This window comes from Oncorhynchus tshawytscha, unplaced genomic scaffold (assembly GCF_018296145.1).
Source record: "Oncorhynchus tshawytscha isolate Ot180627B unplaced genomic scaffold, Otsh_v2.0 Un_contig_11440_pilon_pilon, whole genome shotgun sequence".
Classification (NCBI taxonomy): domain Eukaryota; kingdom Metazoa; phylum Chordata; class Actinopteri; order Salmoniformes; family Salmonidae; genus Oncorhynchus; species Oncorhynchus tshawytscha.
The window spans coordinates 23,656-93,067 of NW_024609089.1; the positions used below are offsets into that span (position 1 = coordinate 23,656).

General features: G+C 41.3%; 10 protein-coding genes across 18 annotated transcripts; 4 read left to right on the forward strand and 6 right to left on the reverse strand.

Annotated features, from left to right (window-relative positions):
* Positions 1–5,937: 5,937 nt before the first annotated feature.
* Positions 5,938–13,146, forward strand: LOC112255392 (protein boule-like). 4 transcript variants are annotated; one of them, XM_042314156.1, is made up of 11 exons: positions 5,938–6,593; positions 7,497–7,628; positions 7,749–7,840; positions 7,980–8,034; positions 8,490–8,565; positions 9,033–9,193; positions 9,495–9,578; positions 9,895–9,942; positions 10,050–10,256; positions 10,434–10,541; positions 10,670–13,146. In XM_042314156.1, exons 1-11 carry the CDS (start codon positions 6,576–6,578, stop codon positions 10,829–10,831), a joined length of 1,143 nt encoding a protein of 380 aa, XP_042170090.1. In that variant the 5' UTR covers positions 5,938–6,575; the 3' UTR covers positions 10,832–13,146. The 4 variants fall into 4 exon arrangements, with proteins under 4 accessions (XP_042170090.1, XP_042170089.1, XP_042170091.1 ...); XM_042314155.1 differs by having other exon boundaries at positions 5,939–6,593; positions 7,476–7,628; XM_042314157.1 differs by having other exon boundaries at positions 5,941–6,593; positions 7,476–7,628; positions 10,050–10,178; positions 10,431–10,541.
* A 153-nt stretch (positions 13,147–13,299) lies between these two features.
* On the reverse strand, positions 13,300–20,255 carry LOC112253627 (MOB-like protein phocein). 5 transcript variants are annotated; one of them, XM_042314160.1, is made up of 11 exons: positions 19,885–20,009; positions 18,742–18,804; positions 18,305–18,405; positions 18,144–18,186; positions 17,721–17,807; positions 17,214–17,293; positions 16,878–16,989; positions 14,276–16,177; positions 14,128–14,169; positions 13,949–14,032; positions 13,300–13,859 (listed from the first exon to the last, which is right to left on the reverse strand). In XM_042314160.1, exons 1-8 carry the CDS (start codon positions 19,942–19,944, stop codon positions 16,043–16,045), a joined length of 681 nt encoding a protein of 226 aa, XP_042170094.1. In that variant the 5' UTR covers positions 19,945–20,009; the 3' UTR covers positions 13,300–13,859; positions 13,949–14,032; positions 14,128–14,169; positions 14,276–16,042. The 5 variants fall into 5 exon arrangements, with proteins under 5 accessions (XP_042170094.1, XP_042170095.1, XP_042170093.1 ...); XM_042314161.1 differs by lacking the exon at positions 14,128–14,169 and having other exon boundaries at positions 13,949–14,074; XM_042314159.1 differs by lacking the exon at positions 13,300–13,859 and having other exon boundaries at positions 13,941–14,032.
* Positions 20,256–22,700: 2,445 nt separating this feature from the next.
* Positions 22,701–24,529, forward strand: LOC112253625 (gamma-crystallin M2). Of its 2 annotated transcripts, none has more exons than XM_024425525.2 (3): positions 22,701–22,821; positions 23,268–23,525; positions 24,203–24,529. In XM_024425525.2, the coding sequence occupies exons 1-3, from the start codon at positions 22,813–22,815 to the stop codon at positions 24,476–24,478; spliced, it is 543 nt and encodes a 180-aa protein (XP_024281293.1). In that variant the 5' UTR covers positions 22,701–22,812; the 3' UTR covers positions 24,479–24,529. The 2 variants fall into 2 exon arrangements, with proteins under 2 accessions (XP_024281293.1, XP_024281295.1); XM_024425527.2 differs by having other exon boundaries at positions 23,268–23,510.
* Positions 24,530–27,529: 3,000 nt separating this feature from the next.
* LOC112253626 (gamma-crystallin M2-like) lies at positions 27,530–28,612 on the forward strand. The gene is made up of 3 exons (XM_024425528.1): positions 27,530–27,640; positions 27,819–28,061; positions 28,284–28,612. The coding sequence occupies exons 1-3, from the start codon at positions 27,626–27,628 to the stop codon at positions 28,560–28,562; spliced, it is 537 nt and encodes a 178-aa protein (XP_024281296.1). The 5' UTR covers positions 27,530–27,625; the 3' UTR covers positions 28,563–28,612.
* Positions 28,613–30,400: 1,788 nt separating this feature from the next.
* LOC112255391 (gamma-crystallin S-1-like) lies at positions 30,401–31,564 on the reverse strand. The gene is made up of 3 exons (XM_042314166.1): positions 31,479–31,564; positions 31,009–31,251; positions 30,401–30,741 (listed from the first exon to the last, which is right to left on the reverse strand). Exons 1-3 carry the CDS (start codon positions 31,485–31,487, stop codon positions 30,472–30,474), a joined length of 522 nt encoding a protein of 173 aa, XP_042170100.1. The 5' UTR covers positions 31,488–31,564; the 3' UTR covers positions 30,401–30,471.
* A 10,024-nt stretch (positions 31,565–41,588) lies between these two features.
* LOC112255390 (gamma-crystallin M3-like) lies at positions 41,589–42,524 on the reverse strand. Its single transcript, XM_024428379.2, has 3 exons — positions 42,437–42,524; positions 42,078–42,317; positions 41,589–41,922 (listed from the first exon to the last, which is right to left on the reverse strand). Exons 1-3 carry the CDS (start codon positions 42,449–42,451, stop codon positions 41,641–41,643), a joined length of 537 nt encoding a protein of 178 aa, XP_024284147.1. The 5' UTR covers positions 42,452–42,524; the 3' UTR covers positions 41,589–41,640.
* Positions 42,525–48,280: 5,756 nt separating this feature from the next.
* On the reverse strand, positions 48,281–50,270 carry LOC112255389 (gamma-crystallin M3-like). Its single transcript, XM_042314165.1, has 3 exons — positions 50,179–50,270; positions 49,592–49,834; positions 48,281–48,622 (listed from the first exon to the last, which is right to left on the reverse strand). Exons 1-3 carry the CDS (start codon positions 50,188–50,190, stop codon positions 48,335–48,337), a joined length of 543 nt encoding a protein of 180 aa, XP_042170099.1. The 5' UTR covers positions 50,191–50,270; the 3' UTR covers positions 48,281–48,334.
* A 7,025-nt stretch (positions 50,271–57,295) lies between these two features.
* On the reverse strand, positions 57,296–58,850 carry LOC112255388 (gamma-crystallin M3-like). The gene is made up of 3 exons (XM_042314164.1): positions 58,745–58,850; positions 58,076–58,342; positions 57,296–57,674 (listed from the first exon to the last, which is right to left on the reverse strand). Exons 1-3 carry the CDS (start codon positions 58,751–58,753, stop codon positions 57,381–57,383), a joined length of 570 nt encoding a protein of 189 aa, XP_042170098.1. The 5' UTR covers positions 58,754–58,850; the 3' UTR covers positions 57,296–57,380.
* Positions 58,851–61,844: 2,994 nt separating this feature from the next.
* Positions 61,845–62,864, forward strand: LOC112255387 (gamma-crystallin M3-like). The gene is made up of 3 exons (XM_042314167.1): positions 61,845–61,953; positions 62,123–62,371; positions 62,536–62,864. The coding sequence occupies exons 1-3, from the start codon at positions 61,939–61,941 to the stop codon at positions 62,812–62,814; spliced, it is 543 nt and encodes a 180-aa protein (XP_042170101.1). The 5' UTR covers positions 61,845–61,938; the 3' UTR covers positions 62,815–62,864.
* Positions 62,865–66,183: 3,319 nt separating this feature from the next.
* On the reverse strand, positions 66,184–67,469 carry LOC112253624 (gamma-crystallin M3-like). The gene is made up of 3 exons (XM_042314169.1): positions 67,315–67,469; positions 66,718–66,957; positions 66,184–66,534 (listed from the first exon to the last, which is right to left on the reverse strand). The coding sequence occupies exons 1-3, from the start codon at positions 67,321–67,323 to the stop codon at positions 66,241–66,243; spliced, it is 543 nt and encodes a 180-aa protein (XP_042170103.1). The 5' UTR covers positions 67,324–67,469; the 3' UTR covers positions 66,184–66,240.
* Positions 67,470–69,412: the final 1,943 nt, after the last annotated feature.

Genomic DNA, 69,412 nt, shown 5'->3' on the forward strand with positions numbered 1-69,412 from the left:
TGATCTACCTAGCTATACTCTTTCCCTTGGGTGTGACAGTAACAGTGGCAGGACAGTTGGCAGGAGGGTTGTCATGTCATATTGCATCATATCAGATTTCAGGCAGCAGGCAGACACTGCTTTGGGGTAGAGACAGCCTGCCAGAGTGAGGGGATAGGCAGATATATAGGATACAGACATAGGTTTAAACCAGAGAATAACAAACATGCCAAAATACTGGGAGTTCTACTGTAGATGCTAAAGTTCCCCATATAACTGAATACTGTGTAAAAACATACGCTCAGCCATGCATGTATGGATACAGGTAATTTTCCACAGTAGATCAAAAGAATGGGCCCCTTTATATTCCGTTTCTGTTTAAAGCAAGAGATGTTCTCAGAGAAGCCTTCTGTCTAAAACCGTCTTTGTGGGATGTAAATGGGAGGGGTGCTAGATTGCTGTAATTATCAAGCAAAGCCATGTTCATTTAGCACAGTAAGACTTCGTTGGCAAATTTAAAGCGCCAATTAACTTCCAGTGGCGGTGGACAACAAGTGACTTCAGCCCCAGTTGAGAGGTCCATATTGCAGAGTGGGGAGGGCAGACAATGGGGGGATGGGGGGTGGAAATAATGAAGAAGGAACAAGGAAGAAGGGGATTCATCATGGGGCTAATTTTATGAGGCTTTCAGTGAACAGTGGGGAGCTGGTAAGTGCTGTATGACCAAGAGTGTTGATGTATGGAGGGACAAGACAAGTCTGTGTGGAGAGAGAGAGAGAGAGAGAGAGAGAGAGAGAGAGAGAGAGAGAGAGAGAGAGAGAGAGAGAGAGAGAGAGAGAGAGAGACAGAGACAGAGAGAGAGAGACAGAGAGAGAGAGAGACAGAGAGAGAGAGAGAGAGACAGGGAGAGAGAGAGAGAGAGAGACAGAGAGAGAGAGGGAGGGAGAGAGAGAGAGAGAGAGAGAGAGAGACAGAGAGAGAGAGAGAGAGAGAGAGAGAGAGAGAGAGAGGAGACAGGGGGAGAGAGAGAGAGAGAGAGAGAGAGACAGAGAGAGAGAGAGAGACAGAGGAGAGAGAGAGAGAGAGAGAGAGAGAGAGAGAGAGGAGAGAGAGAGAGAGGGAGAGAGAGAGAGAGAGAGAGAGAGACAGGGGAGAGAGAGAGACAGAGAGACAGAGAGAGAGAGAGAGAGAGAGAGAGAGAGAGAGAGAGAGAGAGAGAGAGAGAGAGAGAGAGAGAGAGAGAGAGAGACAGAGAGAGAGAGAGAGAGAGAGAGAGAGAGAGAGAGAGAGAGAGAGAGAGAGAGAGAGAGAGAGAGGGGGAGAGAGAGAGACAGAGAGAGAGAGAGAGAGAGAGAGAGAGACAGAGAGAGAGAGCCAACCCAACCAGCTCATCCTTAGGCAATGTCTTCTTTGTCCTCAGCTGTAGCACATAGGCCTAGTTCAGTAGTTCAGTATAAAACACTCATTTGCCAATTCAATCCAGGAAAAAAGCAGAGACATAAACACGGAAATTTGTCCAACCAGCATATGCGTAACAATAAAAGCCCACACAGGAGGGGAAAGTTTGGACGTGAACACTTTTCAGTATGCCGCCCCCCTCTGAGTGGTCGATGCATTACAGGTAATGGAGCAGGCGATTTGCTGCCTTGTGCTCTCTTGGTACAACTGATGCTGTATCCCTTTGTTGTGGTAAGAGAGGTTGGGGAAAAAATAAAATGCAATTTACAGACTGTCAAGACTAGAGTGATCTGACTTCAATCTGAGAGAAATTATAGCTGCACGAGGCCTATAATCAGAGACAAAGTGGCTCTTTGAGGATCAGCACAGCGTCGAGTGGCGTAGTGTGGGGCAGAGCGTCCAAATTACATGTACTAGCTTTATTAACAAAGTGCTCCGACTGCAACACCTGAATCAGCCCTGTCTTTAACGAGGCTCTTGCTACCTGCGCCGCTAATTGGCCGCCTACCCATTCTCCCCTCCACTGTCTCTCTCCGGCTAACACTACCTGGCCCAATTTGACTTAAGAAGAGAAACTTTTAGTTTAGTTTGTTGATTCAACCATTTAAAAAAAACAAGCACACATATAACTTGAAAATACACATATAACTAGAAAATCGTCAGCATTACTCCTGAACCTGTATAAGCACACATTAACAACACCTGATCTGGTGCTGGGATTATGTGCACCCCTAACACGAGGAAAGTCATCAGTTAGATATCTGGGCGCAGAACCAGAAATACTCCTGTAAATCAAACATAGCTCAATGGGACTCTGGGAGAGGCACTACAACGTCTAGGGTGGTGACTTGCTGTTATAAGTTCAGCAGGTCGGTGTTCTGTTGTTGTCACAGCTTGTTAATAGTCTAAAATACTGAAGAAGGTGCAGGGGAACTTGAAGAGTGGAACCTTTTTCTCACTCTAAAGCACACACCTGAGTTAAAAGAGGCTACATGTCAAATCTGACTGAGTTAAACAGAGGCTACATGTAAATCTTGACTGAGTTAAAAGAGGCTACATGGCTACATGTCAATCTTGACTGAGTTAAAAGAGGCTACATGGCTACATGTCAACCCTGACTGAGTTAAAAGAGGCTACATGGCTACATGTCAACCTTGACTGAGTTAAAAGAGGCTACATGGCTACATGTCAAACCTGACTGAGTTAAAAGAGGCTACATGTCAACCCTGACTGAGTTAAAAGAGGCTACATGGCAACCCTGACTGAGTTAAAAGAGGCTACATGTCAACCCTGACAGAGTTAAAAGAGGCTACATGTCAACCCTGACAGAGTTAAAAGAGGCTACATGTCAACCCTGACTGAGTTAAAAGAGGCTACATGTCAACCCTGACTGAGTTAAAAGAGGCTACATGTCAACCCTGACTGAGTTAAAAGAGGCTACATGTCAACCCTGACTGACCCTGTTAAAAGAGGCTACATGTCAACCCTGACTGAGTTAAAAGAGGCTACATGGCAACCCTGACTGAGTTTAAAAGAGGCTACATGGCAACCCTGACTGAGTTTAAAGATGGCTACATGGCAACCCTGACTGAGTTTAAAAGAGGCTACATGGCAACCCTGACTGAGTTTAAAGAGGCTACATGGCTACATGTCAACCCTGACAGAGTTAAAAGAGGCTACATGGCTACATGTCAAACCTGACTGAGTTAAAAGAGGCTACATGTCAACCCTGACTGAGTTAAAAGAGGCTACATGTCAACCCTGACTGAGTTAAAAGAGGCTACATGGCAACACTGACTGAGTTAAAAGAGGCTACATGTCAACCCTGACTGAGTTAAAAGAGGCTACATGTCAACCCTGACTGAGTTAAAAGAGGCTACATGTCAACCCTGACTGAGTTAAAAGAGGCTACATGTCAACCCTGACTGAGTTAAAAGAGGCTACATGTCAACCCTGACTGAGTTAAAAGAGGCTACATGTCAACCCTGACTGAGTTAAAAGGGGTCTACATGGCTGACTGTAACCTGACTCTACCCCTGCACATCGACCCAGTACTGGTACCCCGTGTATATAGCCAAGTTATTGGTACTCATTGTGTATTTATTCCTTGCGTTATTATTTTTCTGTTATTTTTCTCTATGCATTGTTCGGAACGGCCCGTTAGTTAAATATTGTATTATTAGTCTACACCTGTTGTTAACAAAGCATGTGACAAATACAACTTGATTTGATGGAGACTCCTTTCCGCATGCAGCCCTGTCAGGCGGAGGAGGCCATGTTTTTGCCCTAGTACTACACGCCTGATTCCACTAATCAACTCATCATCAAACCTTTAAATCAAGTGTGTAAGGCTTGGGAAATACTGCCCCAGATGTACATCTGCATTAGAAGCTGAGTCTGTCAGGTACTTTGTCCCCCTGCCTAGGAGTCAGACAGACACATCCTATAGGCCTAACCCTCCCAGCGATAGGCCTGAACCTGGTGGTGGATGAAGCTGGTATGAGTCATATTGCCTGAGAGAACACAGTTATCAAATGAAATGTTCTCTAAACACCTCATTACATACTAGACCTACAACATCCATTCTCTGGATTAGAAATGTCAAGCAAACCCAGTTCATGACATGTTGTAGTAGATAGACAGGCAGGCTATGTTTTGGCCTAACCAGCACAAATTCAGAGGGAAACATTGCCCTCTTGTGACTTGAATATTGCATAAATATTTATTCAGGCCTATATTATTCTGGAGACATATAGCCAGTATATTGCATAAATATTTATTCAGGCCTATATTATTCTGGAGACATATAGTCAGTATATTGCATAAATATTTATTCAGGCCTATATTATTCTGGAGACTTATAGCCAGTATATTGCATAAATATTTATTCAGGCCTATATTATTCTGGAGACATATAGTCAGTATATTGCATAAATATTTATTCAGGCCTATATTATTCTGGAGACATATAGTCAGTATATTGCATAAATATTTATTCAGGCCTATATTATTCTGGAGACATATAGCCAGTATATTGTATAAATATTTATTCAGGCCTATATTATTCTGGAGACATATAGCCAGTATATTGCATACTGGCCATAAGACTGACCAAACCAGGAAGGATATACACTGAGTATTACCAAACATTACGAACACCTTCCTAAAATTGAGTTTGCACTCAGAACAGCCCCAATTTGTCAGGGCATGGACAAGGTGTCAGGGCATGGTGTCAAAAGCGTTCCCCAGGGATGCTGGCCCATGTTGACTCCAATGCTTCCCACAGTTGTGTCACATTGGTTGGTGGACCATTCTTGATACAGACAGGAAAATGTTGAGCGTGAAAAACCCAGCAGCGTTGCAGTTCTTGACACAAACCGGTGCGCCTGGGACCTACTACTATAGTCTGTTCAAGGGCACGTAAATATTTTGTCTTGCCCATTCACCCTCTGAATGACACACATACACAATCCATGTCTTAATTGTCTCAAGGCTTAAAAATCTTTCATTAACCTGTCTCCTCCCCTTCATCTAAACTGATTGAAGTGGATTAAACAAGTGACATCAATAAGGGATGATAACTTTCACCAGGATTCACCTGGTCAGCCTGTGTCATGGAAACAGCAGGTGTTCCTAATGTTTTGTATACTCCGTGTCTAGCCAAGACAGAGTGTATATACTATAACTCTTTCATTGGTCTGGGCTAGAGAAGGATAAAGTAAAAGGAGGGACTGCAATAAGCAAAGCAACCCCGAGTGAGAGATATGGGGCAGGAGAGGGAGGATGGTGGTGCTCATGGCCCACAGTTGGCGGTTAAACGATACCGACCTGGTAAGTGCAGCACAGACATTGCAAGCCTGGCGACAGAGTTCTCACAGTGTCTCTTTCTTTCATGGCACTAAACCCTGTCTCTCCCAGGACCGTGGAGAAATGCACGGTTCACCCTCCAGCCTCCCTGGACCTCAATGCTCCCAGGTAGGTAAGCCGAGCACCAGCAGCGTGAACAGGTGTGACATTCTGATAGGCCAGGGAACACGACAAAACAAGGCATGGCAATGGTCGTGTTCCTCTGCTCTGACGTAGCTGACACATGCCAGATTTTATAACGCCCGGATAGGTATTTTATGCATCAACTAACCACATCTTATGTTTTTAGCATTTTGGTGCAAAACTGCACAGTTGATGACAGGGAAGGCAACCATTGGTTTATGCATGCAGCGTTTGAGCAGGGGAAAGCAACCAATAATAGCACCTGTACGCTTGTACCTTACTGCACAACACCTGCAACATATTAGGCACTAATAGCAATATTGGATGCTTGCACACAAAATCAATTCAATGCTTTCAATAGGCCAATGTAATGTAAAGACCTAGCAAAAGAATGCTGGTTGCCACAGTCTGTTTAACTAACATTCCAGTCCTTGTACTCCAAGTCATGTGCATATGAAGTACAAGGAGTTGAACATGAGCTTTACAAAAAAAAATGGCAACCAGGCAAGACAGAACCCGGTACCAACCATACAGACTCGGGCCATAGTTTTCTTTGTAGAATATTTGTGCCAAAATGTTAATAATACGATAATTACCATGTTCATTCATGCACACTTATTGTAAATTAATGTAGGAATGAACTGAAATTGTTCAATAAAAACGGTTTTCATAAAAAGGGCTTTTCTCCCGCCATCGACGTGGTCATCGGGGACTGGGAAAGTGCCATCTGGACAAGTTGAGGGCGGCAGAGCCTGGAAGAGCGGGAAATAAAACCCAATTAAACTAGCTAGCTAACCTGCGACTGCTCTAAAGTTTCCTACCTTTGGCACATGGAGACAAACTAACAATAATCTATAGATACATGTTTCTCTGGTTAAATACAAGTATAACAATAGAAATGTAACCCATGTAGCCCACCTATGAATATGAGTGGTTTTAGGACGAGCTCAATCTGGTAAACGCCAGATATTTTCCCTTCGTTCATTACTGCAGATAGACTGGTGTTGATGCCTCGGATACAGGCTCGGCTGTCCCTGGCTGTGTGCACCTCCCTCGCAAGGTGCTTTAACTTCAGCTGCCATTGTCTCGCTGAATGATTTGTTTCCACTTGACTTGTTCACGACATCTAGTTAAGCGCGGTGTCTACGATGGAGAACGAAATAACAGTAAGTTACCTTTCACCCGCGTACTAACTTTACTTGCCATCTTGCTAGCTAGCTAAGATGAATATGTTGTAAATAAATAAATATATGTATATATATATATATGTATATATATGTTTAGCAAAGTAGCTAAACAGCCTAGTGTTGCGTTTGATTGTGTCGGTATATTTAATTGTGATTCATGTAACAATGTGGGTTGCCAATACTACAATTATATAAATTAATGTCATATAACCAGCAAGTTAAAAGGTCACTCTTGAATGCTAACGATATTGTCTAGCTGTCACTAATGTTAGCTTCCAGTGCATAAAGTTAAGCAAGGTCTTTAGTTTAGATAGCTAGCCAGATAAGTTATGTTAACTAGCTTTATTTATGTTCAGTTACATGTCGCTTGATATAGATAATTTATTCCAAACCAGAGTAAGTTATGTTGTAACTCGTTTATTGGTAAATGGTGATTGATCTTGCATGTTTCTCCTGATCGAAAATGTGTTGGCTGACTCTTGTTAGCTTTTAGCTAGCTAACTAGCTAAATTTTCTCTCCTAAACCTTAGCCTAGCATTGTGCAGTTTCTCATGCATTTCAGTGAGCCATATTATAGGCTTTAAAAGGCAAAAGGTCACTCAGGGTTGGCTAGTTATTCCCAGCTCTAGACAAAACAAAAGTGCATCTACAAAGACAACCTCTTTTCAAGCCGCAGTTGTCCCCAATAATACAGTTGTAGAGACAGTTTGTTTTGAAAGATCAAAGGCTTACAACATACCTTTTGTCTTAAAGATATCAAACGATATTGCTTTGTAAAATAGATCATTTTTGATACATTATCAGAATTTCTCAGCATTGGTGAGGATGGCCAATCCAGTGATGCTCTTGTTCTGTTTCAAGCTAATCTCAATCTGCACGCAGACCAGCACTCCCTCTCCTCCTCCTGCTCCAGTGTCTCATGACCCCAGCAACGACACCTCTCCCTCTCACCATGCCCCCCGCTTTGGCACCATCATCCCTAACCGCATCTTTGTGGGAGGCATTGATTTCAAGGTGACTTTTGTCTCTTTCTTTACTTTCATAGGGCCTCCTGGTTTTGTGTTTGCGACCTAACTTTTTGCTGCTGCTGCATGTTACTGGACCATGAAATGGGTGTGTTCTATTTGTGTGTAGACCAATGAGAGCGACCTGAGACGCTTCTTCTCCCAGCATGGAGCAGTGAAGGAGGTGAAGATAGTGATTGACCGTGCTGGGGTGTCAAAAGGGTGAGTTCAGTTAAACTGTAGATGTTCTGCCCCGCAGACTGGATGACACCTGCAATGATGTTTATTAACTAAAGTATGACAATGGAAATGTAATCCAGGGACAGTGTATCATTGCCTTGTGTTTGTGTCCATCCCACAGATATGGCTTTGTTACCTTTGAGACCCAGGAGGATACAGAGAGAATCCTTCATGATGTGAGTAACTAAAAGTACATTCTTTGACAAAAGGGTTCCAAAAGGGTTCTTCGGCAGTCCCCATAGGAGAACCCTTTTTGGTTCCAGGTATAATTATTTTTGGTTACATGTAGAACCCTCTGTGGAAAGGGTTCCACATGGAATCCAAAACGGTTCCCCTATGAGGATAGCCGAAGAACCCTTTTAGGTGCTAGACGCCACCTTTTTGTCTAAGAGTGTAGAGCCGATATACTGTACAGATTAGAGGTCGACCTCTAGTACAGATATGGGATAGAGACGATACGATACAAACCTTATATCTCCTTCTGGAGGACAGCAGCTCAAATACACATTAGATCTAGCTCAGTCCATCACCAGTAAAGACATGGTCATAGGTAGTAAATGTTCACTGTAAAGTGATCTGTCTCAATCTGTACCGGATACCCCCTGTCCCTCTGTCACCACCACATCCCCAGGCTGACAGACTGTGCTTCCGGGACAAGAGGCTCAACATCGGCCAGGCCGTCCGCAAGCAGCAAGTGGGAGGTCACCGTAAGTAACAGAGCACCGTAGAGCAGGGGTAGGCCGGGGTAGGCCACCCTGGTCCTGAAGTGCTTTAACCAACCTGGAAGACCAAGTGTGTTGAATTTAGGCAGTCACTGAACTGATCAATTAGCTCATTTGGTCAGGTGTGGTGCCTAGATTGAACAGAATCCTGCAGTACCTGCAGCACCTCAGGAACAGGGTTGTCTTCCCATGCTGTAGATGAGTGACAGCTGAAGCAGTAGCATTACATAGTGGTGGAAATTACTTTTTCAACACGTTTGTAATGCATCATTGAACATTTGAACTATCATACCATATATTGTCTTATCTTGATCGTGGTGGGTGGGGACTAATGTGCTCTTGCACTTGTTGGCTTTAAAATTCTGAATCATCACCTGGGATTGAGTGTCGATAACGTTTGCCTTTGTACATAACCTGGTGGTTGACTTGTGCCTCCTTCCTCCTCCACTCAGCAAACAGCTTCTCTGTGTCCAGCCATACTCCTGCCATGATACCCACCCCCTGTGGAACCATGTACCTCACCACCCCTACGGGGTACCCCTACACCTACCACAACGGAGTGGCTTACTTCCACACCCCAGAGATGAGCCCCTCCACCCCCTACCACTGGCCCGTGAGTCCTATCCTTTACTCAGCCATGTGCTCATGCCACATCTTCCCTGGTGGTGAATGAAATGTGCATTCTACATGAAGATTTGATTTGAACACACAGCAACATGTGAGAATCATAGAGAGACTACTGATCATGTTTCATCCAGGAAACAGACATGACATACTACAGTGTTTTAGTCATTTTATACAGTTCATTGCATTTGATAAAATCTTAAGTTATTGTACATTTGCTTTTTTTGGCATAAAGATACATGTTCTTTCGTACATGGCTGGTGTCCCACATGTTACATGTGTCCTTGTAGTCCCGCTCAGTGCCTGGCTCTCCAGTCATGCTGACCCACCAGCCTCCACCCATCTACCAGCAGCCAGCCTACCATCACTACCAGGTCAGAGCAGACTGTCCTGAATCGTCTCACCACCACCATTACAGCTCAGCTGACCAGCCTGATCCCAGATCTGTTTGTGTTCTATAGGCAATGTTGTCCATGACCATAGGAGTTGGCAAGACAGCACAAACAGATCTGGGACCAGGCTAACCGTAGTCACCAGTACAGCATCATAAGACATCCATTGTAAATACTGGTACCTCAGCCAATGACAGCCAAGTCAGCTGTTCAGATGTAATGTATTGAGGTGTTATCCCAGGAGAAAGCTGGTGTACTCCTGGGTACTGATCTGTTTCCTATACTCTGTGTCCTTCAGGCCCCTACACAGTGTCACCCTAGTCACCTGCAATGGAACGTTCCTCAGGTAAGGGAAGGAGATGGGCTTCTGTGCTCTTCACCTCTATGTTTGTGAGTGGGTTTTTATCAGAGGCAAGGTGGATCCTAAATGTCAACGAATTGTGTGTGTGTCAGTCTCCAGTGCCCTCCAGCCCAGTGTTGTACATGCAGCCCTCTGAGCTCCTGTACCAGCCCATGGAGCAGCCCAGCGACGGGGGCTGTGTCCAGCCTGCCATGCCCCTCATAGAGGCCCCCATCCCAGAGGTTGATAACATCCTGACCTGGGTCCTGTTCATTACGCTCAAAACTGAGGAAAAAAACGACCTTGGTCCAATAAGAAAGGCACATTTGTATTGACTGTTTCAAAATGTTTTGCCACAGTATGACCTACTGAACACAACCATTTTGTAGTTCCCTCGGTCAGTGTACTATTTCCCATATGCTACTTCATAGCGTTAGCATTAGGTGACAGTTGATGTATAAAACCGTACTCAGTGCTTACTTGTTCTACCATAGCAGCAGTTCATCGACCACATGGTGCAACCAGCCTACAATCACACGTTATCATACTACCCACAAAGTCCAGGGGGGATGACACCTGTGATGATACAGCAAGAACCAGGAAAGGTACCAGTTATAATACCAGTATAAACTTATTATGACATCATATGATAATGCATGCTAGAGAATCATCTTTATTGGTCTGTTGTGATGAAGGATTGTCATGTGTTGTGTCTGTTACGTTCCCCATCTAGGAACAGAAGTTCCACGCCATGAGGCGAGGTTACCCCTCCTCGCCGGTCAGCCTGAAGCCCAGGTACGGCCGCAACCCGCACTACGCCCACCTGCGCAAGGAGTACCGCCCAGAAATCACCACTGACCCCTCCCCTCCCTCCGCCACCGAACCACTCAAGTAGAGTATATCCACGTTTCCTTTCAGCCAATGAAACGCCCATCTCCTCAGGCAGAAAGACCCACTTCTCTGTCTCCATCCACTTCTCAATCTCTCCATGACCCTGTCTCCTCCAACCCTTCACACGCATCATATTATTCAGTCCAGACAACTATGTGCTCGCTGAATGTTCATTTTTTTTTATCTGTTTAGTATAATTTAATAGAATATTGAGAATATGAATCATTTTAGCTACTAAAAAGTACTGTAAGCACTATGATGTAAGTGCTCGTTCTATCACTTCCGGACTGTGAAAAGGTGCATAGTTTTCTCTGGTGTTTTTTCCACAACTCAGGGAGGGATAACTAGCTCCTGGTACTGCATTGTACTGTTGAACTGTTTCATAACTAACCTAATGCACGATTGAGCTTAAAGTTAAGCTAAACAATCTTTTGTAACAAGAATGTTCCTCCTTTGGCATTTGTGTCAAACTTCTGCCATGTAATCGTTCAGAGTATAGAAGCAAAAGGGAGCTATTTCCTGATACTGCTTTATATTGGCCTATTGGCCAATCACACGTTTTCTTTTTCAAATTAGCTCTTAACGCAAAGCAAAAAAAAGTCTAACGAAGATTACTGCCAATATTAGTTCTAAATAAAAGCTCTCTATCTGCCATTGGGCATGTTTTATCTCAATGGTATTAGAATAGTCAAGATTACTGTCTTTATAATGTGACTGCAATACATGTTGGAAAATATATTTTAAAATAATTAGGCTGCTGTCACAGAAGAGTGCAAATAGATCCCTAGAGAGTTAATCGTTACATAATTCTCCAACTGGATGAAAAAATACATAACCAGGAGATTATTTTATACATTTAGCATTTTTATGTATCTCATGTTATCAAGAGCTGTTTCATATAGATTTTGCTGTGATTGTGAGTCTAAAAAACAATGTGCCCTCCAGATGAAGGGTAACATCAAAATAACTCTGTCCACTGGACTGGGACCACAAATAAAGTACAATGAACATCAGTCAAACAGATTCACATGGTCTTTCGTCGGCTTTGTGTGACGGCTGGGACATTTCAAGATAGGAAGGTCAACAAGACAAGCTCTTTCTTTTGTCACTCTTTCCTGCCTGTAAATGATTCACCTCATCTTCATCAACTCTAATCACCCTTGGTTCAGTCATGAGTCACCCATGGTTCACTCAGGTCTACACTGTTTGGTTACTTTTTCTCCTGCATCCTGTCTTGGTCTGCTCCCTCATTGGTTATGCATGTATTCTGTTTTTAAAAAAAAAAAAGTTTTTCAAATTGTATTCTATAACTGATAAACTATGGGTGTCAGAGTTGAGGTTTAACTAAAGAATTTATGACATCACATATTTCATTGAGGCCTATTTTTTTGAATAATTATTTGAATAGCTGGATTGCATGTACTATGAGGTGTCTGGTTTGTTTTGTGTGAACTGCAATTCACTTTCATTTCATGATCTTCCCTGTAAAAAAATATATGTATATCAGGGTAGAAACATCTTGAATTTTCCACAACGGTTCATAATTAAAGTTATGCCGTTTTGCTCTGAAACATACTGGTTCTTGTTGAGAATTGATCATAGTGAAAGTCAATGCCAGAAGAAAAGAAATGACAGAATAATTTCTTAAATAAGTGCTCCCATGTTCTGTTAATTTATCATTAAAATAACCTTTTAGGTCAATTTGATTTGGTCAGTTACTAATAAAACAGAATTAAAGTTTGATTTGAAATGACAATTTTAGGAAGAGTATTTTGTTGTATTCCAAGCATGCCTGTAATTCCTCAATGTTCCATTTGAATAAACAGCTTTTACTCTTTACATATTGTCATAGCACCACATTGTCAAGTCAATGTGTCTTGCTTTTAAAACATAAATGTTAAACTATTTATTACAATGTTACACGTTTGAAGTTCAGTTTGGGGATATTCCACCTCTACCTCCTGTAATCCCATTACTCAATCTGAGGAGCAGATCAACTATGCTTTGCTCCAAAGTACAGCCTTTTAAAAAATGTCAAATATTGTTTTGGAGTTAAGATATGCTCCGTTCGTCTACCCTTTTTATAAATGAGGCTAAGTTGTCTTGACCTTATAGTTAAGATTTTGTTTTAACATCAGTGCATGTATGTTTTGTATATAGTTCTGAACACTAGCTAACATTTGGATGTTTACTTTGATGTTCTTCTGCACATTACATTGTGCCTTGTTCTTTCTGAATATTGGGGGATGTTTAAGACTTGTTGTGTTCAGAAGTGGGTCGTCTTGTTGGTAAGAATAAAGTTTGAACCCTTGAGAAGGATGGAGACGTCCGTGTGTCATTGAGCCCAGGGAAACAACCCTTCATTGAGAAACCCTTACTGATGAAATGGAAGCCCATTTGAAAACGCTGCACTGCTGTGAAAATGTCAAGACTACAGGTCACACATGTACAATAGGAACACATGACACTTGATTGTAAATATCTGATATTTTAATAAGAAACAGTGAATGGATATCCACCAGGGACAAAATGGCAACAGTCAAACACATCGTTGTGTTGCCTGAGTAATAGTTCATCATTTGACAAGAATATAGAAAGTGAATGAGACATACTTGTGCTTTGAAAACCTAAGGCATTTCTGAATAGCTGTCATTAATTTTAACCAATAATGAAAACATCAAATTCCTTTATTTTAAATAAATACAGTGAGAGATTGTTGCCCTAAATGACATGAACGTAAAACACCCCCCATCCCCTTCTATAGAAACCAGTTATTAGGAAAGCAGTCCTTGTGCCATGTCAAAGATGTAGGAACTCTGGCCCAGTAAACAGGCTATCCTGCGGCAATGTTGCCTTTTTTGGCTCTGGGTTGAAGCGTCCCCTAGGTGCAGATCAGCTTGCCCTCCCCTAATCTTAACCTCAGCCGATCTAGGATCAGCTCCCCTAATCTTAACCTCAGCCGATCTAGCCTGCCCTCCCCTAATCTTAACCTCAGCCGATCTAGGATCAGCCTGCCCTCCCCTAATCTTAACCTCAGCCGATCTAGGATCAGCCTGCCCCCCTAATCTTAATCTTAACCTCAGCCTGATCTAGGATCAGCCTGCCCTCCCCTAATCTTAACCTCAGCCGATCTAGGATCAGCCTGCCCTCCCCTAATCTTAACCTCAGCCGATCTAGGATCAGCCTGCCCTCCCCTAATCTTAACCTCAGCCGATCTAGGATCAGCCAGCCCTCCCCTAATCTTAACCTCAGCCGATCTAGGATCAGCCTCTAGGATCAGCCTCCCCCCCTAATCTTAACCTCAGCCGATCTAGGATCAGCCTCCCCTCCCCTAATCTTAACCTCAGCCGATCTAGGATCAGCCTCCCCTCCCCTAATCTAACCTCAGCCGATCTAGGATCAGCCTCCCCCCTAACCTCAGCCGATCTAGGATCAATCTAATCTTAACCTCAGCCGATCTAGGATCAGCCTCCCCTCCCCTAATCTTAACCTCAGCCGATCTAGGATCAGCCTCCCCCCTCCCCTAATCCTAACCTCAGCCGATCTAGGATCAGCCTCCCCTCCCCTAATCCTAAACTCAGCCATTAGTGGAATAGAACCCTACAACCCATTTTTGTTATAGTCTGCAATTAATCATGTCCTTCCACTTCCTTAAATCTAGGATGGAAGACTGACGTGGTTCTATATACAGTATAGTCAGAAATATCAGGACTATTAAATACCTGTTATATCAACCTGTATAATGTAGCCTGTTTATTAAATACCTATTATATTAACTTGTAGCTCTACATTAGACCAGAGTTCCTGACACCTAGAACACAACAAAGGCTGCATTTACACAGACAGCCCAATTATGATCTTTTGTCACCAATTAGTCTTTTGATCAACCAGAGCAATTATTTTGCCCATAAGAATCTGGTTGCCTGTGTAAACGCTGCCTAAGGACTAAACAGAAAGCACATGATAAAGTAACTAGCAAAGGGTGTCACAGTTTATCAGGTACACCACCCTGTTCACTAAAATGATTCGCTCCTACAGTGAGTCACGTGGCTGTGGCTTGCTCTATAAAAGCAGGCAGACAGGCATCGAGCCATTCAGTAACTGTTTGATTGAATGCTAGAATGTGTAAAACTAGCGGCCTAAGTGACTTTGAGCATGGTGATCGTCTGCTAGGCGCACTGGATCCAATATCTCTGAAAGAGCCGGCCTCCTGGGATTTTCACACACGAATGTCTAGAGTTTACTGTGAATGATTTGACAAACAAAAAACATCCAGTCAGCGGCAGTCCTGTGGGTGAAAACAGCTCGTTGATGAGAGGTCCAAGGAGAACGGAAGAATCGTGCAAGCTAACAGGCTGGCCACTAACGGCACAGTACAACAGTGGTGTGCAGAACGGCATTTCGGAACGCACAACTCGTCGATCCTTGTCACGGATGGGCTACTGTAGCAGACGACCACATGGGGTTCCACTCCTATCAGCTAAAACCAAGAAGAAGCACTAGTGGGAACGAAAATTACCAACACTGGACAATTGAGGAGTGGAAAAACCTTGCCTGGTCTGATGAATCCCGTTTCATGCTGATGACAGAGTCAGGTTTTGGCGTAAGCAGCATGAGTGCGTTTACCCATCCTACCTGGTGTCAACGGTACAGGCTGGTGGCGGTGGTGTACTGGTGTGGGGAACGTTTTCCTGGCACACGTTAGGTCCCTTGATACCAATTTAGCAACGATCGAACGTCACAGCGTATCTGAACATTGTTGCTGACCAAACCCAATAGAGAGAGCATCTTTGGGATGAGGTAGACCGGGCTGTTTGCAGCATCAATGTTCCCGCCGTCCAATCTGCAGCTACGGCGTGATGCCATCCCGTCTGCATGGACCGACATCCATGTGAAACGTTTACGACACCCTGTAGAATCCATGCCCTGAAACATTCAGGCCATTTTTGGTGGCAAAGCGGGGTTTGACCCGGTACTAGATGGGTGTACCTAATTAACTGGCCACAGTGTATATTGGTTAGTCATTTAACTACAACATTGTCTTGTTCTCTGAAAGATACAAGCTAAATTAGGATGTTCATACAATATTGAAAATATTCTACTTAAAAACTGGTGATTTTAGTGTACTTTAGTGTATTGTGTGGTTGTGGGTGTGAGAGCCATGTGTATGAAATAGTTTGGCAGGGTGTAGCAGATCCTCTTCAGATCCCAGTCCTCAGGCGTCGCTCTCTCCCTCTGCTTCGTTAGGGTTAGTCTCATCCTCCATGATGGGTACGATCAGGTTGTCCTTGGACATCAGGTTGTACTTCATCACGAAGCGCGTGAACCGATGGCACAGGAACGTCTCGTTCTGGAGAGGGAAAGAGCATTCGCTTGAGTTTTCCTATATAAAATCACAACGTTTCTAAACCCAATGCTAGTTAAAAGCTGTAATCACTGGTAACCAATACACCAGAGTCAAATTATATTAAGTACAATGTAACAAGTATCATCACAATCACAGCTGAATCTATGTGAAACCTGTTGGGGTAAGAGTTAGGACGGGATTCAATCTGATCAGGCGTAAAGGTCATTTCCCATTGTGCCGACATATTCAGCGTTCACTGTGAATGTGACCATCGCAGCCACTGGAACGTTCAACAACGCGGGATCAGATTGGATCCCAGCCTCAGGGTTTTGGGTTAGTGCTTTAAGTACAGTATGTACAGTGGGGCAAAAAAGTATTTAGTCAGCCACCAATTGTGCAAGTTCTCCCACTTAAAAAGATGCGATAATTTGCAAATAAATTCATTAAAAATCCTACAATGTGATTTTCTGGATTTTTTTCTCATTTTGTCTGTCATAGTTGAAGTGTACCTATGCTGAAAATTACAGGCCTCTCATCTTTTTAAGTGGGAGAACTTGCACAATTGGTGGCTGACTAAATACTTTTTTGCCCCACTGTACATACTGTACTTAAAGCACTAACCCAAAACCTAGCCCTAAGGCTGTACATGTGTAATTACAATTCACTATTCACAGGAATAAAGACAGTCATAGAAAATGCTTACCTCATACTTGTCAAAGATCTGACGATGGTGGAAGTAAGCGTGGGAGAATATCCTGTAGATCCGCCGGCAAACTGAACCCAGTTTCCCTACTGAGGACTCTTTAATGCTCACTCTACCATAGAACAGAGACCAAATCAGGTCACAATCTATAGACAGCAACTTTATTACAACGCTTACAGCAAATGTAGGTATCTGCATATATCAGTACAATGCGAATGATCATTTGGATAAAATGGTGTTACATTTTTAAAATGATTCATTTCTATGTGAAGGGTGCTGGGGGTTAATGAGAAAGTTAGTCACAGGAGACATAGGAACACGGTAAACAGTTGTTACCTGCTAGGGAAGTACTTGTTACTGTTGAGGAGGCAGGCGGCTCCGTCCAGAGTGTGTCTGGTGTAGTCGATGGCTGGACACTGTGCAGGAGACAGCAAACACAACAACAGGCTTGAGTACCAGCCATGATACAATAATGACTATAATGGTGTTATTAGTTCTGGCATGGTGAATGTTCGGTACCAGAGGACAACTATTTTGTAGTCCTGTGTGGCTCAGTTGGTAGAGCATGGTGCTTGCAACGCCAAGTGTCATGGGATCGATTCCCACTGGGGCCACCCAAGTTACAAGTTTGTCTAGAAGTCGTATGTAGAGGATACAGTCCAACGTTATGCTTACTTCAAAACAGAAAATGTATGCAAGCATGACTAAGTCACTAAGACTAAGTGGCTTTGGATAAAAGTCTAACTGGTTTATATTAGTATTCTATTCTTATACCAGGGAAAGAGGGTAGGAACTGGATGAGGGATCCACCTCTACAAATGCTGTGGGCAGAGAGGACCATACCTCTTTGGGAGTCTTGTGTGCAGCACAGAGGAAGATCCACTGCTCTGTTGCTGTCATCTGGGTGCATGTGTCTGGGTGGCATTCTCCCTGTGAACAGACAGATACATGTTAGTAACAGACTTACTGGACGTTACCACTCCAACAAACACAGTGTGAGAAGAATGGATGTTCAACATGATCTTCCTGAAGAGCTATGTCACAGGCCTGGGCAACTCCAGTCCTCCAGGGCCTGATTGGCGTCACCCCTTTTCTCCTTCCCTAGCAAACACAGCTGATTAATCAAATGTCATTCTAAACTGAAGATCACGATTAGGTGATTATTAGAGTCAGGTGTGTTAGCTGGGACTGGGGCAAAACTGTGACACCAATCAGGACCCGAGGACTGGAGTTGCCCAGGCCTGCTGATCAATCATAAGAGTATACCTGTAGTTTCACAGCAAGTCCGTTCAGCTCCAAACAGAACTGCCTAAAAACGGAGGACACGAGACAAGACCAAATGTTAAAAGGAGGATGTGTTTTCAACACCAGTACACATTTTGGATGTCCACATGACTTTCTTCTAAGTGGTAAACGGCAGCCACTACCTGAGGTGTTCGTACTTCCAGACCCCCTCATCCTGACCCTCTGGGGGCTCCAGGATCTTGTCCATGTTAGAGCAGTCTGTACGGATGTTCTGTTGGATGTACTGAGAAGAACCACACAGACTTTAGAAGCAGAACAGAACTGCATTAAATACATCACCTGACTAAGCCATTCTACCTCAGCAACTCAAATGGCAGAATAGCAGTCTGATTGTTTTCTACATTTGAAAGACTACAGTTTCTCTGATATTTTGTCTATATGCAACTGCTCAATCCATACTGGAGAATGTTACAGAGAACTGCCCACACAGATCAGCACTAGCTACGTAGCTAGTAGAATGCCTGATTAGACTTCTACAATTAACCACAGTGTCATCATATGCAAATGACTCAAACAGTAAGATATTTCAAACATTAAAACAGAGACATCTGACTCCCACCTGCTGCACAGCCAGTGTGCTGTCCATCTCCTCAAATGACTCATCGGGCCAGTTGTAGAAGTCCTGTGGGCATACACAAGAAACTCAGCAGGCAAACTAACTGCACAAAAAGACCTCGCCAGCTAGCTTATCTCTGTCTGGTAAATTAATAGGTAGCTACTAGCCCAATATTGGACTAAAGGAGCCTAACATTACTCCTTATAGTCCAAGGACCTTACATGTTCTGTTTAAAGGGTGAATTGGCTCTGGAAGCCAAATACTCAATCTAAATCCATTCTCAATTGTGGTACAGTTCTAGAACCATAAATCCCTCTACGTTCATGTCACATCCAAATTATTTCACAAATGCAAAATACAGTTTACTGTACACCAGTGAAGGCTGTTGGGAGGAGCTATAGGAGGAAGGGCTCATTGTAATGGCATTCCAATGAGGTCCTCATATAGCTCCTCCCACCAGCCGCCACTGGTTTAACCTGTTAACACAGTTGCAGTGAACAGTGTTTCAGTGACAACATGTTTGTGGCCTGTCTTCAGTTTACACACAGTTGTCCTGAGACGCAGAGATAGCTAATTAGCACAGGTACCTTAACAAGCGTTGTAAAATGGAAATATGCTCATGTGGTAACCTAACTTTTTAAAGGTGTGTATCAATTTAACATGTTGTTGTTGTTTTTACATTATTTCTCGCCGATATGAAAGGTCGTTATGTTTCCAAAATCGTACTGCAAACTATCCGTGTTAATGTTCAGTGTCGCGGCTCTTACCAAAACTCCCACATTCATTCAGTGATTTATGTGTAATATAATAGCACTGAGAGTCATGATTAAGGGCGAGGTAGTTAGCTACTAGATAGCTACCTGTAGATTATATTTTCAGATAACTTCAGACAATTGACAATACAAACAGGCATCGTTTGATAGCTGTGACCAACCTATATCTTATAGCTCCTGACTTTGACTGGCTAGCCAGCTGGCTGTATGTAGCCTCGCTAACTAGCAACATGAGCTAGTTAGGTAAGCTAACGTTAGCAGCTGACAAACGGGCCGTTCTAGGAAAGGATACAAAATGTGCCCAAGTAAAAAAAATGCAAGACAATGAGCATTGAACACACTAAAATTAAACCATGTTGCTAAAATCTGGTACCTTTTCTTTAGTCCCTGGTCGATTCCTCCTCATAACAGCTGCACCCTCCGCCATGACCATCTCGACTGGAATCCGGATGTTGCCAAAGCTGGAGGAAGTGTCAGCTCGCGGTGCAAGTAGCCTATCTGCTGACAGTAAAACAAATAAATTGCGGATTTGTTTGAACTTCAGGGGTGTATTCATTAGTCGGATTCTGTTGGAAAAACGTTTTAGAAAAAGAAACCGTTTAAATCAAATAATATAACATATAATTGTATTTGTCACATGGGCCGAATACAACTGGTGTAGACTTTACCATGGAATGCTTGCTTACGAAGGCTTCCCAACGACACAGAGTTTAAAAATAAAGTAGTACAAGAGGAATAAAATAAAATACACAAGATGGAACTATAGTATATACACAGGGAGTACCAGTACCAGATCAACATGAAGAGGTACGGGGTATCTGAGGTAGATATGTACACGAAGGCAGGGTAAAGTGACTAGACATCAGGATCGATAATAAGAATAAAATAAAGAACAGAGCACCAGCAGCAAATTATGAGTGTAAAAGTGTGTGTTAGCCTATGTAGTGTATGTGAATGTGCGTGGGAGTGTCAATGTAGTATGTGCGTGTATATATAGTTTATCGTTTACTCTTGGAACCAAACGGAACGAAACGGGGAGGGACCTACTTGAATTTCTCCAATAGAAATTCTCGTTTTCGTTGCAAAACGTTTTCCGTTTGGAGTGAACGGTTTCCGCTGCAAAACGTTTTGCAACCGAATCCGACTAATTCATAAATCATAAATCCTCTCTTATACACATACCAGGTATATACCAGCAATGGTGTGTGTGTAAGAAAGGATGTATCAATGTATACTTGATTTAATTCCAGATCTCAGATCCACACGGGTGGGAGAACTGGGTGTATTCATTATTTGGATCAGTGAAAATATAAAATAAGAATAATATTTGTTTAGTTGTGGAAAGCTATTAAATTGTTCTCAACATAAATATTTTGAGGGAAAAGAGGGGGTCATTTTAACTTCAATGTATTTATATATAAGAAAACAAATGGGGTTTTCTCTGTTTATTGTCTCCTTTCATTTGATTGATTAATACTGTTGAGTCTTTTTAAATTCACAGGCCACACTGCTGACCACCAGTCCTGTGACAGTATCTGATGTAGTAGAGGCTATATTATTATCATTATGTGTTGTTCCATAACAGATACTCCTATCCCCCATAGTATATTGTTCCCCTGTCAGACACTCTTCCCCCAATAATACCATAAGCCCCATAAGCCTTTTTGTGGCTGCAGTAGCCCACTGTAGGATCAGGCATTTCCACAGAATACCCTGTTTGTAAATATTCACTGATTCTCCATTAGCTTACTCTCAATGGCAATGTTCCATGTTCTAGAGTCCATTCTATCCTCACAATGCATTATATGTTATGATCAAGCTGTTTATACTCTGTTATAATACTGTTCTACCCTAAAACAATAACGTCGTGGTTGGACGGAATCTGAGAGTGTCTGCTCCTCCCTATGTTCCATATTCTACTCCATACAGAGAAGCTTCTCTAACAGGCCTCCATGTTATTTCTAGAATGAGTGTGTACCTGCAGATTGTTCTATACCGTAGTGTTGTGATGGTCCTATACTGTAGTATTGTGATGGTCCTATACTGTAGTGTTGTGATGGTCCTATACCGTAGTGTTGTGATGGTCCTATACTGTAGTGTTGTGATGGTCCTATACCGTAGTGTTGTGATGGTCCTATACTGTAGTGTTGTGATGGTCCTATACCGTAGTGTTGTGATGGTCCTATACCGTAGTGTTGTGATGGTCCTATACTGTAGTGTTGTGATGGTCCTATACCGTAGTGTTGTGATGGTCCTATACCGTAGTGTTGTGATGGTCCTATACTGTAGTGTTGTGATGGTTCTATACCGTAGTGTTGTGATGGTCCTATACTGTAGTGTTGTGATGGTCCTATACTGTAGTGTTGTGATGGTCCTATACCGTAGTGTTGTGATGGTCCTATACCGTAGTGTTGTGATGGTCCTATACCGTAGTGTTGTGATGGTCCTATACCGTAGTGTGGTGATGGTCCTATACCGTAGTGTGGTGATGGTCCTATACCGTAGTGTGGTGATGGTCTTATACTGTAGTGTGGTGATGGTCTTATACTGTAGTGTTGTGATGGTCCTATACCGTAGTGTTGTGATGGTCCTATACCGTAGTGTTGTGATGGTCCTATACCGTAGTGTTGTGATGGTCCTATACCGTAGTGTGGTGATGGTCCTATACTGTAGTGTTGTGATGGTTCTATACCGTAGTGTTGTGATGGTCCTATACCGTAGTGTTGTGATGGTCCTATACCGTAGTGTTGTGATGGTCCTATACCGTAGTGTTGTGATGGTCCTATACCGTAGTGTGGTGATGGTCCTATACTGTAGTGTTGTGATGGTCCTATACCGTAGTGTGGTGATGGTCTTATACTGTAGTGTTGTGATGGTCCTATACCGTAGTGTGGTGATGGTCTTATACTGTAGTGTTGTGATGACTTTAAGAGAATGAATGAGGGCCTGCAGATACTGTAGCACTGTGATGATGCATTCCAAACAGTAAACGTGTCCCTTTATTGTGGATTACTGGATAATAAAATGTATTTTGGTAGACATACAGTATCAAGAGGGCCGTGGTCCACGGCACGTGGGTCAATAATGTGCAGGGCTAGGACATCTGCATTGATGAATCAGGGGTTTTATCTGTATGGACAGGATCAAGGCCTTGGCAGCATCTCAATGCCACCAAATCCCTGCTCATTAAAATAACAAAACCTCTGATCCAGCAACCTTTGATTGAGTTTTATAAAAGAGGCTTGTGGCCCTCTGTCCTGGATATTACATTGAGGAAGAGTGCTCTAACAACAGCCCAGACATGAGTAAGGTAAGGCAGACCAGTTTTTCTCTAGCTAGTTGGCACTACTGTATACAGCTCTCTGGGTCTGTGCTTGTTTTTATGGACTTTAAAGCTGATTTGGAAAGAAACTGGTTGATTGATCAACACAGTAATGTCATAGTGCTGCCATGAAAAATAATCCAGAGGTAAGTTTTATAGTGTTTGGTAATGAAAATGATCATTGATCTCTGTTTTACTGGTGGACAAGTTGTAGAATACCAACAGTGTAGTAGCCTATAACAGGAGACCTATAAACAGGAGACAAACTTGTACCTAATTGTTGGTCCAGAGAAGGCAGTATATTTTGCCATTATTGAAATCATAGAAAATGTGTTTTTATATCAGGAAGTGTAGTTTTATTTGAAATGCAGTAAAATGAAAGAAAAAAACCTGATGTTAACATTTCCCTCCGACCTTCGACCCTGGCTGTGTAGATCACTTTCTACGAGGATAAAAACTTCCAGGGTCGCTCCTATGAGTGCGACACGGACTGCCCCGATGTGCACCCCCATTTCAGCCGCTGCAACTCCATCAAGGTAGATAGCGGCTGCTGGGTGCTGTACGAGAGGCCCAACTATGCAGGCTACCAGTATGTACTGACCAGGGGAGAGTTCCCAGAATATCAGCGCTGGATGGGCTACAGCGACACCATTCGCTCCTGCCGTACCTTTTCTTATGTGAGTAGCCGGGAGGTGAGAGAAGATGGGTTTTGATGTGTGGTTTGTTCATGGCTCAATCTGTATTGTAGTAATGCATTGTGGGGATTTATCAGTGTATACTTGTTCACTCAACTGGTGGGTTTTAGGACAGGTTGCCTTAATACAGACGAAGCCTAGTCCTGGACTAAAAAGCACTTTCAGTGGAGATTTTCCATTGATTTTTGTCCACGACTTGGCCTCATCTGTGTCCGGGAATCCGGCCCATAGTTTTATAAGCACAACACATGAGTCTGTGAATGGTTGGGAGATAACCCGACCACGTAAAGGTCTGAAGGTACATGTCAAATAATGTCAAATAAAGCAAAGTGACTCTACGACTCGCCTAGAGGAGTAGAGTCAATGGTTGGATGGATGGAAGCCCATAATCTTGGGTTCCTTCAAGAGACATTTCTGAGACATTCTGGACATGTCCTAAACTACCTTTGTGACTGTCATGACCCTGGCCTATGTTAGCACACTGCGACCTCCCCAATTGTGATATCCCACTTCTGACACCAAATGTGGTGTTTGGCTACTTCAGCATTTTGACTTCCCTGTATTAACCTAAGGCCCGCTGAAACATGTCACTGGTTACCTGTGATTCCCCATGCCCCCCAAGTGACCTGTGTTTTTGCCAGTGTTACCTCTCCTGTACCTCTCTGTCCGAGCAGGCCAGCGGCAGTCCCTACCGCATGAGAATCTACGAGAGGCCAGACTTCCAGGGACAGATGATGGAGTTCGGCGAGGACTGTGACTCCGTCCAGGACCGTTTCCGTAGCCGTGACATCTACTCCGCCAACGTCATGGATGGCTACTGGACCCTCTACGAGCATCCCAACTACAGGGGGCGCCAGTACTTTATGAGGCCCGGCGAGTACAGGAAGTTCAGCGAATGGGGAGCCACCTGTGCCACCACAGGCTCCTTCCGTAGGATCACCGACTTTTAGGCCCAACGTCCTCTCCACTCTGACCAGTCAATAAAACGATTGTTTAAATAAGCTTGCTGTTGATATTTCCATTTCACTGTTTCTGATTAAGTGATTGATATTAATTGATGACGGCAGGGTAGCCTAGTGGTTAGAGCGTTGGACTAGTAACCAGAAGGTTGCAAGTTCAAACCTCCGAGCTGACAAGGTACAAATCTGTCGTTCTGCCCCTGAACAGGCAGTTAACCCACTGTTCCAAGGCCGTCATTGGAAATAAGAATTTGTTCTTAACTGACTTGCCTGGTTAAATAAAGGTAAAATAAACAAATAAAATATAAAAAAAAGTATGATATTTGGGGTCTGTGTTTGTGCCTTTAGCTTAAATGGAGGACAAACCTCAATATGTTGAGCAAGAGGCACATGTTGTACATGTGGGTCTAAATTGAATGGAATATACTGCAAACAGGTCTACATAAGAGGATGGAAATATATAGTTGAAATGTTGCACATTTAACATTAAAGTGTTGAATCATATGACATTAAGCAGACCATGTTCAGGATCAAGTTTCTATCTCACTCACTCTACATGCTTCTTTGACACAGAGTCACTGGGACACAAAGGGCCACACAGTTGAAACTTACCTCCACGTTGGCAAAGTTCCCAACCAGAAAAAGGTCCCAAAACAGAGATCCTGAAGATCTTTTCATACCTGCTAGTGTAAGCTTCCACCTTATGCAATATAACAGAAATCCTATTGGTTACTGGGCCCTGTCAGTCAAAGTATATAGAAGCAAATATTAATGTCAGTAACATAGTAATAATATTCCAGGGACTTCAGGGTGTATAGACGGGCCTACATTGTCACTGTGGCTTTTTGTCAATAAAATTACACTTTTATTAGTCATGTTTAAGGACCACCTTAAAAGTGCTATCAAAACTAGCTTAAAGTGCTGTCAGAAGTTAAAATATTTTAATTATGGTGTGAATCACATTGTTACTAATAAGATTGTTCTATAATAAATCTAATATTTTCTATGTCTGGTTAGATCAGTTATGTTACAGTTATGTATACTGAACAAAAATATAAACGCAACATCCAACAATTTTACTAAGTTACAGTTCATGTAAGGAAATGACTAAATTTAAATAAATTCATTAGGCCCTAATCTATGGATTTCACATGACTGGGCAGGGGTGCATAGGAGGGCATAGGCCCACCCACTTGGGAGCCAGGCCCACCCACTTGGCAGCCAGGCCCACCCACTTGGGAGCCAGGACCAGCCAATCAGAATAAGTTTTTCCACACAAAAGTCCTTTATTACAGACATAAATACTCCTCAGCATCTGTGGCATTGTGTTGTGTGACAAAACTGCACATCTTAAAGTGTCATTTTATTGTCCCCAGCATAAGGTGCACCTGTGTAATGATCATGCTGTTTAATCAGCTTCTTGATGTCACACCTCATGTGAATGGATTTTCTTGGCAAATGAGAAATGCTCACTAACAGAGATGTAAACAAATTGGTGCACAAAATTTGAGAGAAATAAAGTTTTGTGCATAAGAAACATTTCTGGGATTTTTAATTTCAGCTCATGAAACATGGGACCAACACTTTTACATGAAGTGTTTATATTTTTGTTCAGTGTATATGCATTTCTGAGAAGAAAAATATTGTACAAGCAAAACCTGTAACAATATCTGTTTGACATGACCAATCCTGATCACTCCTGGGTTTGCAGGTAGCCTAGTGGTTAGAGCATTGGGCCAGTAACTGAAAGGTTGCTGGATCAAATCCCTGAGCTGACAAGTTAAAAATCTGTTGTTCTTCCCCTGAACAAGGCAGTTAACCCACTGTTCCTAAGCTGTCATTGTAAATACGAATTTGTTCTTAACTGGCTTGGCTAGTTCAATAAAAAAAAGGGTCTCCTGATTGCCTTTTTTCACACAATTAATGAATTGGTTAAATAAAATAATACATTATTTATTATTCATTTATAGGGGACAATGCACATGAATCAACATCAATATTACAATAATGCAACATCCATGTAAATGTGCCGGGGTTAGCCAAAAGATCATGTGCACCCGTAGTCCCAGGACAGCCAAGGACAATTACACAGTCACAATACACATACTCACTAAAACAATACAACATACCAATACATCACATCCAATAATATATCATTCTAACAACAACAACAACACTATCATCAACTGTCGTCTTAACCACAGATAACTCATGTGTAGAGCTTTGGGTAGATTTGAACCATCAGTTATCCTGATGTTCCTGATGGTTTTTCCTAGATGCTTGGCTACTGCTACTGCTGTTACACAACACTGACATGATGCTGCCTCTGTGACTGACTGGCATTCGAATTCGGGACCCCCTGCACACCACAAAGACTGTATTAGCCCACTGAGCTAAAGCCTTTAGTTTGGGGAGCTAACGCAAGTCTTCAGGTCTCCGACAAGGTTACTCATCACGTAACTGTTCACTGACCATCGGTATCACATTGACGTTTATTTTCAAATCCGGATCAGTATGAAAATGAAGTATTTCCTCTCAAAGTGAATTACCACAGTTTTTTACTGCTAATGACACCATGGCAACATTGTTGTCCATTATGTATGTAAACATGATATAGGATTACATACATGCATACTCATATAGTCAGATATTTTGTTCGCCCACAAAACACAGACCTAACGTCAGCGTTTTCAGAGTGCATGCCTACATCTAGAAGTAAGAAACATATTCTGTGGCTCATTCTCACGGATTCAATCCCAGAAAGGCATTTTATAAGCTGTTACATTTGCATAATTGTGCATAAAAGGACACAATTGAAATTGACGGTGTTTGTGAATTACAATGATATGCTAAATGTCTGGTTGAGTTGTTTTGCTGATGCTAAGCCCAGCCACGCACCAGATCTCCAGTATACAGTAGTGTTTTCTGACAATAGTGATGAACGTGTGAAAACTGGCCAACAACAATAACTCGCCACACAATAAGGCATGGCTATACATAAACAGATTTGTGTGCTAACTCCAGATCACCATTTGAATGACAATACTTTATGCTGCGCAATCACACAGCTGCTTTTTATAAAAGGAGAGAGGCACAGAAAGAGTGACCATTGACTGTCTATCTGCCCCTCACGCAACCATGACAATGGGAAAGGTAAGTCAGGCACCCACCTGCATTCATATGACTAGTTTTATAGTATAACTGGAAAAAAACATCAAACATTTAGTTTTGTCCACCATATAATGACCACAACATTGAAAAAAATACATCAGTTCAGTAGATGTACGATACATTTTTTTATGCTTTAAAATGTTTACACTCCCCTTTGCAGATCATCTTCTATGAGGACAGGAATTTCCAGGGTCGGCACCATGAGTGCATGAGCGACTGTGCCGACCTGCACTCCTACTTCAACCGCTGCAACTCTATCAAGGTGGAGAGTGGCATGTTCATGGTCTACGAGAGGCCCAACTACACTGGCCACCAGTACTTCCTGAGGAGGGGAGAGTACAATGACAACCAGCGCATGATTGGCATCAACGACTGTATCAGGTCCTGCCGCATGATCCCCATGGTAAACCCAGTGTAGATGCCTCAAACACAGGGCTACACTCATCACTAGACCCATCTCACATTGCAATGTGTTTTTATAGAAGAGCACCAATGAAAACTTCTTGATGTTCCTCAAGGCTCCGTTTCGGCCCCACCTATTTTGCTGTATTGTCTTGTTAATAATTGATCTCTAATTTGTAGTAATGTAAAAACCCAATATGACCTCTATTTCATCGTCCTGTAGCACCGCGGCTCCTACAGGATGAGGCTGTACGATCGCCCCGACATGAGTGGCCAGATGCAGGAGCTGAACGACGACTGTCCCAATGTCCAGGACCGCTTCCGTATGTCCGACATCAACTCCTGCAACGTGATGGACGGCCATTGGCTCATGTACGACCAGCCCAACTACAAGGGCAGACAGTACTACCTGAAGCCTGGCGAGTATCGCAGACCCAGCGACTGGGGAGGCCTGAGCCCCAGGATCGGATCCCTCAGACGGATCTCTGACTCCAACAACTAAAAGTTCTATGTTCCATGTCTGTTGTCAATAAAGCTGCATGTTCAACCAAACAGTGTGTCTCCAAACAGTATGTGTCTGCAAACAGTGTGTGTCTCCAAACAGTATGTGTCTCCAAACAGTGAACACTTGTGCAGGTGCTTCTAGAACCATCCACAGAACACAGAGGGATTTGTATTCAATATTTAGTGTTACAGTATCATGCACCTTAACGGCATTGTATAACAATAAATGTACGCATATGCATGGTAGAGTACGGTGGGAGGAACTATAGGAGGACGGGCTACGCTGGTGGGAGGAACTATAGGAGGACGGCCTACGCTGGTGGGAAGAACTATAGGAGGACGGGCTACGCTGGTGGGAGGAACTATAGGAGGACGGGCTACGCTGGTGGGAGGAACTATAGGAGGACGGGCTACGCTGGTGGGAGGAACTTTAGGAGGACGGGCTACGCTGGTGGGAGGAACTATAGGAGGACGGGCTACGCTGGTGGGAGGACGGGCTACGCTGGTGGGAGGAACTTTAGGAGGACGGGCTACGCTGGTGGGAGGAACTATAGGAGGACGGGCTACGCTGGTGGGAGGAACTATAGGAGGACGGGCTACGCTGGTGGGAGGAACTATAGGAGGACGGGCTACGCTGGTGGGAGGAACTATAGCTGGTGGGAGGAAAGGACGGGCTACGCTGGTGGGAGGAACTATAGGCTGGTGGGACGGGCTACGCTGGTGGGAGGAACTATAGGAGGACGGGCTACGCTGGTGGGAGGAACTATAGGAGGACGGGCTACGCTGGTGGGAGGAACTATAGGAGGACGGGCTACGCTGGTGGGAGGAACTATAGGAGGACGGGCTACGCTGGTGGGAGGAACTATAGGAGGACGGGCTACGCTGGTGGGAGGAACTATAGGAGGACGGGCTACGCTGGTGGGAGGAACTATAGGAGGACGGGCTACGCTGGTGGGAGGAACTATAGGAGGACGGGCTACGCTGGTGGGAGGAACTATAGGAGGACGGGCTCATCATAATAGCTGGAATGGAACCAATGGAACGGCTTGAAACGCACTGTTTTCATGTGTTTGATACCGTTCCAATGATTCCATTCAAGCCATTACAACATTGAAGACGGTTCAAAAATACAACGTTAACATCATCAGATGCACCATTTCATGTTGCAATGTTGCAACATAATCAATTCCCTTTCTGTAACTCAAGTTCTTCAATCAACAGTGCTGACTATGAGTTGCCCAGACATTTCCCTATTGTATCATGAATGAAAATATTACCAGATTCTGCTGAGTACAGATGTAGGATCTTAATTTGAGCCAGTTTGCTACAGCAGGAAAATAATCCTGCAGCAACAGGAAATGTGAATTATTATGTGGATTATAAATAATGAGATTGGGGTTGATACATTTTTTGTAAGGGATAACCACATCTGAAATGTCAAAGTGGTAATGACAAACTTCAGAAGCCTTTTTTAATGCATTGCAGGAAAGTTCACCAGAAACAGGGTGATTAAATTAGGATCCTACATCTGTAACACATTACACAAATGAGTGCAAAGCAAAATATGTAAGGTACTCATTTCATATAATTCTAAAATTGTCATGAACAGCCTGTTCATGACAATAACCAATAAATACAAATATTTGATGTGAGATATTTAGGGTACACACATGGTCTATTCTAGGTCGATTGACTCCACAGTTTCACTCAGTAAACCACGGTAATATGGGAGTTAATTCATGGTAAAACCTTTTAAAAGTTCAACCAACCTAACAGATACGTTTGCATATTCATTCTTTCTCCGTGGTTTAAAATACAAAAGGCAGGAAAAAAGGCTCTGTGTGGATGGATTTATTTCAACATGATTTCCCATTGGTCATTGATTCAAGAGTCATACATTCAGCTTCTTACATATCAATACGTCTGATGGAACCCACTCTGGCGCTCATGCTTCCCCACTCGTTGTATCTCCTGTACTCTCCCGGGGTCAGCAGGTACTGGCGCCCCCTGTAGTTGGGGTGCTCATACAAAAGCCAGGAGCCCTCCATCACATTGCAAGAGTAGATGTCATTGTAATGGAAGCTCTCGTAGAGGTTGGGGCAGTCGTCTGTCAACTCCGTCATCTGTCCTCCGAACTCGGAGCGCTCGAAGATTCTCATACGGTGAGATCCCTGGTGCTGTGGATACAGAGAAAAATATTTGGTAGACTACGTCCAACCTCAGAGTCAGTGGAGGCTGGTGGAGGGAGAAATGGGAAGGATAATAAGCCTGTCCTCCCCATTTCTTTCTCCACCAGCCTCCACTGCTCCGAATCCAGCAGTTCATTTCCTGTAGTTTTGGGATCAAACTACAAAGGTCCAGAAGTCCCTGTAATACTTTAGAATCCCTCCAATACTTCAGAGTTAACGGGATCTCTTTAACCTCTTCCTTAATCCGTCTCTTACCTGGGGGATCATGCGGCAGGACCTGACGCAGTCATTGAAGCCCATCCAACGCTGGTAGTCGGAGAACTCGCCTTCCTTCAGGAAGTACTGATAGCCCATGTAGCTGGGCCTCTCGTACACCATCCAGTTGCCGCTCTCCACCTTGATGGAGTTGCAGCGGCGGAAGTGGGCATGTAGGTCAGAGCATTCTCCACCGCACTCATAAGAGTGACCCTGGAAGTTTCTGTCTTCGTAGAAAATGATCTAAAAAACAGATCAATTGAGGTGTTTTATTGTGTAAGACCAGATCTCTTCCCCGGCAGTAAGCCCCAAGATTTAGAATTATTTTGTAATATTGTACAGACTAAAATTCCTGATCAGAGGCACACATTATCTTTAATGAATCTCATCCCCTTTTATTAATTTCGGTAGAATAATCTATGGAGGAATGCAGAGGCACAACATATGCATAGCATAAAAACCAGCCTTACCTTTCCCATTGTGAAGGTTAACTTTGGTCTCACTGGGTTGGGAGGTGCGTCCTCTCTTTATAATCCATGGATCAACGGCAGTATTGTCATGTAAATAGCTGGACTTTTAACATGTCAGCGGTTTTTGTTTTCGGGAGAATGCTGTGAACACTGCAATGTATTTTTGTCTTAGGTGGTCAACAAAGTAAAGCATTTTTACTTTTCAACAAAGGCTTATTTTACGTAGGATGATTGTCATTTTAAAATGTCTTGTAGATGAGTGATCATCTCTTGACGATTACAACTATGTTGTTTTAGACAGGATTGTGTTTTGATATGAAGAAATTAAACTGGTGTAGAAATGGCAGACCAAATCTGAGTAATACAAGTGTCCAGTTTTGTGTACCAACCCAGGTTAAAACATTATAGTAGTGATAATGATGTTTTCCTGTATGTACCCCATCACATTTTATAGAAAACAAAGTACACAGTACATTTGGAGGGGGAGTTCTTTATTTTAAAAATTGAAACTCTGAAGGCAAAACTTGATGGCATGGATTTAACATTAAAAAAACACTGTTAAACATATAATTGAATAATTCATCCAATGTCAAGTCATTACATTTTTTTATATATTCAATCTGCCTTGAGATACTTACTCAGTTCCTCTACATTGTGACGTTTTGATAAAACCAAGAAAACGTAATACTCTAATTTAATGCTATAATTCAAGGCTGTTCAATTCTGGTCCTGGAGGGCCAAACCACTTCTGGGTTTCATCCTCTACTTCTAATCAGGGACTGATTTAGACCTGGGACACCAGGTGAGTGCAAATTAACTACCAGGTAGAAACAAAAAACAGAAGTGGTTTAGCCACACTAATTTAATATGTACAATAACTCTGTTTCTGTAATCATCTTTTGTAATGAATCACCTGGCAATGCCCATACTACTGTCATGACGTTGGCCTGGGGGTAGGTTTATGACAGTCATAAATACCTCTTCCCCCCTTTTTTCTCTCTCTACCCTACTGATGTTACATTTGCAAAACCCTTGGTTAACATAGAGATTCTGGGAAAATCAGGAGGTTGGTAATCCGACCAATTGAACATATGCGCTGGTACTTAATGAATACAATGTCAGTTCGGTTGTCATCTGAGACATTCTCATCAATGATAAGATGACATAAACTCTACAGTGGAAAGTCTACACATCAGAGTTATCGGATTCACATGGAATTGTTGTTCAATATAAATGTTTGAATATTAAATTATTTGTGATGGGATGAAATGTGATTTTAGCTTCTAAAATGTGAGATTTGGGTTTTCATAAGGTAGGGCTCTGCTCAATCAGTGGCCCACCCCTGTGAAGGGACATGGGCTATAAAACTTTTCAAACACGCCCTCCTCTCCCTTCCTATATAAAGCCTTGACGACAATGTAACCTCCTGTTCCGAGGATGTGAGGACGACGGTCCGATGTCAGAATGGTTCAGATAATAACTACAGAACGAAGCCAACATCAGGTTGCGAATGGTACTTTGAACTCTTATTCACTACAGAAGTGATACCTCCTAGCCGTTGAGTTAGCAACAGCAGCTGCAAATGCAGGTTAGGAAGGAACAGACAGAGTATCCCATCTACCACACAATGACGTTACTACAACGTATTCAATTTACCAGCAGAGACATTCTTCAAAGGAGAAAGGACTCGGTTGGGCAACACGGCCTTCCATCTACCTCCAACCTACCGAAGCGCAGCTCAGAGTAAATATTTATTGCATTTTCCTTTTCCAAATGGGCGGTAACTTAGAATGCATAGGATACTGTATTTACGATAGCACAGCTTCGCCCTTTGTTCCTCAGTCTTCCCGCTCTTTCACTCAAACCCAGCCCCTTTTCTTTTGTGTAACCAGCTGTCATATCTGTTCTGCCCGCAAGGGACGTTTTCCTTTATGACGTAATTTGTAATCAAGTTATGATTAATTATGTGTATGTGTAATTCTGTGTGATTAGTTAGGTATTTAGCAAATAAATAATTAAACCCAATTTTGTATTGCTGATTCAACTTGTTAGCCAGGGTTTGTGCAGATAACCAAGAATTTACAACTTTCAGTTGAGACTGAATTAAGGTGAGGATTAATATTGACTGCTATTGATGTAAAATATTACTAGGTCTTTAAGAGTTTTTTCGGAAGATAACAGCTCTATAAATATTATTTTGTGGTGCCCCGACTCTCTAGTTAATTAAATTTGCATGATTAGCTCAATCAGGTGATATTAATTACGGATAAATTATTTTATAGAATAGCATGTCATATCACTTAATCCGGCATAGCCAAAGACACGACACTACCCACAATTCTGCTTTAAATAGTGTCCCTGCTACGTAAAATGTTAATCTCAGCAAAATGGAGGTATCAAAATAGTTGAAGCATTTGTACATACGTGAGGAATGCCACTGCAAGGCCGGCTAGGGTAAACAGTAGCTGGTGTTGGCCAAACAACAGCCCTTGCAGATCTGGGTCAGAGAGGTAAAGTAAACAACAGCCCTTGCAGATCTGGGTCAGAGAGGTAAAGTAAACAACAGCCCTTGCAGATCTGGGTCAGAGAGGAAAAGTAAACATTGACCAAAACATCTGCTCCATCACTGTTTTCCCTGCAGAGATGACAACTTTGTCAGGTAAGATCAAGGTGTATGCAGAGCCAATACTTCTCTAACTATTACAATTGAACTGTTGTCTGTATCCATTATCTATCTAATCTACATGTTGTATTTAGAGTCCTTACAAACCCGCTCCCATGGGGATGTTTGTGTTAATTTAGTGTTGCAGTCGACCTTTTATATGTTGCGTATTTACAGTTGATCCACCCTTCAGTTCTATGGGGTCAGCATAATAAACTCTGTCTCTTTTAGCTTTTGTTGGCTTCAAATCCTCCTACTGTGAGATGTTCTATAGGCTTAATCCCTCCAAGGTTTTAATACTAGTATGTGTCTAAACAAAGACAATAAAGTGAAGCTACTAAACGATGGGGAGATACTAGTATGTGTCTAAACAAAGACAATAAAGTGAAGCTACTAAACGATGGGGAGATACTAGTATGTGTCTAAACAAAGACAATAAAGTGAAGCTACTAAACGATGGGGAGATACTAGTACGTGTCTAAATAAAGACAATATAAGTAACAAACAAGTTGATGTGTTTATAAGTCACAAGCAACATTCTTTAAAACAAAAGGGTGGATTTGAAGCTTTATTATGTTCTTTAACCACTTTCTAACCTCATATATAACCTCTTCAGCACCATACATAACTTTGTAACCTCATATATAACCTCTTCAGCACCATACATAACTTTGTAACCTCATATATAACCTCTTCAGCACCATACCGATCAGTGGAGGCTCCTCAGAGGAGGAAGGGGAGGACCATCTTCCTCAGTGAATTTCATTAAAAAACATATTTTTAAACATTTAAAAAGTTATCCTTTTTAGATAAAATTATAATAAATATAATCACGTCACCAAATAATTGATTAAAACACGTTCTGTTGAGGCGCAACGGTCTAAGGCACTGCAGTGCTTGAGGAGTCACTACAGATCTGGGCTTGTTCCCGAACTGTGTCGCAGCCGGCCATGACCAGGAGACTCGTGAGGCGATGCACAATTGGCCCAGCGTCGTCCGGGTTAAGGGAGGGATTGGCCAGCCGGGATGGCCTTGTCCCATCGCGCATGCACGCTGACACGGTTGCACGTTGTACAGTGTTTCCTCCGACATATAACCCGGCTTCCGGGTTAACCGAGCAGTGTGTCAAGAAGCAGTGGAGCTTGGCAGGGTCGTGTTCGAGAGGATGGCTCTCAACCTTTGCTTCTCCCATGTCCGTACGGGAGTTGCAGCTATGGAGCAAGACTATAACTATCAATTGGATATCACAAAATTCGGGAGAAAAAGGGTTAAAAAATAAAATTATACAAATAAAGTAAATCAACTCAATACACTCTGTAAGGAAGCACCACGGTGTAGCCGGAGGACAGCTAGCTTCTGTCCTCCTCTGAGTACATTGACATCAATACAAAACCTAGGAGTCTCATGGTCCTCACCACCTTCCATAGACTTACACAGTAATTATGACAACTTCCCGGGGGATGTCCTCCAACCTATCAGAGCTCTTGCAGCATGAAATAGCATGTTGTCCACCCAATCAAAGGATCAGAGCATTAATCTAGTACTGAAAGCATAAGCTACAGCTAGGTAGCACTGTAGTGCTATCTACAGTGCTATCTAAATAGCAAATGCAGCTAGCTAATTTAGTCTACTCAAACACCCTGCTCAAACAGAGGTATGCTATGTCACTGTAGCTAGTCAAGGCAAGCGTTTGCTTTTAAGTGCTAAACTGCTTACACTGTAACGTTACTGCATGATTGTAGCGGTTTTACCAGCGTGTTATTTATATTAGCTATGTTGACTATGATGTTACTTTAGCTAATATAGTGACAATGATGTAGGCTGTGTGTAGCGGTTATGATATGGTTTGGCTTGGAAAGTTTTTTTCACCTGGTCACATACAGCTGATGTGTTGTGCATTATAGTCCATAAACGAAGGGAAAAGGTGAGAGGAGGAGAGCGCATAGATGCGAGAAGGAATAGAATGTGGCTGCTATGAAAGCAAACTGTGTTTACGCATGATCATATCTAAATTCCACCGATTCTGTTGAAAAACGGGGATAAACATACCTGAATTTGTCCAATAGAAACTCTTGTTTGCAACTGTGGGACTAATGATTACACCATATATCAGCTAGATGCAGGCAATAGTGATGGCTTCAAAGAATGTTCGGTGTGAACACACAAAAGACATTGACTGCCAAAACTCTGTTCATAGGTGCTCTTGGCAAGCAAACGTCTGACAATCTTACTGGTGTGTGGGATCAACTGGGAACTGATTTAGTTTTAATTATGACTCCTGATGACATCATAGAGAGTCATTTTCTTAGGACATTTTTTTCTCCATATTTTTGACTACAGAACATGTAGATATTGGTATCAGTGGTGGTCAGTGCAGTTTAAGATGAGGGAGGCCGATATTCTTTTTCATGAGCATGGCCTTATTTCTATTACAGCATATTGGATGACTGTCATTCATATTCCGTTCTGCCAGTTCAATGTAACAGTGATAGGTTTAGGCTACTACATGATACTTGAATTTTCCCTATACCCATCATGAGGTTGCTACAACCTAGCCTATGAATGAAAGTTTACAGTCTTGTTAAAATACTCCAAACTAGAAGGTAGCAGTAGTGTTGCATTCTTCAGCTTAGTTTGACAATGGTTGTCCCTATGTATTTTGTTTTGTAGGTATCCAATGTTAGCTAACTAGCTAGCTCTGCTAATGTTGCTATTGTTGTAGAATACCCTTGGTGATCCTTGCCAGATGGCCAAAGCTAGATAACTAGCTAGCAAGATGACAAATAAACTATTTCATTCACTCTCCATAATCCCATGCTGCCAGTGCCATTTTTTTGTTAGCTAAACCTTTAGCATGTAATTCGCTAGCCAGCACAATATATTTTTCCTTTTTGTTGTTACTCCTCTTGGCTCCCCCACTTTGTGCTCTCTGATTGACTCAAAGTCAAGTTGTCGGCCACTGAGGAGCGTTGTGATTCTACAAGTATGCTTATGCTTTCAGTACTAGATTCATTCTCTGATCCTTTGATTGGGTGGACAACATGTTATTTCATGCTGCAAGAGCTCTGATAGGTTGGAGGACATCCCCCGGGAAGTTGTCATATTTACTGTGTAAGTCTATGGAAGGTGGTGAGGACCATGAGACTCCTAGGTTTTGTATTGATGTCAATGTACTCAGAGGAGGACAGATGGCATGTTCGTCGGTATGCAGCAGGAACGTTTTTTGTTCTAAAAGAGAAGGGACAGCCTCCTACCTATCAGCAGTCTATCAACAGTCAAATTCTCAATGTGTTTCATTCTTTAGGGGGAAGGTGTTTGCCTTCTCTCAGCGTCATCGTAAAACTCATATTTTTTTCAAAATACATCTCTTGATGGATAAGTTTAATGATTTCTAAATAACAAAACTACAAAATTAACTAACGGACAGAACCTAATGTTTATTTTGGTTGGAATATTATGGGACATTGGAGCTAACAACCCCTGGCCATTTGAAAACATGCACGGCTGGAATTTAGGCCTTGGGCCAATTCAATAAGAAACTGGCCTGGCTCTATGGAGGCTATTTGGGACCTGCAGACCACCGTATACTTCCATGCCAAACTATTAATGAGGAAGGGACCAACTAGTGGCGTCAACTAGTAGAGTTTTGGTTAACTCACAGACCTAGTACAAATAATTTCTAATTGTAAATAAATAAATAAAAAATAGATATGTTTTGTTGTCACATACACCAGATAGGTGCAGGAAAATTAGGTATTTTATAGGGACAGCCATAGTAGTACAGCGCCCCTGGAGCAAGTTAGGGTTAAAAGCCTTACTTGTTGGCTCAGGTATTCAAACCAGCAACCATTTGGTTACCAGCCCAACGCTCTAACCACTAGGATACCAATGACCTCTGTGTAGAAGAGTTTTCAGTGTTATGAGAGGAAGATGATTTTAGAGTAACTTGAAGTATTGAATATTAAAAATGTAATCTGGATATGATTGGTATGGGCTTGTAAGTATACAGATGGTTTGAAGATACATCAATAATTTCACTCTGCTGCTGGTGATTCTCTGATCCCTCTCTACGCAGACGACACCATTCTGTATACATCTGGCCCTTCTTTGGACACTGTTAAACAACCTCCAGGTGAGCTTCAATGCCATACAACTCTTCTTCCGTGGCCTACAACTGCTCTTAAATGCTAGTAAAACTAAATGTATGCTCTTCAACCGATCGTTGCCCACACCAACCTACCCGTCCAGCATCACTACTCTGGATGGTTCTGACTAGAATATGTGGACAACTACAAATACCTAGCTGTCTGGTTAGACTGTAAACTCTCCTTCCAGACTCACATTAATCATCTCCAATAAAAGATTAAATCTAGAATCGGCTTCTTGTTTCGCAACAAAGCATCCTTCATTCATGCTGTTAAAACATACCCTCGTAAAACTGACTATCCTACCGATCCTTGACTTCGATGTCATTTACAAAATAGCCTCCAACACTACTCAGCAAATTGGATGCAGTCTATCACAGTGCCATCCATTTTGTCACCAAAGCCCCATATACTACCCACCACTGCGACCTGTATGCTCTCGTTGGCTGGCCCTCGCTTCATATCCGTCGCCAAACCCACTGGCTCCAGGTCATCGATAAGTCGTTGCTAGGTAAAGCCCCGCCTTATCTCAGCTCACTGGTCACCATAGCAGCACCCACCCGCAGCATGCGCTCCAGCAGGTATATTTCACTGGTCACCCCCAAAGCCAATTCCTCTTTGGCCACCTTTCCTTCCAGTTCTCTGCTGCCAATGACAGGAACGAACTGCAAAAATCACTGAAGCTGGAGACTCATATCTCCCTCACTAGCTTTAAGCACCAGCTGTCAGAGCAGCTCACAGATCACTGCACCTGTACATAGCCCATCTGTAAACAGCCCATCCAACTACCTCATCACCGTATTGTTATTTATTTGATTTATTTTGCTCCTTTGCACCCCAGTACCGCTGCTTGCACACTCATCTTCTGCACATCTATCACCTCAGTGTTTAATTTGCCATACTGTAATAATTTCACCACCATGGCCTGTTTATTGCCTCACCCCCCTTATCCTCCCTCATTTGCACACACTGTATATAGACTTTATTGTATTATTGACTGTATGTTTGTTTATTCCATGTGTAACTCTGTGTTGTGTCACACTGTTTTGCTTTATCTTGGCCAGGTCACAGTTGTAAATGAGAACTTGTTCTCAACTGGCCTACCTGGTTAAATAATGGTTAAATATATATATATATTTTAAATATGAATATATAAATTATGTGTTGGAGAAAAATATACCATTACTGCTGTTTTGGAACCACAAGAATAATCATCTTTTTGTTATAGATTGCAAGCATATTTTCTTGGGAATAGATTGTATGTAACATTATTTTGTATTCAAATATTAAATTACCTGAAACATTGAATCAATTGAATTTGAGATGGATGTGTCATGACTGGCCTGTTCGGATCAGGTTACCGTAGACCACACTCCTACAAGAGACATCTCTCACACCCACCAGAGGGGGAGAGATCGACAGGTATGGAGTTGGGGGGGGGGGTGTATGACATCATGCCCATTGTAAATCTTAAGGCAGCAAACAAAGTCCCTTTGTCCTCTCAATATGGAGGAAGAGAATGTATGATGGGCCTATGGAGAACCTACCTCAGAACAGTAACTGTCACGATCGTCGTATTGAGGAGACCAAAGCGCTGCGTGGTGTGAATGCATGATTTAATGAAAGACGGAAAAACACGACGTACACTAAAACAACCGTGACTGCTAAATTAACTCTGTGCTAACATGCAACATCACATAGACAATAATAATAATAATAATAATAATAATAATAATAATAATAATAATAATAATACCACTACCACCCCCTCCCCCGAAATACCCAAAAAGATGGCTGCCTAAATATGGTTCCCAATCAGAGACAACGATAAACAGCTGCCTCTAATTGAGAACCAATCAAACAACCCCATAAACCTACAAAACCCCTAGAGAGTACAAAACACATACATTACCCACGTCACACCCTGACCTAACCAAAATACATAAAGAAAACAAAGAATACTCAGGTCAGGGCGTGACAGTAACATGCAATAAACGGACTTTGGAACAATATGTTTCGTCAGCCAAAATGGTAGTAATGATGATAGATGGACTATGAAAATTAATGTAATTTTTGTTATGTAATTATAAGTTAAATGACGACGTTATAACGAAAACATTGTAACTTGAAGAGTTTTCACAATATGTACCTGATGTTTGCATACTGTACATTGTGTGGAAAATGCCCAGATCAAGTAAAATGTTTTTGTAAAGAGGAAATGTGAAGTTAGTTGTCTAAATTGTATTTGAGTAAAATCCAGACCTTGCCTCATCACTAGTTACACCCTAAAGGCGGAAAGACCCATTTCTGACCCGAGGGGATAAAACATGTTAAGAATTATCATATCAGACTAGGTGGCCACCAGCTGCAGCCAAGGTCCGATTAGTTGTAACCCCAAAACTCAACACGAGGTTGAAGAAGACAAAGGAACGTCTTAATCTACGGATGAGTAGCTGTGTCTAAGAGGGTGAATTCAAGCAGGACCACCTGGTTACCACTCTCCAAGGAATGGTGTGTCTACACTGCTTTCATTCCTACACTGGAGCCCTGAGCTACACAGCTGACCGTACTCAGAAGACCCCCTTTCAGAACAAGGCTAGGAAACAGACCATGAAGAGAAAGGACACTGACATTGTGTGGACAATCAGAGAGTTACGCCTGGTAACAACAGAAGTGTCACCATCAGAGGAGAATTCAGAACTCGGACCCCATCGGAGACCTTCGACACATAATTACATTATTATATTCTGACCCATGAGAGCGGCAGTTCGGGTTACGATTAGGGTTAAACTAAACATAGTTTACAAATGTACCCAAGTGTGCTTTTCTCTCGTACCCTCTCTCTTTCTCTCTCTTTTGAAATCCCCATTTTGTGTAACATGTGTGATATTGTGTTGGCCCGCTAGGGACCTGTTTCATTGTACTAAGTTCTAATCAATGGCCTAGACTGTGTGTATGTGTATCTTATATTATAATTTTAGCTTGTTAGTAAATAAATAATCAACTCAATTGGTGTGGTACGGACTTATTTTGTGGGTTTGTGCAGATTCCCGGGTTATGCGACATTCAGGATGAGACTGTAGAGGAAATTAATTCATTAGCGACGGTTGTAAAATCGATATTCTGGTTTTCTTTGAGTTAATTTGGGAAATAGAAACTCAATAAAACCAAACTTTCCCATGGTGCCCCAGATTAATGACTTAAATAATTACCTGATTCATTTAATCACGTAATTATAAACAATGAATAATTCGATGAGCAGTAGTCGTCACATTAATCAATACAACGTCACGTCACGACAGATGCTTTTATAGTAGCCTTTATTGTAAACCTAATATTCACATCAAACAGTGAATTAACAAGAATCCATGATACGCCTCATAGACTGCCATCTCATGTTGCCCATGCTTCCCCCCATGTTGCTGAGGTTCCTGTACTCTCCAGGCTTCAGGTACATCTGCCTGCCTCTGTAGTTGGGCTGCTCGTACATGAGCCAGTGGCCGTCCATCACATTGCAGGACTGGCAGTCGGACATACGGTAACGGTCCATCATGTTCTCACAGTCGTCCATCATCTCGTGCATCTGGCCTCCAAAGTTTTCCCTCTCGTAGATCCTCATCCTGAACTGGCCACTATGCTGTAATGGAAAACCACAACAACCAAAGCCATTAGAAAAATGGCTAAATGTTAACACATTTTTTATTATAAAATGTTATTCCAATTATAACTATTTTATCCAATCCAAACTACTATCAGTGATAACAGAAACATATGAATTAGTTGTTTATTTACCATGGGGATGTTACGGCAGGACCTAATGCAGTCAGACATGCCCATACGCTGGTAGTCACCATACTCTCCTCTTCTCACAAAGTACTGGTTTCCCTGGAAGTTGGAGCGGTCGTACACCATGAAGCAGCCGCTCTCCACCCTGCAGGAGTTGCACCTGCTCAGGTAGGAGGTCAACTCAGGGCAGTCTGAGCTGGTCTCATAGGAACGACCCTGGAAGTTCCTGTCCTCGTAGAAGATGATCTGGAGGTTAAAAGAAACAACAATATTGACTCCAAACAGTAATACGACAAGTTCAAAATTCAAGTTCAACTGCAATTTGGAAAGTTTCTTCAGTGGTGAGGGGCTGTAGGTTGGCGTACCTTTCCCATGGTCATGGTGACTCTTGCTTGGGTAGCCTACAGATATATGGTGATACTTGGCCTGAAGATGTATAGCTTATTCTCTGTCCTTGGGTACTTTTATACCTGGCTTAACGTCAAAAGAACCCCCAGCTCCATTGTGAAAAGTCCTGAGTTGGCATAATGGCATAGGGGCCCCTTTACACAATGGTTTCCAGCTAAATCCTTTATTACTCCCCATTGTGTGCATTTGTGAGGTGGTGTCCATTTTTGGATTGTTGCTGTTTGAATGACAGAGAGAGAAAAAAGAAAATTCTCTGGTCCAATTATGATCATTTACCGCAAAGGACACCCCATCTACTGTACAATATTATTATAATAACATAACATTATGCACATCATAATGAGTGAGTGATATGAGAGAGCAAACTTCTTGTTATGAGAGGCTGGTAATGTATACTGTACATTGCCTCTCAATTTAACGCACTGACATGTCCTGTCAGAGAAATCACTGAAAACAATATTTGATCTAGATGATGTAGATGTTCAGTGATAAGTGATTGATTGACTGGGATTATGTTTTTCATTTCAAAGTGAAAATAGGCTAAATTAACATATTTCCTGTAAATTATTACACGAGTAATGTACAGGTAGACAACGTTATGGCTGGCTTTTGTTTTCAGTGAATCTCTAGTTCCCTGAGAATCTCTAGTTCCCTGAGAATCTCTAGTTCCCTGAGAATCTCTAGTTCCCTGAGTGAAATGGAAAACCAATTTGCAGTTTTGAACTTTGATTGGAAATCAGTTCAGTTGATACTTTAATTCTGAACAGAAATGTATTTATAAATACAAATTGGTCAAAAATGACCAATAGTCAAACAAAAGTGTATTTGTTGCAAGAAATGAAGCTATTATATATCAGTACTTGGTGTAGTGGTCTATATAGACGTCATGCCTATTTCTGCATCAGCCCACTTCATCCTTGTTGCCAAACAGTCTGGAGTTAGTCCATTATCCATTGTCTGTTGTCCTACCAATGATCAGTGTGGGTGGCCTCCTCCTGACTTAACCTCAAAACCCCTCGCAGCCATGGTCCATTCCCATTTCGCATACTCTGATTTGGACTCACACGCCAACTGTTCTGTGCTCCAATTTGCATGCTCAGAGCACGGTAGTATACATATTGAGAAATACCCATTGTTGTCACTGTCACATACTGTAGTTAATCCATTTGAATCTGACCTTGCTATTGAATCTGACCTTGCTATTGAACCTGACCTTGCTATTGAACCTGACCTTGCTATTGATCCACCGTGCATTTAAAGGAACTACAACTTGTAAGGCTTAGTAAAGTCTTTGTTAGCAATGAGATGCTATATAAAATATAGTAAAAGGGTTATGCTACATTTGTCAAAATACCAGATGGAATGTCCTTTAACCTTACCCTTTATTTAGTGCCACATTTTTTAAAATTGTATTTAACTGGGCAAGTCATTTAAGAACCAATTCTTATTTACAATGACGGCCTACCCCGTCCAGACCCTAACAACGCTGGGCCAATTGTGCGCCGCCCTATGGGACTCCCAATCACGGCCGGTTGTGAAACAGCCTGGAATCAAACCAGGGTCTGTAGTGATTCGTTTAGCACTGAGATGCAGTGCCTTAGACTGCTGCGCCACTCGGGAGTTTATGGATTACTTGTGAAGCACTTGTGTAGTGCTTATAAATCAAATCAAATCAAATCAAAGTTATTTATATAGCCCTTCGTACATCAGCTGATATCTCAAAGTGCTGTACAGAAACCCAGCCTAAAACCCCAAACAGCAAGCAATGCAGGTGTAGAAGCACGGTGGCTAGGAAAAACTCCCTAGAAAGGCCAAAACCTAGGAAGAAACCTAGAGAGGAAACAGGCTATGTGGGGTGGCCAGTCCTCTTCTGGCTGTGCCGGGTGGAGATTATAACAGAACATGGCCAAGATGTTCAAATGTTCATAAATGACCAGCATGGTCGTATAATAATAAGGCAGAACAGTTGAAACTGGAGCAGCAGCACGGTCAGATGGACTGGGGACAGCAAGGAGTCATCATGTCAGGTAGTCCTGGGGCATGGTCCTAGGGCTCAGGTCCTCTGAGAGAGAGAAAGAAAGAGAGAAGGAGGACACACCCGGACAGGGCCAAACAGGAAGGATATAACCCCACCCACTTTGCCAAAGCACAGCCCCCACACCACTAGAGGGATATCTTCAACCACCAACTTACCATCCTGAGACAAGGCTGAGTATAGCCCACAAAGATCTCTGCAATGGCATAACCCAAGGGGGGCGCCAACTCAGGTGACGCACCCCTTCCAGGGACGGCATGAGAGAGCCCCAGTAAGCCAGTGACCCAGCCCCTGTAATAGGGTTAGAGGCAGAGAATCCCAGTGGAAAGAGGGGAACCGGCCAGGCAGAGAAAGCAAGGGCAGTTCGTTGCCGTTCACCTTCCCACTCCTGGGCCAGACTACACTCAATCATATGACCCACTGAAGAGATGAGTCTTCAGTAAAGACTTAAAGGTTGAGACCGAGTTTGCGTCTCTGACATGGGTAGGCAGACCGTTCCATAAAAATGGAGCTCTATAGGAGAAAGCCCTGCCTCCAGCTGTTTGCTTAGAAATTCTAGGGACAATTAGGAGGCCTGCGTCTTGTGACCGTAGCGTACGTGTAGGTATGTACGGCAGGACCAAATCAGAGAGATAGGTAGGAGCAAGCCCATGTAATGCTTTGTAGGTTAGCAGTAAAACCTTGAAATCAGCCCTTGCTTTGACAGGAAGCCAGTGTAGAGAGGCTAGCACTGGAGTAATATGATCAATTTTTTTGGTTCTAGTCAGGATTCTAGCAGCCGTATTTAGCACCAACTGAAGTTTATTTAGTGCTTTATCCGGGTAGCCGGAAAGTAGAGCATTGCAGTAGTCTAACCTAGAAGTGACAAAAGCATGGATTAATTTTTCTGCATCATTTTTGGACAGAAAGTTTCTGATTTTTGCAATGTTACGTAGATGGAAAAAAGCTGTCCTTGAAATGGTCTTGATATGTTCTTCAAAAGAGAGATCAGGGTCCAGAGTAACACCGAGGTCCTTTATAGTTTTATTTGAGACGACTGTACAACCATTAAGATTAATTGTCAGATTCAACAGAAGATCTCTTTGTTTCTTGGGACCTAGAACAAGCATCTCTGTTTTGTCTGAGTTTAAAAGTAGAAAGTTTGCAGCCATCCACTTCCTTATGTCTGAAACACATGCTTCTAGCAAGGGCAAAGGCTATGAATGCCCTATAGAGCCTTTAGAAATTGTAGTTTGTTTAAAGTGTGTATTTCTTTTATCCAAATTTGATGTCAAGCAACAGTAAGTTAGTGTTTTAGGCAAGGTGAGCTCGTTATTCCCCTCAGGATCTACTTTCCTTCTTCCTGGACATGCCTCACTTCCTGATTATGCCAGATATGTACTATTCCTTTGTCACAGCATTCCAGTCACCCCCATTGGTTGAAATAATTTAGATTTGATTGAGTGATCTGACTGACATTTGAAAATGTGTTTATTAAATTTTTAAAAATAGGTTATTGTTTTGGTAGCCGTCATCTGTGTAAAAACATATTTGTTCATATTTTAAATGAGGCATACATATAAGTGCATATATAATGTCTTATAATACAAAGAGTTGTATCATACGTACTAATTGTTCATAAGTAATTATCCATCCTGATAATACATATAATGCGTTATAAGCCCAGAGAGCATAAAATGCATTATATCATTGCAAGAATGTGAAAATCTAGCAAAGAACACTCACATTTCGTGCTAGCTACATATTAGCGTTATATTTAGGTCAAAGCTTAATTTGACTCAGCTAGCTTGATAATTATATGTTTAGCATCAGTCATGTCTTCAGCCTCTGCCAGCTTATTAGCAATCTTCACAGTTAGCTGTGTTCCTAGCAAACAGTTAGCTAGCTAGCTAGGTAAGTGTCCGCAGGTGCCTAGCTTTTTCAAATATTTGTTGCTAGCTAACGTTAGCTACCTAGTCCTGCTAACTTGGGTAAATACAACAGTGTTGGCTTGCAGCTCAGACATTTCTACCTTAGCCAGCTTGTTAGCTAGCTAGCTCTTAGATAATCACACAATGTTGTGCTGTTTGCAAATACCTCGTGCCACTAAACATTTTAGCTAGCCAACATTAGCTAGCGACTCACTCAAATAGTCTAACCAAAGTGAATCAAAATCAAATCCAATTTTTGGTGTAGACTAACAGTGAAATGTTTACGGGTCAATTTACAACAATGCAGAGTTAAAGATGATATAAGCTGTAGCTAGATAAACTGTAGCTACTCTACTCTAGCTGCACCTTCCAAAATCCAGGGATCGAGCTAGCTAGCTAGTTTTCTTAGAGCAGGGGAAATGGCCGGTTTTAAATACCAAAAGGCTGATGCTATAAATCACGCTCAGTTCAAATTATTGCTGTTAAGTATCAATCAATCAATCACATTTAACTTCTTACATCAGCTGACGTCACAACGTGCTGTACAGAAAATCAGCCTAAAACCCCAAACAGCAAGCAATGCAGGTGTAGAGGTACGGTAGCTAGGAAAAACTCCCTAGAAAGGCCAGAACCTAGGAAGAAACCTAGAGAGGAACCAGGCTATAAGGGGTGGCCCTCTTCTTGCTGTGCCGGGTGAAGATTATAACGTAACATGGCCAAGATGTTCAAATGTTCATAGATGACCAGCAGGGCCAAATAATAATATTCACAGTGTTGTCGAGGGTGCAACAGGTCAGTGCTGGAGTAAATGTCATTAAGGCCTTTCATAGCAGATCATTCAGAGTATCTCTACCTCTCCTGCTGTCTCTAGAGAGTTGAAAACAGAAGGTCTGTGACAGAGCAATTTAGGTAGGTCTATAATGCATGATGCTTTTTAGGCTGATAATGCATTATAGTAATGTATTGTAAGAAAGCTATAACTACTTATGATACATTATATCTTATAGCGAGTATTATAAGGCACTATAAGTGTATTATAAGGCATTATTAAGGCACTTATAAGGAGTTATGTATGCTTCCATAGAAATTATTACCACATATTCTATTTGATGAGTTTGTGTTTGTATTATGGTAATGTTACAGTTTTGGAGGATGGAAGTGGGAAGTGGTTTGATAAATATGGCCTGCCACTGTGTAGTGTGAAGGGTTGTGACAAGTTAGTCACTAGTTCTTAAGAGTTGAATTTGTGAGTGATTGATTATGTCTGAGTAAGGACAGTATGATCTGTTGAGCTGAGCTTTCAAAGCTGAAGTTCCTCAAAGCTGAAGTTCCTTCCTCAAAGCTGAAGTTCCTTCCTCAAAGCTGAAGTTCCTTCCTCAAAGCTGAAGTACCTCAAAGCTGAAGTTCCTCCATAGTAAACAAAACAATTGATCACTTGAGCACCTGTCTGATTTCCATGCGTCATCATTTTAGTTAATTACAGGACCTTCTTTGCCTTTTAAAAAAAGTGGCGTAGTCTTATTTCTTATTTAGATCCTCATTTGGCGTAGTCGGCAGGATTCTGTTGTTAAGAGCTTATCTTGTCTACAACACCCATACACAAGGCAGTGTCAAGTGTCTAGCATGGGCTAGAGGTTTTTTAAGACTAAATATAAGGATTATAGAATTAGGGGAAAAAGGGACATTTTTGTTTACATTGTGTTTACATACATTTCAGCTGATATTACTGTTTATAGTGGTTGCAGTATAATCATTGCTTATAGTGGCTTTTTAGTGGTTAGAGTATTATATTGATATAATAGTAATTTACAGTGCAGTGGCTGGTGGAAATAAGGTAAGAAAATCGCTGCAAAAAATGAAGGTTTAAAATGTTTATTAAAAAGTCGTTGCACTCTTTAAAGACAGCACATTTAAAAGGCAGCATCGCTGCTGATGCGCCTCATGGACTGGAACCTCATTTCATCATTTCCCATTCCCATCTCTCTCGTGTTCCTGTACTCTCCAGGCCTCAGGTAGGTCTGCATGCCTCTGAATTGGGGCTGCTCGTACATGACCCAGTGGCCGTCCATCACGTTGCAGGACTGCATCTCGGGCATATGGTAACGCTCCTGGATGGAGTCACAGTCGTCCATCACCTCGTGCATCTGGCCTCCGAAGTTCTCCTTCTCGTAGATCCTCATCCTGAACTGGCCCATGTGCTATTGGAAAGAAAATAACACATTTCACGCATCTATTAACGGAACAGGATGAGCTTAGTTGATAGGATGGCATACAATGCAATATGCCACAATCTAAAAAGAATGAAAAGATAAGCACAATACGGTATAATTGTTATCCTTTTCATTCATTTGCGGTTGAGGCATTTAGCTGGATCTATACAACCGATGGCATGGGATGTGTTTTTATGTTGTAACTTTAGATTACATTTGAGGTGTGAACTTTAGATTACATTTGAGGTGTGAACTTTAGATTACATTTGAGGTGTGAACTTTAGATTACATTTGAGGTGTGAACTTTAGATTACATTTGAGGTGTGAACTTTAGATTACATTTGAGGTGTGAACTTTAGATTACATTTGAGGTGTGAAAACTTTAGACAGACTTCGATTTTGGAGTGTAAGATAGTTTTATGGCATCGATTATTGTGGTCATTGTGGTGTGGTTGTGAATAGTTGTGGTCTGTTGTGGTGTGGTTGTGAATAGTTGTGGTCTGTTGTGGTGTGGTTGTGAATAGTTGTGGTCTGTTCTGGTGTGGTTGTGAATAGTTGTGGTCATTGTGGTGTGGTTGTGAATAGTTGTGGTCTGTTGTGGTGTGGTTGTGAATAGTTGTGGTCTGTTGTGGTGTGGTTGTGAATAGTTGTGGTCTGTTGTGGTGTGGTTGTGAATAGTTGTGGTCTGTTGTGGTGTGGTTGTGAATAGTTGTGGTCTGTTGTGGTGTGGTTGTGAGTTGTGGTCTGTTGTGGTGTGGTTGTGAATAGTTGTGGTCTGTTGTGGTGTGGTTGTGAATAGTTGTGGTCTGTTGTGGTGTGGTTGTGAATAGTTGTGGTCTGTTGTGGTGTGGTTGTGAATAGTTGTGGTCATTGTGGTGTGGTTGTGAATAGTTGTGGTCTGTTGTGGTGTGGTTGTGAATAGTTGTGATCTGTTGTGCTGTCTGCAGAAGTGCTTACCTGGGGGATCATACGACAAGACCTGATGCAGTCGTTGAAGCCTAACATGTGCTGGTACTCAGGGTACTCTCCCCTCCTCAGGAAGTACTGGTGGCCCATGTAGTTGGGCCGGTCGTACACCATGAACATGCCACTCTCCACCCTGCAGGAGTTGCACCTGTTCAGGTGGGAGGAGAGCTCGGAGCAGTCGCTGCTGCACTCATAGGAGCAGCCCTGGAAGTTCCTGTCCTCGTAGAAGATGATCTGGAGAAAGACAAAGTATGCTTTGAAAGTCTAAACATCTTGACGTGAAACCAATTGATTTTGATGTGCAAAAACTCATACATTCTATCCCGTTCAGAAATGATTCTACATAATAATTGTAATGTGTCTGACAAAATCAAACAATGCAACCATGATTATAATTACAAGTCGTCATAAGTAATCTGTAGTTATCATAGTGTTCTGAATCTAAAAACACACACATCAAGGATATATTTCCCATTGGAAATGGGCTCTGATGCATCCTAGATTCATAGTTCCAATGCCAGATGACGTACAGTTCAGCACTGTGCACAGACTTTGATCACAGCCCCACATTACAGTACCTTTCCGTTCATGGTCACAGTTATTTGATTTCTGTTGTTCTCCCTACTGGCGTGCTGCCTTTTATGCTTGATGTAGCTCCAGAAGAATCTACCGCCCAATTGTATAAAACGCTGAGTCAGCCGGGCAACACTGTACTGTACTCTACATCAACACAACGCTCGCAGCAAAGAGTTATCATTTAGTGCTCTGTAAGGTAAAAGGGTTTAGATTAGGTCTGATTCCTTTTAGATGTATTGTATAGTCTCTTTGAAATAGACTCTGAAGGGTGAATAAACTATTTATGGATTTTAATTTATCTTCAACATTTCATTTATGTAAATGATGTGCTCATAATGAAAAATTTATGGGAAACACGTATTTTATTTTAATTGTAATTGAACCTTTATTTAACTTTATAGGCTATGCTCATGCCTATTTCATTTACATTAGGAATAGGTTTGTGCAGTGCACACAAGAAACTTCCACTCAAAAATGATATTTTGGTATTCCACTGTTGATGACAGTCCTGAAATATGTTGCATGTTAGCAGTCAAGTTCACAAGATATTGGACTTTCAAGAAGCAAAGTGTCACCGGCCGCATCATCATGATGCAAACTGCAGACTATTGAACAAAAATACCAAAAGATAGTTGATTTTACCTTTAAGTGGTAGGTAAGGTGTAGGTAAAGGTGTACCTTACAATTTATATTGCATAGTATCAAAATAGTATTTTAAAAAAGTAACAAAAGCAATATGGGGGTTGTTTTAATTGCTCCTTGAGTGTATCAGCAATATAATATTCAGTGTTATTTAAAAAGTGCATGCAAATGTGAAATTTTCAAGTGTTTGTACAGTGGCTACATTCAACATCATTGAAAGATACTGTGATATTTAGTTTGACAGAAAACACTGTTTCAGGGCCGCTCCAGAATCCCCCATAAGTGTTCCTGTCTCAGGGGCCGCTCCAGAATCCCCCATAAGTGTTCCTGTCTCAGGGGCCGCTCCAGAATCACCCATAAGTGTTCCTGTCTCAGGGACCGCTCCAGAATCACCCATAAGTGTTCCTGTCTCAGGGGCCGCTCCAGAATCACCCATAAGTGTTCCTGTCTCAGGGGCCGTGCCAGAATCCCCCATAAGTGTTCCTGTCTCAGGGGCCGCTCCAGAAACCCCCATAAGTGTTCCTGTCTCAGTGGCCGCTCCAGAAAACCCCATAAGTGTTCCTGTCTCAGTGGCCGCTCCAGAATCCCCCATAAGTGTTCCTGTCTCAGGGGCCGCGCCAGAATCCCCCATAAGTGTTCCTGTCTCAGTGGCCGCTCCAGAATCCCCCATAAGTGTTCCTGTCTCAGGGGCCGCGCCAGAATCCCCCATAAGTGTTCCTGTCTCAGGGGCCGCTCCAGAAACCCCATAAGTGTTCCTGTCTCAGTGGCCGCTCCAGAATCCCCCATGGCATATGGTTTACATTGTTTTCATGTTCGTCAAACCATTCAGTGACCACTCAAGCCCTGTGGATGGGGCAATGTCAGCCTATGGGGGCATGCATAGCCATGGTAACCAAAATAATGGCCTACCCAGCATTTGTATGCATGATCCTAAGCATGATGGGAACCACACCTGTGTGGAAGCACCTGTTTCCAATACACTTTCAATACACTTTGTATCCCTCATTTACTCAAGTGTTTCCATTATCTGTGCAGTTACCTGTACATCATCCTAATGAAAAGAAATGGTCATATTCAGAGGTTACAGTCATATGTGCATACATTGTTGTATGGGTGGCCCCAGCAGGAATCAAACCTTTATAATAAGTTTATTTTATAGGGTAACACTTAATATTAAGTTGTTCCTACAGGGTAACCCTTTACATTAATATAGGATAACACTTTATATTACGTTTATTTTATAGGGTAACACTTTACATTAATATAGGGTAACCCTTTACATTAAGTTGTTCCTATAGGGTAACCCTTTATATAAAGGGTTACCCTATAGGAACAACTTAATATAAAGGGTTACCCTGTAGGAACAACCTAATGTAAAGGGTTACCCTATATTAATGTAAAGTGTTACCCTATAGGAACAACTTAATGTAAAGGGTTACCCTATAGGAACAACTTAATGTAAAGGGTTACCCTATAGGAACAACTTAATGTAAAGGGTTACCCTATAGGAACAACTTAATGTAAAGGGTTACCCTATAGGAACAACTTAATGTAAAGGGTTACCCTATAGGAACAACTTAATGTAAAGGGTTACCCTATAGGAACAACTTAATGTAAAGGGTTACCCTATATTAATGTAAAGTGTTACCCTATAGGAACAACTTAATGTAAAGGGTTACCCTATATTAATGTAAAGTGTTACCCTATAGGAACAACTTAATGTAAAGGGTTACCCTATATTAATGTAAAGTGTTACCCTATAGGAACAACTTAATATAAAGGGTTACCCTATAGGAACAACTTAATATTAAGTTGTTCCTATAGGGTAACCCTTTACATTAAGTTGTTCCTATAGGGTAACCCTTTACATTAAGTTGTTCCTATAGGGTAACCCTTTACATTAAGTTGTTCCTATAGGGTAACACTTTACATTAATATAGGGTAACCCTTTACATTAAGTTGTTCCTATAGGGTAACCCTTTACATTAAGTTGTTCCTATAGGGTAACCCTTTACATTAAGTTGTTCCTATAGGGTAACCCTTTACATTAAGTTGTTCCTATAGGGTAACCCTTTACATTAAGTTGTTCCTATAGGGTAACCCTTTACATTAAGTTGTTCCTATAGGGTAACCTTTACTTTAACCCTTTACATTAAGTTGTTCCTATAGGGTAACCCTTTACATTAAGTTGTTCCTATAGGGTAACACTTTACATTAATATAGGGTAACCCTTTACATTAAGTTGTTCCTACAGGGTAACCCTTTATATTAAGTTGTTCCTATAGGGTAACCCTTTATATTAAGTTGTTCCTATAGGGTAACCCTTTACATTAAGTTGTTCCTATAGGGTAACCCTTTACATTAAGTTGTTCCTATAGGGTAACCCTTTATATTAAGTTGTTCCTATAGGGTAACCCTTTACATTAAGTTGTTCCTATAGGGTAACCCTTTACATTAAGTTGTTCCTATAGGGTAACACTTTACATTAATATAGGGTAACCCTTTACATTAAGTTGTTCCTACAGGGTAACCCTTTATATTAAGTTGTTCCTATAGGGTAACCCTTTACATTAAGTTGTTCCTATAGGGTAACACTTTACATTAATATAGGGTAACCCTTTACATTAAGTTGTTCCTATAGGGTAACCCTTTACATTAAGTTGTTCCTATAGGGTAACCCTTTACATTAAGTTGTTCCTATAGGGTAACCCTTTACATTAAGTTGTTCCTACAGGGTAACCCTTTATATTAAGTTGTTCCTATAGGGTAACCCTTTACATTAAGTTGTTCCTATAGGGTAACCCTTTATATTAAGTTGTTCCTATAGGGTAACACTTAATATTAATATAGGGTAACACTTTATATTAAGTTGTTCCTATAGGGTAACCCTTTACATTAAGTTGTTCCTATAGGGTAACACTTTACATTAAGTTGTTCCTATAGGGTAACACTTTATATTAAGTTGTTCCTATAGGGTTGGTTTTGTGGTTGCCTTTTGGCTCTCAACGTGCAAGAGAGTGTGTCTGTCTGTCTGTCTGTCTGTCTGTCTGTCTGTGTGTGTGTGTGTGTGTGTGTGTGCATAAGTGTGCATAAGTGTGTGTGTGTGTGTGTGTGTGTGTGTGTGTGTGTGTGTGTGTGTGTGTGTGTGTGTGTGTGTGTGTGTGTGTGTGTGTGTGTGTGTGTGTGAGTGTGTGTGTGTGTGTGTGTGTGTGTGTGTGTGTGTGTGTGTGTGTGTGTGTGTGTGTGTGTGTGTGTGTGTGTGTGTGTGTGTGTGTGTGTGTGTGTGTGTGTGTGTGTGTGTACCTGCGTGGGCATAAAGAAAGCAGATGACTGTAATACATTAATTATGTAAGCAGGTAGGCGACTATACACTTTGATCTGTTCTGAAATTGAATAGCCACAATGTACCGTAAGCCTGACCCCTATCTAATACCTTACTTTTATAATACATCTATTGTGTTCAGTGAAATGGGTGGCCCCATTGTGAAGAATCCCTGACCAAGCAACATGAAGCAGCATAGAGAGGTATACCGCTGTCTGGTTGTTATGTACTGTAACGGAATACATTTGATGTCGCTACAAAAACGTATCATGCCCACAAAGAATACAGTTGAAACTATTAAAGGAGAAATGTTTCAGAAAACACACCCCAAAAAACAACAACAGAAAAAGGGATACACATTCATGCTGCACATTTGATGCTCACATACAGTCCACGTTTATGAACTACTATTATCAACGGAAATTATGTCCAACTCAAATCACAATGCAGAAGATGTTCTTCAAAGAGTTCCTCTGACAAAATATTATCAGCCACCAGAGGTCGTGGAACGTCCAATTCCTCTGACTTCTTTAAACCATTTAAACATTGGTTATACATTACCTCTTTAACGTCTCTAAACCAGTTCATTGGTTATACATTACTTCTCTAACGTCTCTAAACCAGTTCATTGGTTATACATTACTTCTCTAACATCTTTAAACCAGTTCATTGGTTATACATTACTTCTCTAACGTCTCTAAACCAGTTCATTGGTTATACATTACCTCTTTAACGTCTCTAAACCAGTTCATTGGTTATACATTACCTCTTTAACATTCTCTAAACCAGTTCACTGGTTATACATTACCTCTTTAACGTCTCTAAACCAGTTCATTGGTTATACATTACCTCTTTAACGTCTCTAAACCAGTTCATTGGTTATACATTACCTCTTTAACGTCTCTAAACCAGTTCATTGGTTATACATTACCTCTTTAACGTCTCTAAACCAGTTCATTGGTTATACATTACCTCTTTAACGTCTCTAAACCAGTCCACTGGTTATACATTACCTCTTTAACGTCTCTAAACCAGTCCACCTTTAAGTCTCTAAACCAGTCCACTGGTTATACATTACCTCTTTAACGTCTCTAAACCAGTTCATTGGTTATACATTACTTCTCCGTAACGTCTCTAAACCAGTTCATTGGTTATACATTACCTCTTTAACGTCTCTAAACCAGTTCATTGGTTATACATTACTTCTCTAACGTCTCTAAACCAGTTCATTGGTTATACATTACCTCTTTAACGTCTCTTTAAACCAGTTCATTGGTTCTAAACCACATTGGTTATACATTACCTCTTTAACGTCTCTAAACCAGTCCACTGGTTATACATTACCTCTTTAACGTCTCTAAACCAGTTCATTGGTTATACATTACTTCTCTAACGTCTCTAAACCAGTTCATTGGTTATACATTACTTCTCTAACGTCTCTAAACCAGTTCATTGGTTATACATTACTTCTCTAACGTCTCTAAACCAGTTCATTGGTTATACATTACTTCTCTAACATCTTTAAACCAGTTCATTGGTTATACATTACTTCTCTAACGTCTCTAAACCAGTTCATTGGTTATACATTACTTCTCTAACATCTTTAAACCAGTTCATTGGTTAGGAAAGGGAGGATACCTAGTCAGTTGTACAAGTGAATGCATTCAACTCCACATTTAACCCTCTGAATCAGAGAGGTGCAGGGGGCCATAATCAATATCCACGTATTTGGCACCCAGGGAACAGTGTGTTAACTGACTTGCTCAGAACGACATATTTTTACCTTGTCAGCTCGTGGATTTGATCCAGAAACCTTTTGGTTACTGTCCCATTGCTCTAACCACTGTCATTATACATCCATTCTCTAGCTTCTCTAAACCAGTCCATTGATTATACATCCCTTCTCTAGCTTCTCTAAACCAGTCCATTGATTATACATCCCTTCTCTAGCTTCTCTAAACCAGTCCATTGATTATACATCCCTTCTCTCGTGTTTCTAAACCAGTCCATTGATTATACATCCCTTCTCTAGCTTCTCTAAACCAGTCCATTGATTATACATCCCTTCTCTCGTGTTTCTAAACCAGTCCATTGATTATACATCCCTTCTCTAGCTTCTCTAAACCAGTCCATTGATTATACATCCCTTCTCTAGCTTCTCTAAACCAGTCCATTGATTATACATCCCTTCTCTAGCTTCTCTAAACCAGTCCATTGATTATACATCCCTTCTCTAGCTTCTCTAAACCAGTCCATTGATTATACATCCCTTCTCTCGTGTTTCTAAACCAGTCCATTGTCCATGGGTTATACATTATACTGTGGAGAACATGTAAACTAGCATAATGCTAACAATCGACAATAAGGATTAGTTTTCTGCAAAATACGTTTCAGAAACTGGAGGTTACAGTACAGCAGGCTTTCTGAGTACAGCAGGCTTTCTGAGTACATCAGGCTTTCTGAGTACATCAGGCTTTCTGAGTACATCAGGCTTTCTGAGTACATCAGGCTTTCTGAGTACATCAGGCTTTCTGAGTACATCAGGCTTTCTGAGTACAGCAGGCTTTCTGAGTACATCAGGCTTTCTGAGTACATCAGGCTTTCTGAGTACAGTCAGGCTTTCAGGCTTTCTGAGTACATCAGGCTTTCTGAGCAGGCTTTCTGAGTACAGGCTTTCTGAGTACATCAGGCTTTCTGAGTACATCAGGCTTTCTGAGTACAGCAGGCTTTCTGAGTACATCAGGCTTTCTGAGTACATCAGGCTTTCTGAGTACACCAGGCTTTCTGAGTACAGCAGGCTTTCTGAGTACAGCAGGCTTTCTGAGTACATCAGGCTTTCTGAGTACAGCAGGCTTTCTGAGTTATATAATTTGATGTACTGTAACATGGGTTAAATTTGATTCAATTGAGCCAGTGAGAAAATGCATATATATATATATATATTTTTTTTTTTTTTTGCTATTGATAAATGAATGTTATGTGCACACTTCGTGTATCAAAATCAAATTATTACTTTTTACTTTTTTTATTATTACTTTTTTTCTTTCAGACCATTTGAAATCCCTCTCCAAGACACCAATATGTCAGAATAAACCAGTGTAATTTAAACACCATGGGTAGATTAGGCTTGATAGAAAAAAGAAGAGAACAGGTACTTCAAAATAAGAGTTTTATTACATTCAATGGGAATTGTGACTTTTAGCAGCCTTTTGGATGTCAGGACAGCAGGAATCTCAGGCATCAATGCCGCTGACCCTCACAGGCATCCATGATCCTTCTGATGGAGCGAACTCTCATCATGGTGCTCATGCCCATGTCTCTGATACTCCTGTACTCTCCAGGCCTCACGTACATCATCCTGCCTCTGAAATGGGGCTGCTCGTACATGAGCCAGTGTCCGTCCATCACGTTGCAGGACTGCATCTCGGACATGCGGTAACGCTCCTGGATGGACTCGCAGTCTTCCATCAGCTCATGCATCTGGCCTCCGAAGCTCTCCTTCTCGTACAGCCTCATTCTGAACTGTCCCCGGTGCTGTTGGGGAGGGAGAACATTGACAGTTACTACCGTGTGTGTACTCTATGCTTCCAGTATTATAAGTATCATTGCTTGTCAGCTGACTTATACAGTAATAGAGGCCTGGACCACGTTCATTAGGGACAAACTGTTTTGATAATACCTAAACTTGTTCAATTAGAAGACATATTTTTGTTTTCTGTTACAAAACGTTTGGCCTGCTGAACATGACCCAGGTGAAAAGCACATCAAGTATCAGATGCACAGAGTCAAAGTAACTCAAACTTCATCACCATTCACGAACATCTAGCTACTCAAAAATATAAAAATGCACTCTTTATATGAAGAGAAATAGCACGAACAACATCATAAATATAACCATGTCATCGTCAAACACAAGGAGACTGTGGACGTCTTACCATTGGGATCATGCGGCAGGAACGGATGGACTCCAGCATGGTCATATCCCCCATGCCCATCACGGAGCCCATACGCTGGAAGTCGGAGTACTCTCCCCTCTTCAGGAACATCTGGTTGCCCATGAAGTTGGAGCGGTCGTAGATGACGAAGCAGCCCATTTCCACCCTGACCGACTGGCAGCGGTTTAGGTACATGTTGAGGTCGGGGCAGTCGCTGCTGGTCTCATAGCTGCGACCCTGGAAGTTCCTGTCCTCATAGAAGATGATCTGAGAGGGTGATTTGATTGAGAAAATGATTTAACCTATGACCTCTTCACCTATGTTGAGAAGATTATAAAGGCTATGATTTTAAATGTTTTACATAATTCATATAGTTAATCATTATTAATTGATTGTGATTAATTTGTCATTACTATTAATAATTAAAAACATAATTATAAATTCTTAACTTTGTATATAATGCATATCAACTGCATGATCTCATATAATAACTCTATATTATTTTAATAAAACAAAAATAGTTTAGTATTATTTAGCTGAAAAACGTTGCTTTATTCTCACAGATTGATATGATTAGGATTTTGTGGTTATAGCTGCTATGCAAGACACTATATTCATATCTCAATGGCCAGCTCTTATAGTGAATAAAAATCCCCTGCCCTGTATTACCCTGGTCATGGCTACGCTGGTTTAGCTTGATGGTGAAGCTTGATTAGATGACACGCAGAAGACACGGTGTGTTGTGTAGATCCAGTGGCACTTTTATATTGACATTGGGTCCACAGGGCACCTTGCATACCTTTGTGCTAAATAGCATGAGTCATCACAAGGCCCACGTGGGGCTTGTATACATTTTACACAGCACATCTACATGAGTTATTATTGGATGCTGAATGCAGCATGGGGGCCATGACAGGTATTGTTCTCATCAGAAATAGAACATGGCATATTCTTCAGTTTGGGTGATTATGCTAGATGGTACTTTACCAGGTCAAAATACAGTTACAGTATATTTACTAGTGAACTTGCTCACACTTAGTGAACTTGGTCACACTTAGTAAACTTGCTCACACTTAGCGAACTTGGTCACACTAAGTGAATTTGGTCCCACTTAATGAACTTGGTCCCACTTAATGAACTTGGCCCCACTTAGTGAACTTGGTCACACTTTATATTAAGTTGCTCAAACACCATATAGCTAGTTACCTGACATTGTATTTATTGGGGTGATTACATATCTACACAGTATACTGAGAACAGTATTTGACCAGTTTCTTTTTAATTCTATAATTGTTGATAAACCTTATCTGTTGAAAAGTTTACAGCTCTGTATTGTAATTACATGTTGAAAGCTTTGGACTATAAGGTTCGTTCTGCATTTTTGTCAGGCTTGAGTTATTGACATAGCCTTGTTCTTTTCAATGTTATCTTCCTATGTATACTCTAATTACCCCAATTCATGTTAAGTTCAAAAGAATAGCAGATAAAAATGGCTGACACCATTCAAACCAACGAGGGTTCAAAACTGTAAAGCCAATCTTCTCAGAATCATCTTTTTGCAGATAGAAGCTTATAGTCCCAAGCTGTCGATCTTGGTTAGTAATATATAGTTATACAGTTGCTGCACATCATGAATGAAAGAAATGTGAACACGTTTTTAGTCCAACTCAAGCACAGCATTTCTCAGCAGGACAAAGACGATGTAGATAGAGGGTTGTTTTAAAGGTGGGTGTATGACTTCATGAGGACAAGCACTGGATGAAGAAACATGACTATTTGGCAGCTTTACTGGTCTGACCACATTAACAACATAACATCAACAACTTTCTGGTTCTTCTCAAAATAATAAAAAATAAGAATCAGAGGACAAAGTAATTATCAGGTAAATAATGAAATAATAAAACAATACTGATTCCCTACATTTTAGAAATACATACACTTACCGGTCTAAAGTTTTAGAACACCTATTGATTCAAGGTTTTTCTTTATTTTTACTATTTTCTACATTGTAGAATAATAGTGAAGACATCAAAATTATGAAATAAGACATATGGAATTACGTAGTAACCAAAAAAAAAAATCTAAATATATTTTATATTCTTCAAATAGCCACCCTTTGCATTGATCACAGCTTTATACACTCTTGGAATTCTCTCAACCAGCTTCATGAGGTAGTCACCTGGAATGCATTTCAATTAACAGATGTGCCTTCTTAAAAGTTAATTTGAGGAATTTCTTTCCTTCTTATTGCATTTGAGCCAATCAGTTGTGTTGTGACAAGGTAGAAGTATACTGCCATACAGAAGATAGCCCTAATTGGTCAAATACAATATTATAGCAGGAACAGCTCAAATCAGCAGAGAGAAACTACAGTCCATCATTACTTTAAGACATGAAGGTCTGTCAATACAGAACATTTCAAGAACTTTGAAAGTTTCTTCAAGTGCAGTCGCAAAAACCATCAAGCGCTATGATGAAACTGGCTCTCATGAGGACCGCCACAGGAATGGAAGACCAAAAGTTACCTCTGCTGCAGAGGATAAGTTCATTAGATTTACCATCCTCAGAAATTGCAGCCCAAATAAATGGTTTATACAGTTCAAGTAACAAACACATCTCAACATCAACTGTTCAGAGGAGACTGTGAATTAGGCCTTCATGGTCGAATTGCTGCAAAGAAACCACGACTAAAGGAAACTAAGAAGAAGAGACTTGCTTGGGCCAAGAAACACGAGCAATGGACGTTAGACCAGTGGAAATGTGTCCTTTGGTCTGATGAGTCCACTGTATCTTTGTGAGACTCGATGGGGGTGAACGGATGATCTCTGCATGTGTATTTCCCACAGTAAAGCAAAGAGGAGGAGGTGTGATGGTGTGGGGGTGCTTTGGTGGTGACACTGCCTATCATTTATTTAGAATTCAAGGCACACTTAACCAGCATGGCTACCACAGAATTCTGCAGCGATACGCCATCCCATCTGGTTTGGGCTTAATGGGACTATCATTTGTTTTTCAACAGGACCCAACACACCTGCAGGCTGTGTAAGGGCTACTTTACTCAGAAGGAGAGTGATGGAGTGCTGCATCAGATGACCTGGCCTCCACAATCCCCTGCCCTCAACCAATTGAGATGGTTTGGGATGAGTCTGACCACTGAGTGAAGGAAAAGCGGCCAACAAGTGCTCAGGATATGTGGGAACTCTTTCAAGACTGTTGTAAAAGCATTCCAGATGAATCTGGTTGAGAGAATGCTAAGAGTGTGCAAAGCTGTCATCAATACATAGGGTTGCTATTTGAAGAATCTCAAATCTCAAAAATATTTTGATTTGTTTAACACTTTTTTGGTTACTACATTATTCCATATGTGTTATTTCATAGTTCTGAGGCCTTCACTATTATTCTACAATGTAGAAAATAGTACAAATAAAGAAAAACCCTTGAATAAGTAGGTGTTCTAAAACTTTTGACCGGTAGTGTACACAGTGCCATAAAAAAAACGATCCAGTAAAATAATACCTCACAATAAAATAATGCTACAATGTACATTGAATTCCATCTCAGTTCCATCTCAATTGATCTGGAATATTTGATCAAATACTAATATACTACTAGTATTAGGGTAGCTAGGGTTAGCTGGAAACAAACATGATCCTCTATTTTACCCCCAGTGACATAGTTATAAACGTGGCATTCAGTACGTGACACTATAGGACTGGCTTGCACAACAATATAGAATGATGACTCATGGAGTTCTAGAACAATAAATATGGAGATGTGAATGCGGTCCAAGGTATAAAAGGGACAGGAGGTTGATGGTCCAGCATTCCATCTGAAATTGGATAAGAGATTGGATCACCATCACCATGACCATGGGCAAGGTAAGTGCCACTGCAAGTCTTCCTCCATGCCCATCTCTCTGGGTCTATCCAAGCAGCCCTGCATCCAAAGAAGACTGTCAGATCGGAAACACAAGGCGTTGCTAATCAAATGAGCATCAGTGCACTAATTTCAACATATCGAGCACTAACTGTGTGATTGTCTGTGTAGATCATCTTCTACGAGGACAAGAACTTCCAGGGTCGTTCCTATGAGACCAGCAACGACTGCGCTGAGGTCACCTCCTACCTGAGCAGGTGCAACTCCTGCCGGGTGGAGAGCGGCTGCTTCATGGTCTATGAGCGCCCCAACTTCATGGGTCACCAGATGATGGTTAGGAGAGGAGAGTACCCCGACAACCAGCGCCTGATGGGTATGACCATGAGCGACTGCATCAGGTCCTGTCGTAACATCCCCAGTGTAAGTAATGGAGTGTGTAGCTGCTTCTTAGCTGATGCAGATAGTTTCAACAGCAAGGGTCGTGAACTCATGTCATCAACAAGATTTGACATTTAAATGTATGAGTCCACCGGTTGGATCTACAGTAGTTCCATATCTGTCTGACCTGTTGCTTTTATCAACAGTATAGGGGCCAGTTCAGAATGAGGATGTATGAGAGAGAGAACTTCGGAGGCCAGATGCACGAGCTGATGGACGACTGTGACTCCATCCAGGATCGTTACCGCATGTCCGACTGCCAGTCCTGCAACGTGATGGAGGGCCACTGGCTCATGTACGAGCAGCCCCACTTCAGAGGCAGGCAGATGTACGTGAGGCCTGGAGAGTACAGGAACCTCAGAGAGATGGGAAACAGCTCCATGAATAGATTCATGTCGGTTAGACGTATCACTGATTCCTGTTAAAATCACAACTTTTTAGTTTAACTTAATAAAGTGTTACATTTCTAATTATTCCTGATGTGTCCTAGTTCATTAAAACAGAGCATAACAACCATCTCATCAATCAAAAGGAACCAATTAGTAAGACAAGTGCATAAGGTCTGGTGTCTGCCATGAGCCAATAGGCTTGGAAAGTGGACATGTCACAAAGAGGGAAATGGAACCATTAGTGAATACCCCTTATCAGTTCTGGAGGTAACATTACACTTGACAGCAAAAAACGGTGAGACAGCTAACTAGCTGTAAATAAATTAATTGTTTTGGCCTGCAGATTAGCGATGTTAGTTAGCCAGCTTGGCTAAGTTATTTACAGATTGTTAACAGACACTCCTAAACTCTTTTACTAGCTACTGTACGACTGTTGTGTCAAGAACATGCCTCCAAAAATTACAAGGAGTTGTGTTTACATTTCAGTAGTTAAGGAGTTGCAGTTGTGTTTACATTTGACAGACTGTGATATAATCCACTTTCTAAGTGAATGGTGCTGGTTATAGTTTTAGAAGGCTACAGCACTAACCTGTAAACATGTACTGTACATGCTAAACCACTCCTTTACAAAGATCACTCTTTCATTTTAATCAGGCATGCTAATTTGACAAAGGGACATGGTGTCACCGACATTCAAAATGTTGAGATAATCTGTAATTAGATTCAATGACAAAGAATTTAATCTGAATCCATAAATATGTTCAGTAAATATAATGCAATATGTTTAGAAAGGGGATAGATCACAAATATAAGCATTATTGCAGCCACCTTATCAGTTTTGGAGTTCTATGAGTTTTGGATGCAGCGTTATGTTAGCTAGCAAAGAGCGGTGCAGGAGCTACCTAACTAAAAAAGCTTCATTGTTTCACCCCAGGTACCAAAGTTAGTTAGCTGGCTAGCAAAAGTTACATACACTTAGTTAGTACCCTCTCCTTCAGTCTCTTGCTGCAGTAGCTATCCTAGGGAAATGGTAGGCTGGCCTGATTTATTACATTCAACAAAGTTTCAACTTAGACTCCTTTGTTTGTGTAACTCATAATAATCAAGTAAATTCAAAATAAGTTAAAGGCAGACAACATGATGGGCAAATTATATTTTGTTAGTTATTTTTTACAGTAGGTTGCATACTCTACCCCTCAAATGGTACTTTCAGTAGTTTGACCAGCAGATTCCACGTTGGACGAGCTGACTTTGCCGGTTATTAGAATTACTGACCATTTGCTACTGCAAGAACGAAGGGCATTAAGTTCAATAACCCAAGATGTACGAAATTCACGATGAGCCAAATTACCCACAATATAGAGCAACACTGCAAGTGAATGTTGTGGTCCTGTACATTTTTTATTTTACCTTTATTTTACTAGGCAAGTCAGTTAAGAACAAATTCTTATTTTCAATGACAGCCTAGGAACAGTGGGTTAAACTGCCTGTTCAGGAGCAGAACGACAGAACGACAGATTTGTACCTTGTCAGCTCAGGGATATGAACTTGCAACCTTTCGGTTACTAGTCCAACGCTCTAACCACTAGGCTACCCTGCCACCCCATAATGAAGTTGTCTGTACAATGTACCTTTTTTATTTACAAATGTTCCTTTTTAGATCAATTTACTCAATTGCATTACCTAAGTTCAACTCAAGAGGATGTCACGGACACATACCGTATATGAGTTTCTATCATTCATATGGACTATCCATTATTCTGGTGCCTGGTGGGCTTCAGAATAATGTCTAGATGTAAACAAGGTAATAATCATCATGAGCTGTGTTTGAATCTGTATCAGGGTAGTAAGGTGGCAGTGTGCACCTAAGTTGGATATGATATAAACATATCCAGTATATGCAATATTAGTTGTTTCAGAAATCAGCATGGTGTATATTTTAGGACTACAATATAAACAAGTCTCCTAAACCAAAAGCATTTTTCCATTAATTGACACTAAAGGAAATATAGTGCTTTCAGAAAGTATTCACACCCCTTCCCTTTTCCACGTTTTGTCGTGTTACAGATTGAATTTAAAATGGATTCAATTGAGATTTTTTTGGGTCACTGGCCTACACATAACACCCCATAATGTCAAAGTGGAATTATGTTTTTCTAAATTGTTACAGATTTATTAAAAATGAAAAGCTGAAATGTCTTTAAGTCAATAAGTATTCAACCCCTTTGTTATGGAAAGCCTAAATAAGTTCAGGAGTAAAAATGTTGCGTAACAAGTCACACAATAAGTTGCATGGACTCACTGTATCCAATAATAGTGTTTTTTTAACATGATTTTTCAATGACTACCTCATCTCTGTACCTTGTAGGAGAGGAAGGAAACCGCTCAAGGATATCACCATGAGGCCAATGATGACTTTAAAACAGTTACAGAGTTTCATGGCTGTGATAGGATAAAACTGAGGATGGATCAACAACATTGTACTTACTCCACAATACTAACTAATTAACAGCCTTTACAGAATAAAAATATACCAAAACATGTATCCTGTTTGCAACAAAGCACTAAAGTAATACAAAATTAACTTTATATCCTGAATACAAAGTGTTATGTCTGGGGCAAATCCAATACAACACATTACTGAGTACCACACTCCATATTTTCAAGCATAGTGGTCCCTGCATCATGTTATGGGTATGCTTGTCATCGTTAAGGACTGGGGAGTTTTTCAGGATAAAAAAGAAACAGAATGGAGCGAAGCACAGTCAAAATCCTAGAAGAAAACCTGGTTCAGTCTACTTTCCACCAGACACTGGGAGATTAATTCCCCTTTCAGCAGGACAATAACCTCAAACACAAGGCCAAATCTACACTGGAGTTGCTTACCAAGAAGACAATGAATGTTCCTGAGTGGTCGAGTTACAGTATTGACTTAAATCTACTTGGAAATATATGGCAAGACCTGAAAATGGTTGTCTAGCAGTAATAAACAACCAATTTCACATAGCTTGAAGAATTTTGAAAAAAATAATGGGCCAATGTTGCACAATCCACTTTTGGAAAGCTCTTAGAGACTTACCCAGAAGGACACACAGCTGTAATCGCTGCCAAAGGTGTTTATACAAAGTACTGAATACTTATATAAATAGGACATTTCTGTATTTAATTTGCAATAAATGTGCAAAAATATCTAAAAACATATTTTCGCTTTGTTGTTACAGGGTATTGTTTGTAGATGGGGGAGATTTTTATTATTTTTTATTATTCAGCCTGTGACACAACAAAGTGTGGAATAAGTTAAGGGGTATGAATACTTTCTGAAGGCACTAGAGACAAAATATTATCATTCACTTGTACTAGAATGATCATTAAAGTTTAGGTAAGTAATACATAGACAATGAAACATGCATTTCAATGATCCAATATTTATTTTGAATGCCAGAAAAATAAGAATCTCAGACTTCAATGATGCTGGCTCTCGCAAGAATCCAGGACACGTCTCATGGAGGTGTATCTGTTCACGGAGCTGTTGCCCATCTCTCTGAGGTTCCTGTACTCTCCAGGCCTCACGTACATCTGCCTGCCTCTGAAGTGGGGCTGCTCGTACATGAGCCAGTGGCCCTCCATCACGTTGCAGGACTGGCAGTCGGACATGCGGTAACGATCCTGGATGGAGTCACAGTCGTCCATCATCTCGTGCATCTGACCCCCAAAGTTCTCTCTCTCATAGACCTGCATCCTGAACTGTCCTTTGTGCTGTAAAGTTAATAAGGACACATATTTAAAGTAAGAACATGATCAAAGTAATTAAATAGGAATCTGATCAGTTTACAATCAAAAACTTACATTTTTTGATACATTGTATTAAGCTATATATACTATACATATGACACTATAAATGCATCATATATAAGTTGTTTTCCAATAGAGACATCTTACCATGGGGATGTTACGGCAGGAGCGAACGGAGTCAGACATGCCCATACGCTGGTAGTCACCATACTCTCCTCTCCTCACAAAGTACTGGTTTCCCTGGAAGTTGGAGCGGTCGTACACCATGAAGCAGCCGCTCTCCACCCTGCAGGAGTTGCACCTGCTCAGGTACGAGGTCAACTCAGGGCAGTCTGAGCTGGTTTCATAGGAACGACCCTGGAAGTTCCTGTCCTCGTAGAAGATGATCTGGAGCAACCAACGAAAAAGGCATCAAGCACAACACAGAGAGGAAAAGGATATGCCTCAAATCAAAAGTAATTTTTAATCAACTAAATAATTAAATATTGAAATGTAAACAAATTGTTCTGTAAGAAGAACTACTGGTAATGAATTTAGTAAATCAACAATGAAATGGTCAAATGTAGAAATGAGGCCCACAAACTCAGCCATGAAGAACAGCTCTTCAAATGTAATTGAACATTACTGAACATAAAAATATATGTTTAACATCAAAACTGTAACTTAACAATTCTAAAATAAATAAATAAAATAAAGTAAATTGCTAATGTATCAGGCAGAAAATCCAGCTATACACCACTGTACCTTGGCCATGGTGTTTGTTTGCTGCGGCTCTGGGATGTTGTCCAATAGGCCATGTTCACTCAAGCTTTTATACCTTATACCATTTCAAATGGCTTTTTGTTATTCAAATTCCCCATCCTGATGAATAAGCAGGATGCTTCTTGCTGTTGATTTTGTGCAGCTGTGTCCTTGGCTGGCACAAGCAGAGAGACAGTGGGCACGAATACTGTATTAGAATTATCATGTGATCATAGGTATTTAAAACATGTAGCTGTTTTTATCATATTTTACCAAGAGTATTTACAAACACTTTTTACATGTATTGGATTGTGTTTTACAAAAGACCAACACTTTTCACCATCATTATAATTGGTTTGGAGTATGAAATATATGGTGCAATAATTGTTTACTTCATTTTTTTAGGCTGTGAAGATGGATCTTAATGATTTGTGTATTGTATTTAACATACACATTTTAGGGGGGGGTGAGAATGTGTCTGTCACCATGACAACTGTTTTGAGAGGTGGATGTCAACAGTCCTGGGAGCAGATGGGGTCACGAGGTCATGCTCGGTTAATCCTGCAGTGACTCAGCCTATAGGGGGACAGAGGCTAGGGGAACTCAGAGTAAGGGAGACCAACCCAGCAGTTTACTTATCATTATTTAACGCCCACACCAGTAGAAATTCACTTTTTACAGCTAAAAGATGATGGCCACAGCTTACCTACGACGTTTCACAACAATGTAAGTTACTAAATCATCATTTTAGTCAAAGTATGATATATTTGGCCTTGAAGTGCCAAACTGAATGTGTGACTTCGGATGTTTCCGTGAGTCTTCCGTATCTTTTCCTATTAGATGATGTGCAAATTATTTTCTGCATATGATTCGTTTCAGGGCTGGGTTTTCTTTAAACGTTACCACCCACCAGCATGGCAATGTTTTTGTTATCCCGCTGTAAAGTTCTTCCTATTCGCAAATCGACTGAGAGCCAAACAGCTTTTCTCAATAGTCTACATGTGGGTTTCTACTAGATAAAAACAGCCAAAGTCAGACTTGGCTATATCATACAAATTCATGAAAACAAAAATGTGCTTTTTGGTCTTAATTTAAGGTTAGGCTAAGGTTAGCGGTGTTGTTAAAGTTAGGGTTAAAGTGAGTTAGGCTTAAAATCCTGTTTTGTGACTTTGTGGCTGTGTTAACTAGTGACGAATCTACACTTCACCGATTTGCCACGGAGAAATTTAAAATAGGGGGGCCAAGTAAGATTTTTACACTTTCCTTTTTTACCAGCTAATTATCATAATCCATTGGATCATATCAGATTTCACTTATTTTTTAAATAGTCTACATAGATGATTTTATAAATGGTCAAATTGTGTGATATGATTGTATTTTAGAACACTACTACACTGATTGAGGTGGATGATTTTTTTTTTTTTTAAATGTACCTTTTAACTAGGCAAGTCAGTTAAGAACAAAATCTTATTTACAATGACGGATTTAACAAGTGACATCAATAAGGGGTCATAGCTTTTACCTGGATTCACCTGGTCAGTCTGTCATGGAAAGAGCAGGTGTTCTTAATGTTATGTAAAGTCATTGTATAGCTAGCTAGCTAGCTTGCTGAAATGATAACAGAGAGAACAAAGAATATAGCTATTTGATTATGTTCTTGTGCACGTCTAAATATTAATGACGTCTGGAAGCCGACAGTTTCACTGGAATTATCAAAAACTGAAAGAGTCAGACAAATGTCAGCCCTCAACAACTGGTATTGGCACAGTTTAGCTGAGGCTCATCTCTTGACAGGTAGGCTGGTAGTTAGTTTCTGAAATAATTATTTTCACCTGACCTAAAGTACGCCTGTCTTAGTTTAAATTGTACTCATATAACGTTCATTAGCTAGCTAAGGTTAGCATGCTAGCTAGTTACACTGACAGCTGTCAATCAGTGTTGTTATTTCTCTGCTACGCGTGGGAATCACCACAACGTTCCCATCCCCAATTCCATAATATGTTTTAGCAGTCTAAGTCAGTCTGAGGTGGAATCTAAACAAGAACAACAATTTCTGCTCTACGACATGAATTACTCTAAATACTTCCTCGGAGGTGGGCCT

Excerpts from the sequence above, each read along its gene's own strand:
- LOC112255389 (XM_042314165.1), bottom strand. Across the intron at positions 48,623-49,591 it reads CTTGTCGTATGATCCCCCAG|CACATGGGCCAGTTCAGGAT; the intron begins GTAAGCACTTCT and ends TCTTTCCAATAG.
- LOC112255388 (XM_042314164.1), bottom strand. Across the intron at positions 57,675-58,075 it reads CCTGCCGCATGATCCCAATG|CACCGGGGACAGTTCAGAAT; the intron begins GTAAGACGTCCA and ends CCTCCCCAACAG.
- LOC112253624 (XM_042314169.1), bottom strand. Across the intron at positions 66,535-66,717 it reads CCTGCCGTAACATCCCCATG|CACAAAGGACAGTTCAGGAT; the intron begins GTAAGATGTCTC and ends TTAACTTTACAG.
- LOC112253625 (XM_024425525.2), top strand. Across the intron at positions 23,526-24,202 it reads CTTATGTGAGTAGCCGGGAG|GCCAGCGGCAGTCCCTACCG; the intron begins GTGAGAGAAGAT and ends CTGTCCGAGCAG.
- LOC112255390 (XM_024428379.2), bottom strand. Across the intron at positions 41,923-42,077 it reads CCTGCCGTAACATCCCCATG|CATAGTGGCCAGTTCAGGAT; the intron begins GTAAATAAACAA and ends TTTCCATTACAG.
- LOC112255391 (XM_042314166.1), bottom strand. Across the intron at positions 30,742-31,008 it reads CCTGCCGCATGATCCCCCAG|CACCAGGGATCTCACCGTAT; the intron begins GTAAGAGACGGA and ends CTGTATCCACAG.
- LOC112255392 (XM_042314155.1), top strand. Across the intron at positions 7,629-7,748 it reads TGGGAGGCATTGATTTCAAG|ACCAATGAGAGCGACCTGAG; the intron begins GTGACTTTTGTC and ends ATTTGTGTGTAG. Across the intron at positions 9,194-9,494 it reads CCACCCCCTACCACTGGCCC|TCCCGCTCAGTGCCTGGCTC; the intron begins GTGAGTCCTATC and ends GTGTCCTTGTAG.
- LOC112253627 (XM_042314163.1), bottom strand. The coding sequence starts at position 20,067 with ATGAATACACCCCTGAAGTTCAAACAAATCCGCAATTTATTTGTTTTA. Across the intron at positions 17,808-18,143 it reads GACTTGCTGTGAAACTACAG|GGAGAATGCCACCCAGACAC; the intron begins GTATACTCTTAT and ends GTCTGTTCACAG. Across the intron at positions 16,990-17,213 it reads AACAAGTACTTCCCTAGCAG|AGTGAGCATTAAAGAGTCCT; the intron begins GTAACAACTGTT and ends GTTCTATGGTAG.
- LOC112255387 (XM_042314167.1), top strand. Across the intron at positions 62,372-62,535 it reads CCTGTCGTAACATCCCCAGT|TATAGGGGCCAGTTCAGAAT; the intron begins GTAAGTAATGGA and ends TTTTATCAACAG.
- LOC112253626 (XM_024425528.1), top strand. Across the intron at positions 28,062-28,283 it reads CCTGCCGCATGATCCCCATG|CACCGCGGCTCCTACAGGAT; the intron begins GTAAACCCAGTG and ends ATCGTCCTGTAG.